General features: G+C 36.1%; 3 protein-coding genes and 2 long non-coding RNA genes across 11 annotated transcripts; 2 read left to right on the top strand and 3 right to left on the bottom strand.

Annotated features, from left to right (window-relative positions):
* Positions 1 to 23,023: 23,023 nt before the first annotated feature.
* Positions 23,024 to 23,926, bottom strand: LOC133880368 (uncharacterized). The gene is made up of 2 exons (XR_009902249.1): positions 23,893 to 23,926; positions 23,024 to 23,197 (listed from the first exon to the last, which is right to left on the bottom strand). It is a non-coding gene; the product is annotated as an uncharacterized LOC133880368 (long non-coding RNA).
* A 4,912-nt stretch (positions 23,927 to 28,838) lies between these two features.
* Positions 28,839 to 29,741, bottom strand: LOC133880342 (uncharacterized). Its single transcript, XR_009902239.1, has 2 exons — positions 29,708 to 29,741; positions 28,839 to 29,012 (listed from the first exon to the last, which is right to left on the bottom strand). It is a non-coding gene; the product is annotated as an uncharacterized LOC133880342 (long non-coding RNA).
* A 3,587-nt stretch (positions 29,742 to 33,328) lies between these two features.
* Positions 33,329 to 42,509, top strand: LOC133878851 (uncharacterized). 4 transcript variants are annotated; one of them, XM_062317406.1, is made up of 10 exons: positions 33,329 to 33,480; positions 33,994 to 34,245; positions 35,561 to 35,765; positions 37,011 to 37,101; positions 37,214 to 37,359; positions 38,147 to 38,390; positions 38,508 to 38,612; positions 40,159 to 40,341; positions 40,858 to 41,065; positions 41,815 to 42,509. In XM_062317406.1, the coding sequence occupies exons 2-10, from the start codon at positions 34,014 to 34,016 to the stop codon at positions 42,300 to 42,302; spliced, it is 1,902 nt and encodes a 633-aa protein (XP_062173390.1). In that variant the 5' UTR covers positions 33,329 to 33,480; positions 33,994 to 34,013; the 3' UTR covers positions 42,303 to 42,509. The 4 variants fall into 4 exon arrangements, with proteins under 4 accessions (XP_062173390.1, XP_062173387.1, XP_062173389.1 ...); XM_062317403.1 differs by lacking the exon at positions 33,329 to 33,480 and adding an exon at positions 33,490 to 33,621; XM_062317405.1 differs by lacking the exon at positions 33,329 to 33,480 and adding an exon at positions 33,533 to 33,616.
* Positions 42,510 to 43,185: 676 nt separating this feature from the next.
* On the top strand, positions 43,186 to 56,359 carry LOC133878850 (uncharacterized). Of its 4 annotated transcripts, none has more exons than XM_062317398.1 (13): positions 43,186 to 43,305; positions 43,812 to 43,899; positions 49,629 to 49,884; positions 50,764 to 50,968; positions 51,331 to 51,421; positions 51,568 to 51,713; positions 52,377 to 52,620; positions 53,468 to 53,572; positions 53,717 to 53,899; positions 54,207 to 54,411; positions 55,050 to 55,542; positions 55,842 to 55,921; positions 56,035 to 56,359. In XM_062317398.1, the coding sequence occupies exons 2-13, from the start codon at positions 43,876 to 43,878 to the stop codon at positions 56,061 to 56,063; spliced, it is 2,061 nt and encodes a 686-aa protein (XP_062173382.1). In that variant the 5' UTR covers positions 43,186 to 43,305; positions 43,812 to 43,875; the 3' UTR covers positions 56,064 to 56,359. The 4 variants fall into 4 exon arrangements, with proteins under 4 accessions (XP_062173382.1, XP_062173383.1, XP_062173385.1 ...); XM_062317399.1 differs by lacking the exon at positions 43,186 to 43,305 and adding an exon at positions 43,367 to 43,727; XM_062317401.1 differs by lacking the exons at positions 43,186 to 43,305; positions 43,812 to 43,899 and adding an exon at positions 49,109 to 49,198.
* Positions 56,360 to 71,077: 14,718 nt separating this feature from the next.
* On the bottom strand, positions 71,078 to 71,660 carry LOC133880607 (ethylene-responsive transcription factor ERF098-like). Its single transcript, XM_062319592.1, has one exon. The coding sequence runs from the start codon at positions 71,625 to 71,627 to the stop codon at positions 71,163 to 71,165; it is 465 nt and encodes a 154-aa protein (XP_062175576.1). The 5' UTR covers positions 71,628 to 71,660; the 3' UTR covers positions 71,078 to 71,162.
* Between the last annotated feature and the right edge of the window lie 429 nt (positions 71,661 to 72,089).

Raw genomic sequence — 72,089 nt, 5'->3', positions numbered from 1 at the left:
TTGAACCTGAGGCAAGAATATTTATGTCATCACCTTGTCAATAAAAAGAGGAAAATGTGATCAAAGATCAAGTTTTTATCAAACATGGAATTACTTTAAAGAAATAAACATAACATTTAAAATGTTTTGCTTCTTAAGTCTTTATTAAAAAAAAAAAAAAAAGCCGGTGTCTTTTCATTGCAGAAAAGGTGGTATGCAAATGGAGTTAAGAATCTAAATTTAAGATGCTTGAGTTGACTAGGAATAGATGTATAAGTGAATTTTGGCCTTGGTAGCTGTATGGTTTGACTATTGAATAACACCTCCTTGCATATGTAAAGTTCTTTCCTTGATTGTGAGATGTGTGTCACACACACTCAATGCTTGACATGCCTTATGCTTGCCATTATCTTAATGAGAAATCTTATTTTTCCATCTCCCATTCATCTCCATCTATATTTTCTTTTTCAAACCCACCACTGAATTTGTAGGAGCTACATGTGGGTCCTCCATATCCAAAAGTGAATTTGAAAAAAGAAACGATAAGAGATGGATGGGAAATGAAGAAGTAGCATGCCTCTATCTCAATTGCCTTGGGTAAGTTGAAAAACCATAATGCATGTGTACATTTTGAGATTTTAAGGTACATCTTGTGGTCACTTTGTGGATTTCATGATCATATTGACAATGTTTGTTTATTGTGAGTATGTTAATCAACTATTGGTGAGGTTAAAGGACTAAGTAAAAGAAAAGTGTTGCATCTTAGGGGAAGTGTATCAGATGAGGGTTGATGGGCTATAGTAAAATAAGGTTTGACTTTTGACTGATCTTCATTAATTTTCTCTCTTGTTAGAAAATTTAGTTGCCTAAGTCATATAAGTAAACTTCATACCTTATTGAGAAAGTCTTCACATACACAGGCATTTCATGAGTTGAGGAATTTATTTAAAATTTCTATCTACAGGGAATTTTTGTGCTGATTGAACTCTTAACTCTCTTTTATATCTCTGCGTATTTTTTAGATGCTATTTGTCTGCTATATCAGTTGATTATAAATGCGTGTTCTGAAGCTAACTTTAGGAAAAATAATTTTTCTGCAAATTTTCTTTCAGTTTCTGTTTTTCAGTGTGAAGCATCCGGACGGGTGTAGCTCAGACGGCTAAACAGTTTGGTAAAACGTCCAGACGCGCACGGTTCTGCCGAATGCCTATGTGGCATCCCGCGTCCGAACAGGTTAGTGATGCATCCAAACGGGTACTGTACAGGGTTAAGTATCATTTTCTCCCCTAGCCGCCGCACCCCATCTCGTTTTTTTTTTTCTTTTTTTCTTTTTTGTCATTTTGTTGCGATTTTCTTGTAGTTTCTTGCATATTCTCGGCTTATTTGTCTTTTTCTGTCCTTTATCTCATTTCCAAGTATGTTGCTCTATACTTTATCTTCTTTTCAATTTTTTTTAATTAATAAGATATTCTTATGGAATATTCTTGAGATAAAATCTGCATATTTGTTTTGTGATATATGCTGCTGAGTTGGGATTATGGCATTTAATTGGACTATGTTGGATTATTTTGCTTGGTTGTAATTTTTGTGAAGCCTATTTTACTGCTATTATAATGCCGGATTATTTTTGCCTAATATCTTTGAGGTTACTTTTGGCAAATATTTATAGTTATTCTTTGCAGAATCATGTCTGCCAAAAGCTCTCAGCGTAAAGTCCGACAGAGGACAGAGGAAGACATGGCATCTTCCAGAGCCTGAATAACCAACAGGCCAGTCATTCCAGAGAGGAATGTAGTCAGAGCTGATATTATGGTAGCTCGTCTAGATGTTGTCTTTGAAATTATCCAGACCTACCACTGGGGCTATCTCTTCAACTGCGCCTGCATCGTGCTCACCAGACTGGTCAGAGAATTTTATGCTCATCTATAGGTGGTGCAGAATGACGAGAGTGGCATTATTCTTCAGTCCACTATAGAGGAGCATGTCATTCTTGTTGATCCTTAGTGAAAAATTAAAATGACTTCTAATATAAACAAGTGTGTGCAAAGATGTGTGTAACAAAATATCAAAATGCGGAAATAAAGGAGACAGATATTTTGTTAACGAAGTGGAAACTCAGTCAAGAGAATAACCACTCCGGGGTAGCCAAACCCAGGATATCCACTATTCAGAAGATAAGACTAGTTACAAAGTAGTAGCACTCCCATACCCCTAATGTAATGGTCGTACCTTGAACTCTAATGTGTAACCCAACACGAACGCCTCCCAACCAAGTCTTCTACCTGAAAGGGTCTTCAATGGAATCCTTTACATTAGGGCCAACACCTAAGATAGACTTCAGATCAGCGCAGCAACAGCACACACAGCAAACGGCTTAAGAGAGACTAACTCAGCACAATAAATCTACAATATAACTTTCTAAGCACTAAGGAATTCAATACCGAATTCTTGCTGTTCTCAAACCTAGGGACCTCTATTTATAGGCTACAGGTTCAAATGAGCATCTGGCTCGATAAACCTAGGCGCCGTCCGGACGGTAGACATAAGGCGTCCGAACAGACAACAGTGCGATCGGCTTTCCAAAATTTCACTGAAATTCTTTCCTGATTTGAGCCACGTCCGGACGGTGTTGCCCTATCGTCCGGACGGTCGCACTTCAGTTGTATGCAATTTTCATATTAAGGCTTCGTACGTCCGGACAGTTGATCAGATGCACGCAATTTCCAAATATGTAGCTCGCACGTCCGAACCATGAATGCTATAGTCCGAACATTTGAATTTTGAATGCACAACTTGCCATATGGATGAGCGCATCCGAACGGGAATCCACATCGTCGGGATGGTTGCAGCGATCTTCTCATATATGTGTTTTGGAAAGAAATCCCATAGATGTCCGAACGGTATATCACGTCGTCCGGATGGTTGCAAGGGATCCGATTTCTCTGGCTTGTAGACTGTGCAAAATCTTCTAGAAGAATTTTGAATAGCTGAATCCCAATTTAAAAGCATCATTACATAAAATTGATTTTGTCCATCAGAATGTAGCCAATTACAAACTAACAAACTCCTCATTTGGCCATTCTAGGACAAAAATCACTTAACCGGTTAAAAATACAATCCCAGTCCAAAATAAAAATTACTCCCCCTTTTTGTCACAAAGGGACAAAGGGTAAAACAGAGTAATAAGAATCAAACACACAAAAATTACTCCACCTCAATGTCTCAGAAGGACAAGGGTAAACAGAGTAATAATATCCAGAAGTTTAACAAGTGTAGCAAATTATCAAAAAGATAACCAAAATGTCTCAAAATACAACGAAGCAAACGAAAATCAAGATGCATCCATAGGTACATCATCCTCATCATCACTGTTGGACGGATGATGATGCCTGAGACACTCATGGATGTCCAGTTGACTCTGCTCCACTCGGAGGTTGATCGAGTGAACCTCCTGCTACAAAGATGAAAAAGTCAACTACATAGTGCTCATGCCGCTCTGAAGTGCAGCTAAAGCCTCCAAAATCTGAGCATAGTTGGCATCCTGCTGTGGAGGAGCAGTCTGTGAAGAGGATGCCATGTCAGGAACTTCTACATGAATGGGAGGGGGCTATGGAGCATCACACCTCAGCTGGGCCTTAGACTTCATCAGCGTCTACTTGCTGATGGGATCCTGAATCTTCATTTTCGGCTCTCCAGTGACATTGATGCATGACTGTAAAATAATCTGAGTGAGCAGGCAGCGAAAAGGGAGACCGGTATTGCTCTCATCACAAACTTCCAAAATAACTCCCAAAATATGCTTGCACAGGCAGAAGGGCAAGCAAAGGCAAATGGCATATACGAACTGGGCCCTCTTCAATATCAGATCACTGTGCCTAACAACGGGCCAGAGGTTGTGCTGGACAATCTTGGCAAGCATGCGGTGTGGAGCAGCCAGGGCACCAATCCTAATGGAAGTGGCACGCTCCTCACCCTGAGGCACAGCCTGAAAGAACTCTCTAAGATCATCCAAAGATGGAGGCAAGATGACCTCATTGTACGGGCTGGCAAACTGCCGGAGCACGGGTACATTAATGATATGGCTGATAACCTGAGGATCAACAGCAATGATATGACCAACCACAGAAGACTGTAGAACCAATCCGTGGTCATCATCTTGCACAACCTCAAGATTGGCATAAAACAGGTGGACCAATCTGGTGAGGACTACACAAGCACAGTTGTGGAGGTAGCCCCAGTGGTAGGTCTGGATGATATCATGAATGCTGTCTAACGGGGCCACCATAATATCTGCACGAACCACATTCTGTTCGGCAATGACAAATCTGTTCATGATTTTGGCTCTCAGGGCTGCCAACTCTCCATCTGTCCTCTGTCGAACTCTGCGTTGTGAACTATCGGCAAACATAATTCTGCAAAAAAAATAACCAACAAGTTGTGCCAAAGAAAATCTAAAAAAGATTAGATTCTTGTTAGTTAAAAAAAAAATCGGCAGTATAACGACAAAAAAATGGATTTTTCCAATAATTACAACCAGCAAATATCACAATACAGTCCAAAATAATGCTGAATCATATAATCCCAACACAGCAGATATCACAAATATGCACTTTATAATCTCAAAAACATTCCCCAAAGATAAAATATTCCAATAGATAAAAAATAAAAAAAATAAAAATAAAAATAAAAAAAAAACTAAAAGGAATACTAAGAGCAAAAAGGATATACCTGGAGAGAAAAAATGTAAGTACAAGAGGACAAAAAGAGCTGAGATTTTGAGAAAACCACGAGAAGAGCACTAGAAGCCAAAAAGTACGGAAAAATCGAGTGAGGTCAAGAGCTTGTGCGGCGGCTAGGGTTAAAAACCCGATTTATAACCAGTGGGATCCCTGTCCGAAAGCGCGTTGCCACATAAACATGCGACAGGCCGCGGGCGTCAGGACGTGTAATTTTACCTTCTGGCCGTCTGAGCCACATCCGTCCGGACGCCAGGAGAAGCCGTCCAAACGCTCCACACTGAAAATAGAACCTGAAGGAAAAATTGCAGAAAAAATATAATGCCAGCTTCAGAACACACATATATAATCAACTAATAAAACAGTCAAATAGCATCTCAAAACTATGCAGAGATATAAGAGAGAGTTCAGAGTTCAATCAGCACATAATTTCTTTGTAGACAGAAAACTCAACTCATCCAATGCGTGTGTGTGTGTGAAGACTTTCTCAATAAGGTATGAAACTCACTGATATGACAAAAAGCAACCAGATTTTCCAAACAAGAGAGAAAATCAATGAAAGATCAGTCAAAAGTCAATCCTTATAAGGTACTAGAGCCTAGCCACCCTCATCTGATACACTCCCCCTAAGATGTAGCACCTAATTGTTTTACTTGTACCATGAAGGACAAGGTAAATTTTATTTGTACCATGAAGGACAAGGTATATTGCTAATTTAGCACAGAAGCAGTGAATATAAGCATATAGCACTGAAATCTTAAGAATAACTGCTTAATTCTTTTGGTGCTGCATCCTAGAGAGAATGCCAAAATTTTTAGGTTCTAGGTTCAACTAGCAAGTTGGTCAATTTGACAATCTTATCAAAAACCCCTCTCTTATTTAGAATCTCCAGAAGCAAAAAGTCAGAGAGGAAAAGATGTACCTTAGGGGAGCCTTGGAAAGTGTACATTTTCATCGCATGAAGAAAGTAACTATCCAACTTTTGCATGCACAGAAAAACTTGGCAGATATAGTCGTAAACTCTCAATTATATCTAAGCAAAATAGATTAATGCACAATGAACTGAGATATCAGGCAAAAATACAAGCAATATCTGGCATGCCAAGAAAAGAAAAAAATAATACAATTTCATTCAATTTCTCCCCAAATTTTTTTTTTTTTTTTTAAAAAAAAAAAAACAACTAAAAACATGCTTTATGGAAATAACATCATAAAGTAAGCATGCAAGGAAAAATTAAACCTGTAAAGGATCAAAGTTGCCAAAACAGAAAAACAGTCGCATGACCTGCTTTTTTTGTCTTCCCTAGATAGTACCTACAAAATTCTCTCAAGAAAAATAGGGGGAAAAAGAAATATGGTTCCAAGTAAGCACAAGATATAGCAAGCAATCAAACCTGATGCCTTAGAATTAGGAACCAAATCCTAGGCATGAGTACCTTCACCAACTAGATGAGTCTATTCCCCCTCATGGGGTGAACGTCTTCCTTCTTTCTGACCCAAGCCTGCCTTCCTATGGGTGGTTGCTGGCAGGACTTCATCTGTTGACCCATCCACTCCATCATGCTTTGCATCCAAATAGGTGGCTCTCTACAGTATTGATCATCTTCCACTTTCTACGGCCTTTTAAAGGGCTTGGATTTGTTCTTGGATCTGCCACTATGATTGGCAGGAACAAATCGTTGTTGATGCTGAGATGCCTGGTGCCGTGGTGCATGAGGCCAAGGGGCTTGATATTAAGGGGCCTGATGCCTTGGTGCTTGATTCCATAGAGCATGATAAGGAGCTTGATACCATGGAGTCTGATGTTGGGCCAGAGGTCTTGTGCCATAATTTGCTTGCCTGGGCACTTCTTTCTTGACTTTCGTTTTTCAGGCTTTGAGGAGGGAGTACTGGGGTCGAACATGCCCTCTTAAACCGCAGTGATGGCATATAGCAGATTTTTCGATGGAATGGGGCTTTTAAGTGCCTGGAACATCTCCATTAATTTTGTCCTTCCTTTTATCCTCAACAGTTGGGGGAGGCTCTGGGACTGCAGGCTTAACAAAGACAGTCCTAAAAGTAAAGGGAATATCAGAAGGAGAAGCTACTTACCCGAGACCAGTCTTGTTGGTTGGGCTCTTCTGGATTGATAGCATGTGAGTCAGCTTTTCATCAGTGACTTTCTCTAATTGGAGCTATGTCTCTAGTAGCTTCTCCTCTAGCTCCTGTATTCTACGCAGCAATGAACTTTTCTTAGTCTATAAACTGTTCAGATCATGAATATGCTGCTTGCGACCTTCCCTCAGCTTTTCAAACTCCACATAGAGGGTTTTATAAGCCTCCTTGAGTTCTTCCCCATCATTACTGTGCTCTGAGTAAGAATCTTCCTCTTCTACATGCGGAGCCACAAAGGCTAGAAATTTCTCTTGCTCAGGAGCTTCTTCTTCTTCGGACTCATCACTGAGAGTCGCCTTATAAGCCTTCCCCTTACCTTGCTTGAGATTCCCACAATCAACCCGGATATGCCCAAACCCTGAGCATTCAAAATATCTTGGGCCTCTGGGATCCTTCTTCTCGGCTTCCTCAGGTTCAACTTCTTTGGGGACCTTCTTCATTTTTTAGAAAAACTTCTTTTTGAACCGTTCATTTCTCATTAATCTTCCGAAATTTTTGGCCAGCATGGCCACAGCTTTTTCTTCATCCCCAGAGTCGTCTCCATATGAGACTTTGACCTTCTTCTTGGAAGCTTTCAGAGCAATGGTTTTTAGCTTCTTAACTGGGGGCAAGGACAGCTCATAAGTTTGAAGAGATCCCACCAACTTTTCAATCTTCATTTCTTCAAGATCTTTGCTTTCTTCAATTGTAGTTATCTTGATCCTGAAACGCTTAGGATAAGATCTTAGAATTTTACGGATGAGTTTTACATCCGAGACGGTTTTCCCAAGACTCACCATTTGGTTTCTTAGGTCACTCATCTTGGAGTAAGACTCTCCAAATGTCTCATCCTCCAACATCTTGATTTCTTCAAATTTAGAAATCAACATTTGAAGTTTGGCAGATTTAACAAGTTTGGTGCCTTCATATGTTATTTTCAAAATTTACCACGCTTCTTTAGTGGATTCACTATTTGAAATTCTTGCGAATTCAAATGGTGAAAGTGCTTGACAAAGAGCATGGAGGGCTTTATCATTGGAAAGTCGAACGTTTTTCTCAGTGACTAGTTCAAGAGTTGCATCAGCTGGCTTAGTCCAACCAGTTTCAACAATACTCCAACAGTCAATAGATTTTGAAAAGAACAGCATACGAGCTTTCCAATAGCCAAAGTTCGTACCATTAAAGGCAGGAACAGTATTAAGACTTTGAGATATTTTATCAAATAGAAGTCAAAAAGAGTAACACTCAAGAATTGAATCTAAACAGAGTTTACCAAGCTCTGATACCGATTGAAAAATTAAAATGACTTCTAATATAAACAAATGTGTGCAAAGATGTGTGTAACAAAATATCAAAATGCGGAAATAAAGGAGACAGATATTTTGTTAATGAAGTGGAAACTCAGTCAAGAGAAAAACCACTCCGGGGCAACCAAACCCAGGATATCCACTATTCAGAAGACAAGACTAGTTACAAAGTAGTAGCACTCACATACCTTTGATACGGTGGTCATACCTTGAACTCTAACGTGCAACCCAACACGAACACCTCCCAACCAGGTCTCCTACCTGAAGGGGTCTTCAATGGAATCATTTACCTTAGGGCCAACCCCTAAGATAGACTTCAGATCAGTGCAGCAACAACACACAACAAACGGCTTAAGAGAGACTAACTCAGCACAATAAATCTACAATATAACTTTCTAAGCACTAAGGAATTCAATATCGAATTCTTGCTGTTCTCAAGACTAGGGACCTCTATTTATAGGCTGCAGGTTCAAATGAGCGTTTGGCTTGATAAACCTAGGTGCCGTCCGGACAGTAGACATACGGCGGCTAGACGGACAACTGTAAGATCGGCTTTTCAAAATTTCGCTGAAATTCTTTCCTAATTTGAGCCACGTCCGGACGGTGTTGCCTTATCATCCGGACAGTCGCACTTTGGCAGTAAGCAATTTCCATATTAAGGCTTCGCGCGTCCGGACCAAAGGAATGGTTGTCTGGACGGTTGATCAGATGCACGCAATTTCCCTATATGTAGCTCGAGCGTCCGGACCATGAATGCTTTCGTCTGGACGTCTGAATTTTGAATGTGCAACTTGCCTTATGGATGAGCGTGTCCGGACGGGAATCCACATCGTCCAGACAGTTGCAGCGATCTTCCCATATCTATGTTTTGAAAAGAAATCCCATAGCTGGTCGAACACTGAGTGTCGTCCGGACGTGTTGCTAAAACGTCCGGACGGATGCAAGCTGGAACAGTTCGAAGTTTCTTGGCACAGAGGAAGTTCCGAACGGAAAGTTCTCGTCATCCGGATGGATGATGCTTTGGACAGTTGGACGTCCGGACGGTATATCACGTCGTCCAAACAGCTACAAGGGATCCGATTTCTCTAGCTTGTAGACTGTGCAGAATCTTCTAGAAGAACTCTGAATAGCTGAAACCCTGTTTAAAAACATCATTACATAGAAGTGATTTTGTCCAACAGAATGTAGCCAATTACAAACTAACACTCAGGTCATCAGCCAGATCATTGGGGTACCAGTGCGTCAAATTTCAGCCAGCCCATTCAATGAGGTAGTGGAGTGTAACGCCCCGCTTTTATAGAAAGCGTAGGTGAAAATTTTCGAATTTTCATGTGACATTACTATCTCATCAGAGTTAAATGTTGGCAACGGAATCTATAAATATAATATAGACTTGGGAATTTAATAACACTTTAGAGCTTCTACTGAAATACCTCAAGATATATATATATATATATAAAGTAAGTCATCATAGTCATACAAAAGATAGTAGTCACACCTCACAGGGCTCATATAATTATACAAGTCAAAATACTAAAGCTTAATAATTACATAACAACAGGAATATAAATATTGGCTCTGAACTAGGTTAATGAACTACAACATAGTAGTTCCCAAAAAGGAGGTAGTCTAGCCTCGAATACTAGTATCAGGATCCATCTAAGGGTCTGGATAGTCTTGATATTCTTCTTCTTCATAACCTGAATTATCACACAATACAGAGAAAAAACAATAACACAAAGTACTAAAGTGAGTCCGCTGTTTCCCATAATAATATGAATGTTGATTTATCTAATAAATGCAACATTATACAATATGGCTTTATAATCACATGTATACGCAATATATAATCTATGGTCACGAATCATAGACATAGATTGGATATATACATAATCATAAAGCAATGATATGACAGTTTTAGATGCAGAGTTTTAGGTGTTTCCCTTTTTCCACTCCTCTGTTGGCCTAGGCACGGTTAACGTCTTATTTGAAGCCTGGGCTTCCTCACTTTAACTTTTAATTATATTCTTTGGGAACCTAGGCTCCTGGAAACCTAGGTCTTCCCTGGTGACCTAGGTACACTAGTTTTTGTATTTATTATTCTCTTTTCAGTACTTCTACATTCATTGCACCTAGGCAACCAATGAATCGTCATGTACCATTGTGGATCTGGATCCACAGTTTGTTATTAGACCGGTTATTAAAATAACAAAACATCCAAAGTCACATGCGCAAACAAGTAAATAAAACAGTATCATAATATCATAGGAAAAATCAACCATCTTCGTCCTCAGTAAATATAAAGATACTTACTATTTCTGCTCCAAAGATTTTCCTCTACAACTGCATAATTACAATCATGTAATAATACTAAATTAGTGAAAATGACAATTACGGAAATATTTATTATTACTACACTTATCCTTAGGAAATTATCTTCCATGTATAAAATGAATGTCATAACGGGATTTCTATTTTCTCCTTTTTTACTAGGATATTGAATGCCACTCATCAACTTAAAATATTTGAGTAGTGTAATAACACCACCATAATTAAGTTAATTCTTTATATATATATATATATATATATATATATATATATATATATATATATATATATATAAAAACCATTAGTTAAAATAGCTCATATATATATAGATATATTTATAAAAATAATTCACAGATATACACACATTTCATGTTCTTTGAAATCACTCACAATCTCTCTTTTGAAGCACACAAGCACATGTCTCTTTCTATTTTACTCTACTTCTTCACGTACACACCCAATCTTTACTGGCCAAACCCACATAATACACATGCATTTCTTGCTTCACTCAAACACAACTCATTCACCTCATGCAGTAAACACACACACACGTTTACACACATACACACACACACACACATATATATATATATATACATATATATAATAATTAGCAACATCTCACACCTACACCCACACTTTCCTTAAGTTTTATACTTACTGATTTGCTGCCCAGAATTGGCTTGAAACTCCTTGATGCTGCTCTAAAATAACCCAGGAGAAAGGAAGTGCTGCTGTCCAGAAAAGGAAGAGCATAAATGAAGAAAATGATGCTATCTTTTTGGTCTTGAAACGGGGATGGTTTCTGTTTTAATTCCTACTGATTTTGTGGTAAAAAGGAGGTAGCTAAGTGACGTAGCAGAAATTAAAACAAACAAAAAAGTAAAGAGATAAACATTTTGCTAACCTGGAGTCTCACCAAATTAGCAATAAGGAAGAACAAACTAGCGTCTCATTGGCTTTGGTAGCGTCTCACCACCATAGAATAGAGGAATCACACCTTAGAGAAACAAACATATTTTTCGTTCATCATAACCTGTCTTATTACAAGAGAATATTATGCTTAAATAGACACTCTAACTCTAACCCTAACCCTAATGTGATTGACTTTGGGCCAAGGGCCAAGCCCAATTTCAAAATGACAAATAACTTAGATTAACATGACTACTAACATGATTGATTTTGAGCCAAGCCCATTATTAAATAACTTAAACTTTGGATCAAACCCCTAATTGAATACAAATAAACAAATAATTTAAAACTGACTAAATAGTATATTTATTCTTGTCTCATCCTGCGTCATTAAGGCTTAGTTTTAGATTACAAAGTGCTTGAAAACATGGTGAAACAAGGAGATTATTAGGTTGTAATTGACTGCATTCTGCTTGGACAAAATCACTTGTTTGTAAAGATGCTTTTTAACAGGAATTCCACTATTCAGAGTGCCTTCAGAAGACTCTGCACTATTGGCAAGTCAAGAAAAATCGGTTCATTGTCAGTCGTCCGGACGACATGTCATCCCGTCCGGACGCTCATCTGTCCACTGTTCCATCCCTGTCAGCAAGTGTGTTGTTGCTGCGCTATAACTGAAGTTTATCTTAGGGGTCGGCCCTAAGGTAAAGGATTCATTCCATTGAAGACCCCTTCAGGTAGGAGACCTGGTTGGGAAACGTTCGTGTTGGGTTACACGTTAGAGAGCAAGGTATGACCACTGCATCAGGGGTATGTGAGTGTTACTGCTTTGTATCTAGCTTTGTCTTCTGAATAGTGGATATCCTGGGTTTGGCGGCCCCGGAGTGGTTTTTCTCATCTTGAGTTTCCACTTCGTTAACAAAAATTCTTGTGTTGTTTATTTTCCACATTGTTATTTTTGTTAACACTTTAAGCACACGCTTTCTTTTTATTTTTAGAAGTCAATTTCATTTTTAAGAGATTTCCAAGCTTAGAGTTTCTGCACTAAAAATAAAGAGAGACAGCAGGTTACGTGAGAGTAGTTGCTGGAATTTAGTTTTTCCTTTATAAAAATTGATCACCCATGCATTCCATATATAGCAATCTTGGATAGTTGAGATTAAGCCAGCAGGGAGGCACTTCAATGGTCGGATTGAAGTCAAATAATCCCTCAAAATCATAGCCCAAATCCCCTAGGATACTATTCCACATCTTTAAGCAATAATTACTTGATACCTATGAAAATCTAGTTGGTATTGAACTAAATTGGGCTAACTAGACTAACTAGAAGGGGATATGATAGTCTGGAACCGAGAACTTGGTGTGGGTTCAAGAATCAAAGGATGAAAATCGTTCATTGCTGTTTACACGTAAACTGCATCAAACTGGATAATTAAGTTGCTCGATCGACTATTTAGTCACTCGATCGACTTCAACCCATAATCGCTCGATCGACCATAAAGTTGCTCGATCGACTATAGAGTCACTCGATTGACTTTGGTTAGTAATTTCTTTACTAATCCGATTTCTCTACTTATATATATACAATTCTATTTAAACTAGTAATAATTATTATTATGCCTTATACTTATCCATGCAAGTGCACATATTGTTTTATTTATGCATTATCATCCTAAGTGTAGTATTTTCCCAGGTATTACATGGAGCCTCCTACTTTAGAGCAGCTTAGGGAATTCTTTCATGCTGTTCCACAGGGCGAGGAGCAAGCTATTACTATTAGAATCGGTGCTTTGTCTCCCCCGCACCGCCTGCTCGCGAAAATTATCTAGCACAACCTCTGGCCTATTGTTAGGAGGAATGATTTGATTCTGAAGAGGGTTCAGTTCTTGTATGACATCTGTTTGAGAATGCCTTCCTACTTATGCAAGCATATTCTTGATACTATGCTGGAAGCTCGAGATGAGAATAATACCGGTCTTCCATTCGGCTGGTTGATCACTCAGATTATTCTACAGTCTGGCATAAATGTTTCTAGAGAGCCCAAGATGAAAACTCAGGACCCCATAAGCAAACAGACCCTGATGAAGTCCATTGCCCAGCTGAGGCTTGAAGATCAAGATGAAGCTCCTCAGCCTCCTCCTATTCATGTTGAGATACCTGATATAGCATCATCTTCACAGACTGCTCCTCAGCCTCCACAGCATGATGCAGGTTATGCTTAGATTTTAGCTGCCTTGGAATCTCTACAGGGGGTATGAGTTCTATGCAGCAAGGTATTCACTCTATGGAGCAGGAGATTCACTCTATCAATCTCCGTGTGGAGTAATGCCAGCTAGACATCCAGGAGTGTCTCCAGCACCATCATCCGTCTAGCAGTGATGACAAGGATCATCCACCCATGGCTGAGGATGATTGATTTTATTTGGTGTTTTGATTTATTTTGAGACATTTTATGTTTTGGATAAATTGTAAACACTTTATAACTCTTGGATTATTTTTACTCTGTTTATCCTTATCTTGCTGAGACTTTAAGGGGGAGTCATTGTGGTTTCTCATACTCTGTTTTACCCTTTGTCTTTTTGAGACAAAAAAGGGGGGAGTATTTTTTGATTTGGACTGGAATGTATTTTTTAACTGGTCAAGTGATTTTTGTCCCAGAATGACCGAAGGGGGAGTTTTTTAGTTTGTGATTGGCTACATTCTGTTGGACAAAATCACTTCTATGTAATGATGCTTATTAAACAGGGATGCTGTTATTTTCAAAGTCTACATTTCAGTTATATGCTTCAAGAAGACTCTGTGCATAATTCAAGACAGTGTAGTTCAAGTCCCTTGCATCCGTCCAGATCACGTGATATTCCGTCCGGACGCTTATTTGTCAAGCATCATCCGTCTAGACGATGAGAACTTTTTGTCCGAACCCCCTTCTGTGTCCAGAAGCTTCGAACTGTTCCAAGTTGCATCCGTCCGGACGTTTTAACAACACGTCCAGACGTTCTTCAATGTTCGACAAGTAAAAGGATTTCCTTTCCAATCACAGATATGGGAAGACAACTGCAACCGTCCGGACGACGTGGTTATTCCATCCCGACGCTATCCTTGATAAGGCAAGTCATGCAAAAGACGTTCAACCGTCCAGATGTCAGTCTACACTGCCCGAACGCTCAAACCTTATTATGAAAATTACGTGCAGCAAAAGTGCAACTGTCCAGACGCTAGGGCAACACCGTCTGAACGCGGCCTTATTCAGGAAAGAATATCAGCGAATTTGGAAAGCTGGTTGCACAGTTGTCCATCTGGACGCCGCCTAGAGAAAACTGAATCAGTGTCGATTTAGGTCTTCTATAGCCTATAAATAGAGGCCTCTAGGCATGTAATTTGCAAGAATTCGGTAGTGAATTCCATAGTGCTTAGAGAGAATATTTTAGGAGTCGTTGTGCTAATCCGTTTACTCTCTAACCATTGCCAAGTGTCGTTGCTGTGTTCGTGTGAAGTCTATCTTGGGGAGGAGCCCTAAGGTAAAGGATTCCATTGAAGACCCCTTCAAGTAGGTGACTTTGTTGGGAGGCGTTCATGCTGGGTTATACGTCAGAGTTCAAGGTATGACCACTGCATAAGGGTATGTGAGTGCTACTGATTTGTAACTAGCTTTGTAACTAGCTTTGTCTTCTAAATAGTGGATATCCAAGGTTTGGCTGCCCCGGAGTGGTTTTTCTCTTAATTGAGTTTCCATTTCGTTAACAAAATATTTGTATCATTTAAATTCGGCTCTTATAATATTTTGTTACACGATACACACACACACATTAAATTAGAAGTCACTTTATTTCTCAGGAACGACTTTGCAAACATGGTAACAAAATAAGTTTATGCTAATTCTCTATGTCGACAGTCCTATTGATTCTTGGGTCTTGGACTCAAGAGCTTCTTTCCATACAACCGCAATCCGTGAAGTTCTCGAAAACTATGTTGCTAGAGATTTGAGAATGTGTACTTGTCTGACGGATCAGCATTGGATATTGTTGGCATAGGTGATGTTCGCATTAGAGTACACAATGACTCGATATGGAAACTGCAGAAAGTCAGACATGTTCTAGAACTAAAGGAGAATTTGATTTCAATGGGATAGTTGGATGAAGAAGTGTGTGCTATTAGCTTTCATGGTGGTAAGTGGAAATTTATCACGAGAGCCAGGATTTTGGCTCGTGGATACAAGACAAATACTCTCTATATGACTACAAATATTAGAGATATAGTTAATGAGTCATTTGACCATAGATTTTGGGATGATCAAAACTGGAAGATCATTAGAAGTAGGAAAATTACTTTAATGAACAGGTTGTATATAAGGACATGTCAAATGCAGAACCTGTGGGTATAAAGTCAGATTCTAAGAAGTCTGAGTTTGTCAACTTAGATGAGTTTGCGGAGAGTACAATGTAGAATAGGGTTCAAGAGGATGAAGCATTAACTGACAGCCAAAAAGGAAAACAAATCATGGAGGTGGAGCTTGATGAATAGCGTTCACTCACAAACTAATGTGATGATGAAGATTTTTCAAAAGCGAAAAGCATCGGAGAGGTATAACTTTGTGGATATGGTTTCTTTTGCTTTGACAACTATTAGTGGAGATCCATCGTTTGTTCAGGATTGTATGCCGAAAGGGGTGGAGTTACTACAAAAGGGTAAAGCTTGGGAGTCAGTTGGATTGCTCAAGGGAAAGAAGGCTAAAGGGTGCAGATGAGTCTACAGAAAGAAAGAGTCATTAGAGAAAGCTATGTGGCCAAGATGACTCGTAGGGAAGCATGGTGGTATGTCTAAACTAGGTCCTATGCCCAAGTTCAAGAGATGCTTGGACTTGAGTGGCACTTTTGGATTATGGAGAGGTGATTGTTAGACTTGATAGAATTCAAGTCAAGGTGGAGATTCAAGTCAAGTCAGTAGGGCCCATGTGGTAGCGCGCCAAGCAGCTACGTGGATTTTAAATTTATAAGTTTACCACTCGCAATAGTACGTATCAATTGTACTATAGTAAGGGTGATCGAACCACAGAGATTATTGGTTGTTTTGCGTAACGGAATATTAAAGAGATATTTAACTTAACTTAAAGATAAAAAGAAAAGTAAAGGTTGTAGACTTGAAGCTACAACGACAAGGTGAAGAAATAAAAGCGGGAAATGAAAACAAACGTAAAGAAAACTTAGGGTGTTGATCTTTTATCCAATCCTCCACCAATGCAATGCTTAAAGTCTATATGGACCTTCCTCACATGCTTGAAATGAGCGCGTAATGGGCGTCAACCATTACGACGACCTCGACGTGAAAACACTCTAGTTAAGACGTAATCATAAAGCACCTAATTTACATTAATCTACTCCACGTAAAGACTAAACTATAATCGAAAAACATTTACTCTACCAAAGGTGTGGAGTGACTAATGTTCCCTAGCTTACTACTCTATAACACATCCTAATGAGTATACACAATACATGAAAACCCTAATTAGGCCACAATGATAAGATATCTAGTTTCACACCAAATCATTCCACATAAAGTTAAACTACAATTGAAAAACAATTAGACTACCAAAGGGGTGAAATGATTAGTGTTCCCTAGCATACCCTATAAGGTGACTCTAATGAGAAATCATACATCATATCAAATAGCATCATTGCAAAAGACATCATTCTTGTTTCCAAGAATGTTGGTTTTACTCAAGACTTCAAGAAAAACTCATAGACAAGTTAATCTATTTTTCATGAATAATGGATTGGAATATTGATATCAAAACCTTTTAGCATGAGTTTTGATATTCTCTAGCCCTTAGCAATCATCAAACATCTAAAGAAAATCCTAAGAACATCAAGAACACTACATGGTTTTGGATAGGACTTGGATCAAACCCTAAGAACTAAATTAGCTAGACATGAATTTAAACTAATCTAGGCATGGAAATAAATGAAAACAGTAAAGGAACAAGGAAGAAATGAATTAAAAACAACTATATTAAACTTAAAGAAATTCGGATTACAAAAGAGAATAAAACCTAAGCTAGAACATGAAGAACAAAGAAGAAAAACAAGGAAACAAACTCTCTGGATTTCGGTCCAGAGAGTAGCATTAGTAAATGAAAATACAAGAAATTGAAGTGATACACCTGAGCAAATCCGAATAAACCTCAAAAGATGCATGTTCTAACCTAAATCCCTAATCTCATATATATAGAGAATTGGATTTACAAAAGACCATCAAGAGCTAATCCTAGCCACACAAACAGAGCTGGTCGGCGTTCATTTCTGTCCACAAAATCCAACTTATGATTTGAATTGCATAAAGAATGCAAAGATCTGGAAATATCTGATTTTCTGGAAGACAGCGAATTCGATCGATAGAAAATATGTCGATCGATTGAAAAGTCGATCGATCGAATTATTGGCTGTACAAATAGTAGATCGATCGAAATGCCTTGGACGATTTTCCATCTTCTCAGGGTCAGTCTCGAACTCTGGAAGTGATCAAAATGCCCTTGATGTATTTCCAAGTCTAATTCAAGAGTTTTGAATTAGATTTCAACTAAGACCTGAAAATAAGATAAAACACAAAAACTACAACAAAACGTTATATATATAATACGAACTAGGTCTAACAAATGCAAATAAAGGGGTCTTGAATCAAACAATTCAAGACTTATCACCATGGCATAACCTTTTATTTTTATTGGCTTGTGCATCTCTTGTTGCCATGGGAAACAAGTTCTCCAAGTCCTTCTCTAAGTTGGATTGTGCGGGTCCCGCTAGGTTTAGTTTTGGAGAGAAGTCCAAGTCTGACTTGTATAAAGAGTGTAGCCGACTTGTGCTTCTCCTTTAGTCCACCGACTTTGCTTAGTATTTAAAGCCATACCATTGTGTTGCAATATGTGTGCTAAATACGAGAAAATCACGGCCAAAAAGCAGAGTGGACTGAATAGCAGTTTTTCAGCTTGGTTTCGGAGAGAGCCAAAACAAGAGAGAAAAACAAAAGGGTGCTAAAGTGAGAGAAAAATAGAGAGACCAGCCGCCATCTGTTTCCAGCAAAAGAATAGTTTTTATTTCTGTAACGACCCACCCCAATGACATAATATTGTCTGCTTTTGGCTCCCTCGAACCAGACTTCCCAGGAGGTCACCCATCCTGGTACTACTCTCGTAGAAGTACGCTTAACTGTGAAGTTCTGATAGGTTTATGGCTATCACAGCTTTAAAACGTGTTGTGTCAAGAAGGGTATGTTTATACATAATTGCTCAACCTAAGATGGGGAGAGCGTGCACAAGCTCTTGAGAATCGCCAACGGGCACTTGCTAGGATGCCACATCCCCATTCCTAGTTGATGTGGGACATCACAATCACCCCCCTCTTGGGACCCAGCTTCCCAGCTGTTGACCTTCATGGGATCACCCCATTCTTGGCATCCCAGCAAGTGCCCGCTGACGACCCTCAAGAGCTTGTGCACGTCTCCCCATCTTACGCTAGGCAATAGCTCTGATACCATTTGTAATGACTCACCCCAATTGTTAGTTTTTGTGTTTGCTACATTATGTTGGACAAAATCACTTCTATGTAATGTTGCTGCTTTCACAAGGATGCCGCTTTATCCAGAGTCTACTCTTCAGCTATGTTCTTCGAGAAGATTCTGTGAAGTTTTCAAGGATTTATTTCGGTTCCCTGTCAGCCGTCCGGACGACGTGGTATTCCGTCCGAACGCTCATCAATCAGCAACATCCGTCCAGACGACGAGATCTTTCCGTCCGGACTCCCATCAGTGTCTAGAAGCTTCGAACAGTTCAAGATTGCATCCGTCCGGACATAATGGCAAATCGTCCGGACGCTCTTCAGAGTTTGAGAAAATCTCAGTGTTCCAAGGCATCCGTCCGGACAATGTGGTTATATCGTCTGGACGCCATTCAGTGTTTGACAAGAAATAGGGTTTCTGCCTCAAGACACAGTTATGGGAAGACGGCTGCTACCGTCCAGACGATGTGTGATCCCGTCCGGGAGATGTCCTCTATAAGGCAAGAACATGCATACCAAGTTCAACCGTCCGGACGTCAGCCTTCATAGTCCAGACGATCAAGCTTCATATATAGAAGTTGCGTGCACCAGTTCAACCGTCTGGACGTTAGCCTTCAAGGTCCGGACGCTCCAAGCCTTATTATGGTAATTTCGTGCAGCCAAAGTGCAACCGTCCGGGCGCTAGGGCAACACCGTCCGGACGCGACCTTGTTATGGAAGCTTTCAGCGCTATCTTGGAGAGGCGGTTGCAGTTGACCGTCCGGACGCTCGGTCAAGCCGTCCGGACACCCTCGGGTATTTTGGTCATAACTTTTTTCTCAAATATTGGATTGGGACGAAATTGGCTTCATTGGAAAGCTTAGAAAAAATGCTGTAATTTGAATGTCCGGACAGACCCTAGAAGCATCCGGAAGGCCTCCGTCCGGACGGAAATATTTGCCCGTCCGGACGGCCCTTCAGAAAATTCCATAATTACTTTCCGAACAAGAAAAACTTGACCCGTCCAGACTGCCCTGGCTCCCGTCCGGATGCGCGTGCCCCAGAATCCGTTTTTGACTCAAAATAGGATTTCCTAAGCCTATAAATAAGAGGCTCTAGGCATGCTTTCAACACAGAATTCGGTGGTGAATTCTCTACAGCTTAGAGACGTGATATTTCCTCTAAAGCCTTGCCAAGTGTGTGATTTGATCAGCTGTGAAGTCTATCTTAGGGGTTGGCCCTAAGGTAAAGGATTCCATTGAAGACCCATTCAGGTAGGTGAACCTGATTGGGAAGCGTTCGTATTGGGTTACACGTTAGAGAGCAAGGTACGACCACTGCATCAGGGGTATGTGAGTGTTACTGCTTTGTATCTAGCTTTGTCTTCTGAATAGTGGATATCCTGGGTTTGTCTGCCCCGAAGTGGTTTTTCTTTTAATTGAGTTTCCACTTCGTCAACAAAATCTGTATGTCATTTACTTCCGCTGTGCTTTAATTTTTGTTGACACCTATGCACACACTTTATCTTTGAAGTCAATTTCAATTTTTCACCAATGACACAATATTGTCCATTTTTGGCTCTCTCGAACCAGACTTCTCAGGAGGTCACCCATTGATAAGTCTTGAATTATTCCATTCAAGACCCCTTAATTTGCATTTGTTAGACCTAGTTTGTGTTGTATATATAATGGTTTGTTGTAGTTTTGTGTTATGTCCTATTTTCAAGTCTTATTTGAAATCTAATTCAAAACACTTGAATTAAACCTGAAAATACATCAAGGGCAATTCGGTCATTTCTAGAGTTCGAGGTTGATCCTGAAAAGTTGAAAAATTGTCCATGGCATTTCGATCGATCGATTATTTGTACAGCCAATAATTCAATCGATCGACTTTCAGTCTACCCAACTTCGATCGATCCAGATGCGATCGATCGATTCTCAAAGCATATTAAATTCGATCGATCGAACTTCGCATCTTCCAGAAGGTTCAGATATTTCCAAATCTTTGTGCGATCCAAATCAAAAGTTGAGTTCTATGGACGGCGACTAGCTCTGAATACTTGGCTAGAATTAACTCTTGTAGTCTTTTTGTAAATCCAATTTCCTATATATATGGAATTCGGATTTAGGTTTAGTTTACGCATCTTTTGGGGGTTTCATATTTTCTCAGATGTATCACTTTAATCTCTTGTGTTTTAGTTTATTTTGATGCACGTTTTCTGGGCCAAAATCCAGAGAGCAACTTCTTCTTCTTTTACTTCTTTGTTCTTCATGTTTTAGCTTAGGTTTTATTTTTCTTTTGTAATCCGAATTTCATAATTTTAATATAGTGGTCTTTGATTCATTTCCTTCTTGTTCCTTTAATGTTTTCATTAATTTTTATGCTTAGATTAGATTCAATTATTCATAGCTAAATTAGTTCTTAGGGTTGGATAAAAACCCTCTCCAAAAACCATGAAGTGTTCTTAACGTTCTTAGGATTTTCTTGAGATGTTTGATGATTGCCAAGGGCTAGAGGATTGCAAAAACCATGCTAAAAGGTTTTGTCTTTAATATTCCAATCCATTTATTCATGAAAAAGAGTTATGCTTGTCTATGAGTTTTCTTAGATTCATGAATAAAATCAACGTTCTTGAAAAAGAACGATGTCTTTTGCAATGATTTTATTTGACATAATGTGTGTTTACCTATTAGAGCCACCTTATAGGGTATACTAGGGGGCACCGGTCGTTTCACACCTTTGGTAGTTTAAAATGCTTTTCAATTGTAGTGTAACTTTTACGTGAAATAGATCGGTGTGAAACTAGATATTTTGTCATTGTGGCCTAATTAGGGTTTTCACATATTATGTATGCTTATTAGGATGTTTTATAGAGTAGTAAGCTAGGAAGCATTAATCACTTCACACCTTTGGTAGTGTAAACGTTTTTCAATTGTAGTTTAAATCTTTACATGGAGTTGTTTAATATAAAACTAGGTGCTCTATGATTACGTCTTAACGAAAGTATTTTCATGTCGAGGTCGTCGTAATGGTTGACGCCCATTACGCGCTCATATCATACATATTAGGAAGATCCGTATAGAACTTAAGCATTTTATTGGTTGAGGATTGGATAAGATCGATACCCTAATTTTTCTTTTAAGTTTGTTTTTATTTTTAAGTTAAGTTAAATATGCTCTTTAAGTATCCCGTTACGAAAAACAACCCCCAATCTCTGTGGTTCGATAACCCTTACTATAGTACAATTGATTAGTACTATTGCGAAGTGGTTCAATATATTAATTTAAAATCCACGTAGTCGAGTTGACTACCACCCATCTTGGTACTACTCTCGCAGAAGCATACTTAACTGTGGAGTTCTGATAGGTTCATGGCCATCACGACTTTAAAACGCGTTGTGTCAAGAATTTTGTGTTTATACATATAAGCACATCCTCATTCCAAGGCGATATGGGATGTCGCAATTTCTGTCTTTTGTATTCTCCTTTGGGAATAATCTTTATTGTGTGATAGTGAGTTTTAGGTGTATTGGAACTTTAGGTTCTGAGTGATTTTCTCTCTACCATTTTGTACTTCATCTTCATAGTGAATTTCGTCATGATTGCCTTCGCCAGTAAACGTACATCATATTGAGGGAACCACTTAAATCTTCGCGTCGTGTGTGATTGATTTAATTTTTCTATCTTCTTATTTTTTGCATCTCACGAGTCTTGGAAAATATGATAAATTTTCTAACACAGACAAGTTCAAGCATTGCTTGGACTTCATAAATGTTTCCAGGTGCTAGAGAGGAAAGGAGGCAGCATCCCCGAACCTATCAGTTCCAGGTGGAGGCCCAATACTTGATTATCTTCAAAGAGACGAATATTTGCGCAAAGTGAAGATTATTGGAACAAGTGGCTCATATTCTCTCTAGCATAAAGAGTAATACGAAATGTAAATCACTGCTGACAACTTGTTATCCACAATGAATTCGTATGTTGTAACGCCCCAAATTTGAACCAGCAAATTCGTAAGCAGAAACCTCCGGTTTCCACGTGACGTTACTACCTCAGAGATAAACTCTCGCAGCGGAAGATATAATTTATCCAACAGGCTTGAATTAAATAACACATCAAAGCTTTATTGAGTGATAAACGTAATTAAAGTATTACATTTCAAATTGATACAAGAATTCACTACAATCATCAACTACATTATCGAACAGTTCTAATTCCTGTAATGTTAACAAACTCCTATCCTTGAGCTTTATACACTTTCGTACCTGCAACATGGGCTATACCGCCCATATATAAATACATGGGTCAGTCAACTGCTTTCAATAATGATAAGATTACTGATTTAATTAAAAGTATGCGATGCAACAATGTGTAGTGCAACAATATGAGAACAATTATAAACACTTATGCCAAGGACTCAAACTCCGAAATCTCTATTCTTTCTACGGGCTTTTCACTGAGGGTCCTTTCTTAAGGCCTCAGTCCTGGGTTGTCTATCCCTCTCAGAGTACCAAACCCACATACTAGGGTTGTCTATCTCTCACAGGGCCTCAAATCCCACAAAATTCCATGGATGTCTATCTCTCTCAGAGCCTCAAACCCACCAACTGGGTTGTCTATCTCTCTCAGAGCTTCAAAACCGAGGATGTGTATCTTTCCTATATCCATGGATGTCTATCTCTCTCAGAGCCTCAAACCCACCAACTGGGTTGTCTATCTCTCTCAGAGCTTCAAAGCCGAGGATGTCTATCGCTCCTAAATCTAAGAATGTCTATCCCTCAGAGCTTCAAACCCACCAACTGGGTTGTCTATCCCTCTTAGGGCTTCCTATCTGTCTCTATGCCTTAATACTAAAACATGTCATATTACAACCAATATGCTCCAAACAAGTTGCATACTATTAAATAAAACAGATATCAAAACATTATGGAAAGCTCCACTTGATCATTCTGAGTGAGTAAGGAATACTCACAGTCCTTTTTGTATAATCTCTCAGTTCTTCATCTGCAGTAAATATATATATATATACGCATAGAATGTTAATATCTTTACTCATAAATCTTAATTTCTATTTAAATAATTAGGTACCATTATCTTTTAAAGATTTATATTAATTATCATTATAGAATTCATTATACATAATATCCAACATTGTTTATCGAAAGAATACCACAATTACTCCAAAATAGCTTGCTTAGCCATGATGACAAAACCCCAAAAATAGGACGTACAATCAATGGGTTCAACAATGACCTATACTTACAACCAAACTCAATACCCTTTCAAAACTTCTCGGTCATTCATGATTACTAGGGAATCATATTTTATTACTTTTGAAAACAACCATAGTTCTAGAACATCACATAACCGGTCATCAAGAAACACATACACCTAAAATATCACAGGTAACACACGGCCAAAACTCAGTAACTTCACAAATCAATATAAGGCTAAAATCAACACACAGAAAATATCCAATAATAATCCTCAAATCTTGAATTGGTTAAAAAGGTTAGAAAACCGAAATACACTAAAATACACACACACGACTAGAGCACCAAGCAGAGGGTAGGAAACCACAAATAACACTCTAGTCTGCTATTACTAAAACAAAATCATAAGAGACCAAAAGAAATGAACCTACTTCAGACCTCAATCGGTTCATAATAGAGGGAAGTAAACAAGTTTTCAATAAGCATCAAAGCCCTCCAAAATGACACCCAAATCCATTTACACAACATTCAATCCAAAGTATTTTAGGACTCAATTATAGCAATTAATTACCTATGGAAATATCTGCCGGAATTCGTCTCTAGACCCCCGGAAATCGCTCCTTTGGATGACCCACCGGAGACCCATGGAGGTTCGGATCTCCGATCAGTCTCACGCCGGTCTCATGGTTCCTGGATCGCACAGGTTGCTGGATCGGGGTCCATGGTTCTGGATCGCAGATCAACGGTTGGCTCGGGTCGGCTACGGGCTGTGGATTCGAGCTGGGTTGATGGGTTCCGGTTTACGGGTCTGGGCTCACAGGTCACGGGTTCGTGGGTTCCGGGTTGCTGCTGGGTCGTCGAGCTGGGCTGGATCGCTCGGGTTTATGGGTCTCGTGGTTTCGGGTTCGTGCTCGGCGGGTTGCCGGAATCTCGGGCTTGGCTGGGTAGGATGGTTTCCGGGCTTGCCGGGATTGCACGGGCTTCACGGATCCAGCTGGTTCGGTGGTTTCTGGGTTCACGGGTTCGGCTGTTGACGGGTTCTGTGGTCTCTGTGTCTCGGCATCTCTCAATTCTCCCTGTCTCCTTCTCTCAACTCATAACTCTCAACTCACTCTCTCGATCTCTCACTCACTGCTGTGTCTCGGTCTTAAAAGAAGGAGAAAGAAGGAATAAAGAAAGAGGGAGAAGGGTGCCATTATTACAGCAGCAGAGATGAACTGCTTTGTAGCTGTCTGAGTGAAGACAGGCTAGCATTGCATTGTTTAAGCACCGAGAAGGACGATCGTGCTGAAGAAAATATATTAGAACCAAAGTGGAGGCAGGCTGTGTTTTTAATAAACTGAGTGGAGGAATCGGAACAACGTGCGACTGCTGAAATGATTTAAATAGGTTTAAATGGAATAAAACGTAAGAATGACGTAGGAGGCGGCTAACGATTTTAGCAGATTGTGTTTTAAAAACCGGGTCTTTTAATACAAGCAGTCTCATAAAAATACTGTTCTAAATCCGTTTTGAGTCTAGTTGTTTCATCGGTAATATTATTATCTCAATAATATTTAAACATAATAAATTTATAAACCAAATATATATTGCACATATAACACATTAATATTATTATGCCAATTAGTCTACTGAATAAATCCGTCAGTCTATTTCATTTAATCTTAAATTCTAGTTTAAGACATTAATTGCATTACTAAAAATCTGGGGCGCTACATTCTTCCCCCCTTAATGGAATTTCGTCCCCGAAATTCGTAAACTATGCTTCGCATAAAGTTTACACTAAGTAGGAAAGATTTAGATTCTAAAATCTTAAGTCTAGTGATACAGATTTTTTTATGTGAAGCATCTAATTTATTAGACACAAAAAAAAATAAACAAGTATACCGCACCGTGTGATAGTTATCAAATATAATATTTTAAGCTCATAATAACAAGAAGTATAATAGATCAAACAAATGTGTAGCTTGAAGAAGGGAAAATATTCATTTCTCATTATAGGAAAATTTCTCGTACAACAAATCCCTTTTATGAGGATGTTTTCTGATAATCTTGGTGGAAAGCTTGCCAAATGAGAACATGGAAGCCTCGAAGGAGAGGAAGGTGGGGAAGGTGAAGAAAGCAAAGAAGTCAAGGCAAGCAATCCGGAAAGGATATGAGTGCGGTACTCATATCGTGGTGCTCTCTCTCTTCTGTCACAGATCGCCATCACCGGATTGAGAGTAGATGCTAGAAAATTTTATGGTGATGCGAAGGAAGAGAAAGATACTTCATCTCAGAAGCATGATCAAGGATAATCCTGCTTCTAGATGTTAAGATCAAGGATAGTCCTGCTTCGTTGTTTGTGAATCTGGTTGTGATGCTGCATTTTTCTTGATTTAGGTTTGAGGTGGTGGTACTACATCTTCTATCTCAGGAGCGATGATAAGTTTAGACTAGAAGAAGATTTGGCTCTCAAAGTGTGAAGGGTTGAGAGCTGAAAGGTGTGCTTTGCAAGAGGGAAGACGAATGAATTTATAAAGATTTGAGAGGAAACGGTGCAAGTGGTGCCGACAGTGGGTCGTGAAACGCTCTCTCCTTTTCTCGGAATGCTCATCCAGCTCTATCTCGAGATGCTCTTCCAGCTCTGCAAGGTGCGAAAAGTGCGGCGAGAAATCCGGAAAAGTCATTGGGTGAATTCGGAATTCGAGAAGGTGAAAAGGGTGAAAGCCGAAAGGAAAGAGGGTTCGCGATTCGAGAGTTGTCCACTAGTGGTAGTGGCAGCTGCGCTCCGAATGACGTTGATTAGACTGCGTCTCATTCACTGATTAAGTTCTCTTTTCTTCCTTCAGATCTTTCGAATAACCGCTTCATTTCTTTCTTTTCTCCATCAGGTCCTTTGAGGAGTATCATCATTTTCTTAGTTTTCCAAAAAAAAATGGCTTCTTCATCCTCTCAAAATAATCTTGATCTGAATGCTGCGCCTGTAGTACCAGAAATTTGGCGCCCATTGTTCCTATCTCAGAGAGGTCCTCTTCTGACTAATGACTCTGTGATGCTGAGTGATGCAGTAGCTGCATCCGTAGCTCAAGGCATCATGACTCCTCGAGATGAAAAGTTGTTGGCTGATAGGACTGATGTCCAAGCCATCAATGACTCTTTGGCTTTCAGTATTCAGGGCGCTTCCTCTGTTGCAAATATGGCTCGACGTTTGCAAGTTCGAGGAAATGAAATTCAAGCGCTGAAAGTTCAAATTTCGACTTTGCAGCGAATGTATATGAACTTTAGGCGAAGGAATCGGGTTCTTCAGCAAGAGAATAAAAGGCTGAAGAAAGTGGTAGATTCGTATGCGAAAGACTTGGGAAAGAGGTATGCTGATTTGGAGCAGAACACCAATCGACTCCGAGAACAGCATAAGGATCTTTTGCTTGCAGTCCAGAACCTTGGGGTTTTCCGCCCAGAAACTTAGCCAGGTATTCTATTTGATCTAGCAATTCTTTATTTACAAAAATAAATAACTAACTGCAGTATTATGAAATACCTGTAGGTATAAGCATACCGAATACTCTGGGAATGGTGCAGAAAAGGTCCTGTTTTGCAAGTCTATTTTTCTTTGAATCAAAAGCAGTTTCATCTTATTAAGACAATAATTATTCTTTTACGCACCGTTCTTATTATCTAATATGTCTGTAATCCTTTTTGAACTATGATTTCTACTCGATCTTTTACTAAGGTGTAATTCTTATATGGTACTATGTTCTTCTTTCTTATTTCTGCATAATTACTATCATCCTCAAATTTCATTAGATTAAATCCTTAGTATTACTCCAATTTAGTTATGCAGTCAATCAATACTTAAATTTGTTAATCATAAACTTATCCATCAAGTAAGGATTTCTAAGAGAATCAATAAATCACATAATCAAGATTTTATTTAACTTAAGCTCTAGAAAACCTCAATAATATATAAACTTCTCTAAAGTTTGTCAGATGCATAGGGGAAAATAATCTCTCCAAAAATCATCAAATTATTTGATCAACTAATTTCCTCAAATATATATAAATCAGTAATTTACGCTTTATACACTTATCTTCAAAAGATACCAGATTTGGAATAATAGATGCATTAATCATAACATATCTTTCCTTACATTCTAGGGTTAATCGGATAGACCTCAAAGCCTCAAAATTTATCTCTGATCCTTAGGTTATCCTTATTATGGTTATGGGAAAGTTGTATCTCTAAGCACATGAAATATCTATAGAGTGATTTATAAATTTACTAACTTAATATCCATAAATTATTTCAACAGATTAAACATTTGGATTCTGTAATCTATATCTCCAAAAAGAAACATTTATGACTATACCTCAAAATAATACTAGATATCAAATCATCTTAATTCTGAAATTACTTCTATTTACATACCTCCGGTTTCTTATCCCTTTACGCTAGGATCATCATCAAGGTGGAAGGTTTCTGCACTAAAATACATCACACAAAGTATTTTATAAAAATGGTTTACACCTATAGCTCTTGTGTTATTCTTAGACATCTAGGGTCAAGTCTTAAGGTCTCCAGAGCAAACTGCTCTGATACCATACTGTAACGCCCCAAATTTGAACCAGCAAATTCGTAAGCAGAAACCTCCGGTTTCCACGTGACGTTACTACCTCAGAGATAAACTCTCGCAGCGGAAGATATAATTTATCCAACAGGCTTGAATTAAATAACACATCAAAGCTTTATTGAGTGATAAACGTAATTAAAGTATTACATTTCAAATTGATACAAGAATTCACTACAATCATCAACTACATTATCGAACAGTTCTAATTCCTGTAATGTTAACAAACTCCTATCCTTGAGCTTTATACACTTTCGTACCTGCAACATGGGCTATACCGCCCATATATAAATACATGGGTCAGTCAACTGCTTTCAATAATGATAAGATTACTGATTTAATTAAAAGTATGCGATGCAACAATGTGTAGTGCAACAATATGAGAACAATTATAAACACTTATGCCAAGGACTCAAACTCCGAAATCTCTATTCTTTCTACGGGCTTTTCACTGAGGGTCCTTTCTTAAGGCCTCAGTCCTGGGTTGTCTATCCCTCTCAGAGTACCAAACCCACATACTAGGGTTGTCTATCTCTCACAGGGCCTCAAATCCCACAAAATTCCATGGATGTCTATCTCTCTCAGAGCCTCAAACCCACCAACTGGGTTGTCTATCTCTCTCAGAGCTTCAAAACCGAGGATGTGTATCTTTCCTATATCCATGGATGTCTATCTCTCTCAGAGCCTCAAACCCACCAACTGGGTTGTCTATCTCTCTCAGAGCTTCAAAGCCGAGGATGTCTATCGCTCCTAAATCTAAGAATGTCTATCCCTCAGAGCTTCAAACCCACCAACTGGGTTGTCTATCCCTCTTAGGGCTTCCTATCTGTCTCTATGCCTTAATACTAAAACATGTCATATTACAACCAATATGCTCCAAACAAGTTGCATACTATTAAATAAAACAGATATCAAAACATTATGGAAAGCTCCACTTGATCATTCTGAGTGAGTAAGGAATACTCACAGTCCTTTTTGTATAATCTCTCAGTTCTTCATCTGCAGTAAATATATATATATATACGCATAGAATGTTAATATCTTTACTCATAAATCTTAATTTCTATTTAAATAATTAGGTACCATTATCTTTTAAAGATTTATATTAATTATCATTATAGAATTCATTATACATAATATCCAACATTGTTTATCGAAAGAATACCACAATTACTCCAAAATAGCTTGCTTAGCCATGATGACAAAACCCCAAAAATAGGACGTACAATCAATGGGTTCAACAATGACCTATACTTACAACCAAACTCAATACCCTTTCAAAACTTCTCGGTCATTCATGATTACTAGGGAATCATATTTTATTACTTTTGAAAACAACCATAGTTCTAGAACATCACATAACCGGTCATCAAGAAACACATACACCTAAAATATCACAGGTAACACACGGCCAAAACTCAGTAACTTCACAAATCAATATAAGGCTAAAATCAACACACAGAAAATATCCAATAATAATCCTCAAATCTTGAATTGGTTAAAAAGGTTAGAAAACCGAAATACACTAAAATACACACACACGACTAGAGCACCAAGCAGAGGGTAGGAAACCACAAATAACACTCTAGTCTGCTATTACTAAAACAAAATCATAAGAGACCAAAAGAAATGAACCTACTTCAGACCTCAATCGGTTCATAATAGAGGGAAGTAAACAAGTTTTCAATAAGCATCAAAGCCCTCCAAAATGACACCCAAATCCATTTACACAACATTCAATCCAAAGTATTTTAGGACTCAATTATAGCAATTAATTACCTATGGAAATATCTGCCGGAATTCGTCTCTAGACCCCCGGAAATCGCTCCTTTGGATGACCCACCGGAGACCCATGGAGGTTCGGATCTCCGATCAGTCTCACGCCGGTCTCATGGTTCCTGGATCGCACAGGTTGCTGGATCGGGGTCCATGGTTCTGGATCGCAGATCAACGGTTGGCTCGGGTCGGCTACGGGCTGTGGATTCGAGCTGGGTTGATGGGTTCCGGTTTACGGGTCTGGGCTCACAGGTCACGGGTTCGTGGGTTCCGGGTTGCTGCTGGGTCGTCGAGCTGGGCTGGATCGCTCGGGTTTATGGGTCTCGTGGTTTCGGGTTCGTGCTCGGCGGGTTGCCGGAATCTCGGGCTTGGCTGGGTAGGATGGTTTCCGGGCTTGCCGGGATTGCACGGGCTTCACGGATCCAGCTGGTTCGGTGGTTTCTGGGTTCACGGGTTCGGCTGTTGACGGGTTCTGTGGTCTCTGTGTCTCGGCATCTCTCAATTCTCCCTGTCTCCTTCTCTCAACTCATAACTCTCAACTCACTCTCTCGATCTCTCACTCACTGCTGTGTCTCGGTCTTAAAAGAAGGAGAAAGAAGGAATAAAGAAAGAGGGAGAAGGGTGCCATTATTACAGCAGCAGAGATGAACTGCTTTGTAGCTGTCTGAGTGAAGACAGGCTAGCATTGCATTGTTTAAGCACCGAGAAGGACGATCGTGCTGAAGAAAATATATTAGAACCAAAGTGGAGGCAGGCTGTGTTTTTAATAAACTGAGTGGAGGAATCGGAACAACGTGCGACTGCTGAAATGATTTAAATAGGTTTAAATGGAATAAAACGTAAGAATGACGTAGGAGGCGGCTAACGATTTTAGCAGATTGTGTTTTAAAAACCGGGTCTTTTAATACAAGCAGTCTCATAAAAATACTGTTCTAAATCCGTTTTGAGTCTAGTTGTTTCATCGGTAATATTATTATCTCAATAATATTTAAACATAATAAATTTATAAACCAAATATATATTGCACATATAACACATTAATATTATTATGCCAATTAGTCTACTGAATAAATCCGTCAGTCTATTTCATTTAATCTTAAATTCTAGTTTAAGACATTAATTGCATTACTAAAAATCTGGGGCGCTACATATGTTGTCATTGATAATTCATTATCAGAAAAGACATGTTGATTTATTTTCACAAATTTTTTGCGATGACCTCTAACATTATTTGCGACGATAAAAAGTCGTCGCTGATAAGAAAATATCAGGGATGACATGAAAATCGCAGCGAATAAACTTTCATCACGAACAATGACTTATTATTGACAACCTGTGATCTATTTTTTGACCTTTGCACCTGTGTGGTTCAAGTAGTTAACAAACCTATCCATAGTACGTGCGCCTAGGGCTGTCAAAACAGGTTCGTGTGTCGGCTTCAGGTCTACCCGTTTGACCCGCCAACCCGTTAATGGTCAACCTTGACACGACCCGTTTAACTAAAATGGGTCAGACATTTCGACCCTAACATGACTCACTTAAATAACAGGTTGACACGACGAGACCCGTTTCACCCATTTATTAAACGGGTTGTGTTGGGTTGACACGACCCGTTTGACCCATTATATAATAAAATCTTAAAAAAAAATCATATTGTTTGAATAATCATATTACTCCACACTTGAAATTTTGAAATATTGAGTTGTTTTATTATTTACTTGTTTTTTGGTTCAACTTTGAGTTGATAAACTTGAAAAAAAAAAAAAAAAAAAGTTAATTTTTTTTAGTCTTTGCCTTTTTTGTTCAAGTTCTAACTCAATAAAAGAAAATGACTTGTTTTGTCGTTTGTAAGTTTTTTTAGTTTAGTCTTTACTCTTTAGACAGTGAGAGAAAATGAGAGGTAACATGATTGTTTAGGTTTACTTTTTAATGTTGAAGAAATAGGTTTAAGTATACGGGTCGACCCACGTGTCAAACGAGTTGACCCAATAACGACTCGTTTCTTAAACGGGTCAACCTTTTTATGACCCGAACCCTTTTAAGCTTAACTTTAACTCTTTAACTTTGTGTCGGGTTCATAGGTCGTTTCAAAAATTGACAACCCTACGTGGGCCACGGATGCTACAACCGCCATCAATTCAACATCAGACAACTTAGCATCAATTACGATTCTTGCATCAATTTCATCCATCCTTTTGCTCTCTTTCTCTCAACAAAATTATCCCATGTGATAAACACCCTAATGGAAAATAATCACCATTTTCATCAAGTTCCTTCATTTGCAATGTAACAAAGTTTGAGTTTTGTGTTTGAAATATTTGGTATATATATTACTATTCAAAACTCTTATTAATACTATCATCTTACATGTCTCTATTTACATGTAATAGATCCTTATAGGGAATAATTACATCATAAGTCATAGAATTTGACCTTTGTTTCAAATTAAACCGTGAAAATCCAATTGAATCAACATTAACCTTGTTGTTTTAAAATCATTACAAATATTGGATCTTTTATTGTAATACCCCGACTATTAATTAGGATTAAGTAAATCTTAATTAAATTAATGATAATATATTAGTTAATTTCACCGGAACGTTAATTTAATGATAAAATCTCATTGAGGTATCTCTTCCTCCTCTTAACCCTAGAATGTTTTATAAAGTCATGCATGAATTATTTAATGAACAAAAAAATAAAAATAAAAAAATAAAAAAGGAAAAGACATACACTACAAAAATAAAAATAAAAATAAAAAACAAAAAGCAACTATACCTTTCTGCAAAAGCTAGCTCTACTTCATCAATGACCAAAACTTACCATGTGGGCTTGTAAAGCTCCAGGTTTCATTGGTCCAGAGAGAGTTATACCTTTTGATATCAAACAAATGTGCCGACTTCCCTCCTATGTTCTAGGAGAAACCGAAAATAAACATAAGCAGTCCCAAGATTAGCAAATGTCGTACGTCTGACTCCTATTTATAAGCTGTTTTGTCTTTGTTTTTTTTCTCAATCCTATTTCAAGCAAGACGCTTCCTTATTAATACCCCCACCCTCCAAACACCTGGTTGAAGAAACCTCCAAAACCACATTTTGCCGTAAGGTTTTTTTCTTCTTAATTCCTTTGCTTTCTGTCCTGATCCTCTTGTGATTTTTTTACGTTCATATATGGTTCTTTAATTTCCACATGCTTCTTGGGTTTTCATACTTTAATCTCTCTTTAGTTTCCATACAAAGTAGAAACTGTTCCATGATCTTTCAATGAGTACTACTTTCTATTTCTGATTCTTTTGTTTCCTTTTGTTATGTTTGTTTGCTTTGACGTCGTTGGCAATGTGGCATTAGATATTCGTTTCCTTTAATGATCATTTTCTCAGCCACCAAATTAATGAAGCTTTTTTTATGGCTTCGATTTCTTGTTTTACATATATATTTGGTTGCATGCTTGACGCTTCTTGTTTGATGACTTTTACAGGATTTGAGTGTGGGACATGCATGATGGAAAGAATCTCAATCTTCTTCTTGGGAATTTTGTTTTTCGCATTATGCTTCAGGGCATCCATGGCGGAAACTAAAGGATATGTGAAATACAAAGACCCAAAACAACCGCTTGGTGCTAGGATGAAGGATCTCTTGAACAAAATGACTCTTGAAGAAAAGATTGGTCAGATGGTCCAAATTGAACGCCTCAATGCCACTGCCGATGTCATGAAGAATTACTTAATCGGTATTTATATTTATACATAGTTAATTAGAATGTTTTATTTTATTTTTTTTAAGGAGAAACTTCCCTTACCTTCCTAAGTGTGGTTGGTTTTGCAATGTTAATCTCGAATTATCAAAATTTATAGTGCCTTTATCTCATGTTTCAGACTCTTTTAATTTCACCCCTACCGTTAAGGTTTAAGGTTAAATCTATGAGTGAAAATGCTAGCGGATGATAACCGCTGCATCCGCTATACGCATATACGAACACAGTTAGCTAAAGCATCATTCGCATATGCGGATAACGGTTTTAAGGTATGCGTATGCGTTTAACCGCATCCGCATACCTTTATACATAATATATATTATATATATGTAATTAAATTTACTAATACGACGTAGTTTTTAATTTGGAAAGTTTAAGACCTTTAGGCTATATTAGGTTTTTTTCACTATCATCTCAAAGTTATACCTCATTACATTTACTTTTTTTACTTTCTTTAGGTAATTTAAATCACGATTACTCTATGAGACAATGACCATCTATATCTGATAATCGTTAATTTTATAATATATGAAATCTTAATTTATTTAAGTTTGCATATAGTAATAACCGCATTATTTAATCTTGCATATAAATTTAGATAACGATCCAAAACACTAATTACATTATGTGCAGATAGAATAAACGCGCAAATGCGGATAGTAATCGCATAATGCGGATACAGATGCGGATGCCTAAAAAGTGATAACCGCATTATACGGATGCGGATACGATAGCAATAGCGATATCCGCATTTTCACCTCTAGTTAAATCAAATGACAAACAGTTGATGAAATATCTTTCATATTCCTGTAAAATTTATAAAAATATAAATATAAATATAAATTGACCTTTAGTTTATATATATATATATATATATATATATATATATATATATATATATATATATATATATATATAAATAAAAATAAAAATAAAAACCTTACCTAGCCCGCCGCAAGCCTTGGCCGCGGTCACTAGGGAATTTTTTTACTTTTTTAATTTAAAAATAGAGGTATTTTGGGCATTTTGGCATCTCTTATTAATATTTAACAGAAAATCTTAATAGATAAGTGAAATTAAAAGGAGTTAAAACATATGATACCGACATTGTAAATTTTGATAATTTGAAATTAATATTACAAAACTGATGACACTTTGAAGGTAAGTGAATTTTTTTTTTTTTTTTTTCAAACTTCTATTGTTGCATAAGAATTTGCCATGATCGTTTTAGCAAGGGTTTTAGAAGAGCTTAGAATAAAGTGAAAAAGGGGCATTGTTATTATTATTATAGGGAGTATATTAAGTGGTGGAGGGAGTGTGCCCGCTCCAAAGGCATCTCCACAGCAATGGGTTGAAATGGTGAATGAATTGCAGAAAGGGTCTCTTGGCACCCGTCTTGGAATCCCTATGATATATGGAATTGATGCTGTTCACGGCCACAACAATGTATACCAAGCAACCATTTTCCCACATAATGTGGGCCTTGGAGTGACCAGGCAAGTGCATTTAATTATATAATTAAATCTTCTATATCCATACCCATCTTTTTACTGTTTTTATAATTACAAAAATTTGAATATATTATGACTCATTCGCACGGGCGGGCTATATAGTGCTCATTTGGTTTAATGATTTTAAAACGTGGAATTTCAAAAAAATAATGATTTTAAAACGCCATTTATATAAACACGAATTTTTTCATGTTATTCAAACGGCCAATTTTTTAAATGCATTCTCAAACGGGACACTTAATTTTCACAATTTTGTTTAAAAACATACATTTGGCCTACAAAATCGCCGGCCAAATGCACCCATAGTATTGGTTGATACCTACTAATATGAATTCCATGTATATGTCTTTTATTTTATTTCTTGCTGTGTATGAGAATTTTTTCAGTACTATGCTTGAAAAATTCTTTTGTCGACAATCAGGATGGCTGTTAGATATGGACTTGTCCACTAGAGATTAATGCTATGACAGTTCTTGCCCTTTTAGACACATAAAAGAGACACTGATTTTGCATTTGTTTATTGTTATACTCCTAGCTGTGTATCCTTTGTTAATTGAAATTCATAGTTAATTTGCTTTCTTTACCATGTTTTTGTTTTCAATCTATTCAACAAGCAAATTGATAATTTTCATGTACACTCCACTATGTATCTATTAGATTTATTACTTTTTATCGGTTTAATTAAATTTTTGGGATAAGTAATGATTTATCATAATATCATAATCGAAGTCATGAGTTCAAATCCACTTGTTCAAGGACAAGGATTAGTGTTAGAATTAGGGTTGGTAATTTTTTATACAACCTGCAAACTCAACACGAAATTAAATGATTAGGATTGAGGAGTCTGGCCAGTTTAATTAAATAGGTCGAGTTAAGATTGACCTATATAATCTTATATCCATAATTCGAGACGATCTTAACTGAAAACTCACACATAATGACATATAATATTTGACATAACCCGTAAACTCGACATAAACCCAATATAAAATTAGAAGGTTAGGATTGAGGGGTTTGAGTCGTTTAATTAAATGGGTCAGGTTAGGGTTGACATATATAGCCTTATCTTATGCCTCGACATGACCTAAGTTTGATAAGCGAATACGAATTTCCACCCCTAGTTAGAATATGAATTTAAATGATTAAGTCTTTTATTTTTTACCAACCCATAATTGTTGAAATAAGTGGTAATTTAACTGTACGTATATATTTTCTGTGATCTACTACTAGGGATCCTGATCTTGTGAAGAAGATTGGTGCTGCAACTGCACTTGAAGTTCGAGCCACTGGAATCCCATATGCTTTTGCTCCATGTATTGCGGTAAATAACTATGTTTGTGAAGGATGCAACTATTGAAGATGATCTGAGCACCTAATTAATTCTTATTTCTCTGGCCTTTTGTAATACCATTCTGTGTTGAATAATATTGCAGGTTTGCAGAGATCCAAGGTGGGGTCGGTGTTATGAGAGCTATAGCGAGGACGCCAAGATTGTTCGAATGATGACCGAAATCATCCCGGGTTTGCAAGGAGATATCCCTGCCAGTTCTAAAAAGGGAAATCCTTATATTGGTGGAAAGTAAGAATTGGCAGCTGCTTTACTTAAATTTGATCTTTATTCTATGCATATATATATTAGATGATAAACTACAAACCTTTGATATACAAATTATGAGCCACATCATGTGATCTAGCATATGGAAAGTCTACAATTAAGCATGCTTATACCAAATTAAAGCATGTCAATATTACACGTGTGAGTATAGAAAGATTTGAGTCTAAGTATGAGTGACTAATATTATAACATAGTTGAGCTCAAACCCATAGGTTTAAAGCCTTTGGGTTGAGTGGTGTGAGTGGTGTGATCAACAATGTCAACATGTTATATTATAGGCTCACTAAAAGACTCTTAAAGTATCAATTTCCCTAACTAATTATGGTATTAGAGCCAATGGTGGCGTATAGTATGGTGGAGTGACACAGGCACGAACAAGGATATGTGACGTGGGCAAAGCCACATAGCCTTCAAGTGATCTTGGAGAGGACACATAAGATTGATAAAAAGAAAAAGTTTCCGTTTTGGGGAGAGTGCAGCAATATGGTAATAGACTCGCACGTGATGGAGACATTATTGATACAAAAAAGCTTCTATTTGAGGGGAAGTGTACGTAGCAGTATGGTTATAGACTCACCCGTGAGTGAGATATTGTTGAGTATTCACATGTTGATAAGTATGAGTGATTAATATAGTATAGTTGGACTCTCCAATGAATCAATCTTGATCCTTAACAAAGCATTAACATGTTCTTTAAATATTCCTCGATCTTCCTTTTGAAATATGTTCTTATCTTTATGATTACATACAGGGATAAGGTGGCAGGATGCGCAAAGCACTATGTTGGTGATGGAGGCACAGTGAATGGCATTAATGAAAACAACACCATAGTTAGCCAGCACGATTTGTACAGCATCCACATGCCTGCATACTATGATTCAATCATCAAGGGTGTTGCTACAGTTATGGCATCCTACTCGAGTTTGAATGGAGTGAAGATGCATGCAAACCGTGATATGCTGACAGGGTTTCTCAAAGACACGCTCAAGTTCAAGGCATTTTTCCAATTTAATATTTGCACTTCTTAAAAAAAATCATGGAAATCTTTTCTTTTCTTAATAATATTAATGGATAAATGTAATATATCTGCATTATTGGCTGAACCTTTTCAGGGTTTCGTAATCTCAGACTGGCAAGGAATTGACAGGATTACATATCCAGCACATGCAAACTACACGTACTCTGTTCAAACTTCAGTTCTAGCTGGTGTTGACATGGTGAGTTACAAATCTTAATAAGCTAATTAAGGTTTCTTTATTGGAACTGTTTGCCTGCAAATACTCCTATGCTATTACAAATCTTTCTGTAATTTTGTAAAGAACTTCTAATTCTTTCCCAGTGTTTGATCCTGAGTCTGCAAAATTAGGTCCACCCTTTCGAGAATTCATTTTCCTTATTTGCTGATTGTTGGGATGAACGCTTTTGCTTTTTTTTTTTTTTTTTTGGATGAATTCAGCTTTATAAACCAACCAAAACAGAATACAACACTCCCAAAAAGGAAACACAAAGACTCAAGAACTGCTACCAACAACAGCAGAACTCTACAGACTAACCACTTACACTCTGCAGCATACAACTACTGCAAAATAGCAATAAAACACTCCAACACTTATACAATAACAACTGCATCAAAAACAGCAGTAGAGAACAGAAGCAAACTCCACAAACTACAACAAAGGTTGTAAATTCCACCTATAAACAAGAGCTAGGTGTTTTGACAGATTCTTAAACTTCCCTTTAGCCAATATCCTTGATCTGATCTCCCACATAATATTGGCCACAATAGCCTCCTCCGACTTTGGGGTATTCCCATGTTGAATATCATTTCTATGCCTCCAAATGTGATAAATTACAGCACCAAGACATAACCTGCCCAAGCAAGCCTTCAGGTTTTTCCCTTGCAACATATTAATGCTCCAGCCACAACATCCTCCCAAAACAGAGGCAGATCCTCAAAGAGAGAGGCAGCCATCAATACTCACCAAATCCTCCTGCTGAAACTACAACTGAAAAAGAGGTGTTCTCTATTTCCATTCCTCCATGGCAGAACAAGCAATTTGCATCACCCATAAAACCCCAGCAAGTCAGCTTATGTTCACGTGCTGTTAAAGTATTGATTAAATTTATTATTTCTTATCGGTTTAAGTTTTTGGAATAAGTAGTTATTTAATATGGTATCAGAGCGAGAGGTTTTGAATTCAGACCTTGCTAAATTACTATTTATTACAAAAGTTTAAGCCGATAAGAAGAGATGAATTTAATAATTTAATCAATACATTAACACTCCCCCTCTCGTCTAAGCTCAAACTCCATTTTTAATAAGTAAGATCCAACACGTAGAATATTTAAGTGAAATGGGGGTGAATTATGCAGTCAAGGTTTGATCCTTACTTATTAAGGGAGAATTTGAGCTCGCATGTAAGGGTGATATTGATTAAATAATTAAATTTACTTTTTCCTATCAACTTAAGTTTTTGAGATAAGTAGTGATTTAACACGTGCAGTGAAGTTGAGAGCAAGAAGAATTTTAGAATCACTCAACAACTATAAAATGTCTTCTTCACATATATCCTAAATTGTAGTATAAAATCTAGAAAAGTAAAATTTCCCATAGCCAATGACATAGAAATCTGCCATATATAATGGATAGTTACTGATACAAGTTTTTCATAGTTCTACTGATCATATCTGCTGTAAATGCATCTGTAAGAACTCATGTTGAAACTTGAGAGAGATGCCTGATCACTTTCATATCTGCTGCAGGTCATGGTTCCTTACGATTACCCGGAATTTATTAAGGAACTGACCAATCTGGTTAAGAAGGAAGTCATTCCCATGAGCCGCATAAATGATGCTGTCAAGAGGATCTTGCGCGTTAAGTTTTCTTTGGGTCTCTTTGAGAACCCGCTGGCTGATAACAGTCTAGCCCACAAAGTTGGATGCAAGGTCGTTAGCTAAATTCTCATGAGTTTTTATTTCTATTTTTAAAGATTAAATATATTTTGGCCCCTCAATTTACAGTCATTTTTATAAAGCTCCACGAAAAAAAATATATATAAATAAATACCCTTATTTATTTATATATATATATATATATATATTTTGTCATTCTTCTAAAAATACCCCTATTTTCTTCTTAAAAAAATAAATAAATTTTGACTAAATACATAGAGTGAGGTTCGTTTAGTATAGAAAGAATTGCATTAAAAGAAAAAAAAATAGAGGTATTTTTGGAAAAATGGCAAAAAAGCTATTTAATTGCAACAAAATGATAGTTTGATGGGCATAAGTGTCACATCTGTTAGTTCATGGAACTTTATCAGAAATGGTTGTTTCTTTAATTTACACAAATCACTAAAAAAAAAAAATCAATATCTAATTCAGTATCTAGAGAGACATACATGGCTAGTTATTTTTGTAATGGTCATTGCACCACTTGATCAGACTCCCTCTTTTTATCAGGAGCATAGAGAACTGGCGAGGGAAGCTGTGAGGAAATCACTTGTGTTATTGAAAAATGGCAAATCTGAACCTGCCGGGCCTCTGTTGCCACTGGCTAAGAAAGTGCCAAAGATTCTTGTTGCTGGGAGCCATGCCGACAACTTGGGCTATCAATGTGGTGGATGGACAATCGAATGGCAAGGACTGGACGGCAACAACCTCACTGCTGGTACGTAACCCCTACCAGTATGACTTAACACTATGCATATACATAATAATACCAAGATATTTTAATTCAGCCTATCCCGTGAATGGTTCAAACCCCTAGCCATCGATCCAAAAGCCTTAAGATTGTTGGATACTCGTTTGGTAAACCCGTAACCCTTACGATTGTAACACAAACCACATGCATATGAACTAGTCTCATTATCATGCGGTTTTATGTGTACTTGGTGTACTGTTCATGTGTGAGTAGCTAAGTTCAGATGTTTGTAGAAATAAGGGAAATCAACTTCTTTACACTTGAGGTACATAGGTGTGAGAGGTAGTCATGTCCCTGCCATTAAGTTTCAGCTTGACCTTTGTAAAAGAGGAAAGAAATGAAAATCTAAATGTTAACAAGAAATTGTCTAGGCTGTTCATTCATAATTGGAAACTGGCGAGGTCCCTTCGGGGATACGCAGTCACTGCCTACCTTAAAGAACAAACTGCTTACTGTAAATGCCATTAACAAAAATAGAAATGAAGTTAAAATAATTTTCAAAATTAATATGTATATACATCTACTTTGTGGTTTGGGAATGTTTTAAATTGAAGGTTTTAAAGAGCCTTAGAAGAAGAGAGTCCCACATGGGAAAAAAACAAAGTCAACCCCCCTCCCCCCTTAAATTTTGGCCATTCTCCCATAATGCCTTTGCATTCCCTTTATCTTTCAAATTCAGCAGCCTATCTCATTGAGAGAATTACATTTTATGACAGGAACCACCATCCTCAATGCCATCAAAGCCACTGTTGACATAAGCACCCAGGTGGTCTTCAATGATAACCCTGACCCTGCCTTTGTCAAGTCCAACGGCTTCTCCTATGCTATTGTGGTAGTAGGCGAGCAGCCATACGCCGAGACGAACGGTGATAATCTGAACCTCACTCTCCCTGGGCCTGGCCCAAGCATAATCAACAATGTCTGCGGGGCTGTCAAGTGTGTTGTAATTGTCGTCTCCGGGCGTCCGCTTGTGGTTGAACCATATCTTGCATCAGTGGATGCTCTTGTGGCTGCATGGCTCCCAGGCAGTGAAGGTCAAGGTGTAGCTGATGTTCTTTTTGGTGACTATGGATTTACTGGCAAGCTGGCTCGAACTTGGTTCAAACGAGTTGATCAGCTCCCCATGAATGTTGGGGATCAACACTATGACCCACTTTTCCCATTTGGATTTGGGCTTACTACTAATCCTTTGAGGCAAAGCTGAAGACTCATCCCCTACAGAAGTTTCTTATGCATGGTATCTAACAAAATGTTTTCATATTTACAGAATATATGATTGCCTCATTTGGGCTGTTGCAAACTTATGATCTCCCATTTTTGCTTTTACTTGTAAATATGGGATTATAAATATAAATTGCACGAATTCCGAGTGCAAAACTTATTAAATTCTCTTAATTTTTCTAACTATCAAGGCTTTAGACTCTTGCCTTCTCTTTCACAAAATTCTCATTTTTTGTTTTCTCACACCCCATTGCTTGTAAGAGCTTCATCATTTAGGCCTACTTGGAACTAATCTTTCGTTGTATTTGTATCTATTGTGTGACCATTCAATTAGTTGCAGGCAACCCCCATTGTGTGGTTCAAGCAATGGAAGTATTTCAAGACCCAAAACCAATTTTACATCCCAATTTGATTTCAAATTCGACTCGGTTCGGATTGTAAAACCGCATATGGAAACATAATCCTCAAGAGTGGAAGATTAATCATTTGATTCTCTTGGACGAGCAAATCTGGTTGGACAAATTTGAGGGGGCAGAACCACTCATTTGCAAATCCCGTTCGAACGAGCTTTGCAAATGAGCAAACAGAACCACTCGTTTGCAGCCGGACATGCAATTGCATCATTTTGACTGCAGAAGTCTGGGGAGCGCTCTGGCCACCATTGGCACCAGCTGACCCGTCTTTGTAGTATCTAGATTCAGCTGCACTTAATCTAGATCCTTTATTTTATACAAAGGCATAAACTTACCCAACCCAACTCATACTTTTGTCTTCACTCTTTAAATCCCATATGTATCCCTGTGGCAAAAACCAAAGAAAATACATGTAAGAGGACATAATAGTCCACAATGAAAATTGATGACTCTTCATGGAACCCACGTTTTGGTGAAGGCAACCTAGAAAGGTGCAAATATTAGACTCTCTTCATGTTCTGTACAGCTTGCTTAGTCAACTGCCAACTTGCAAGCAGATTTCAAAAATTTCAGGTAAATGATTTCTCTCCACTTCTGATTCAGATTTCACATATCTGAGTTTTTCTCTGCTTTTGGCTACTCTGTTTCTTTCTTCTGGATACACACTTCCATACACTTCTATGGGGCATGTCTAGGGAAAAAGGTTCAGGACTGCACACTAATAGTTGCATCAGTAGAAGCGAAACAGAAAAAAGAAAAACCCACTGAACATGGCCTTTCCTGGTGGTTGCAGAAGAAAACAACCATTATTGAAGAATGTTTTTTCCACCAATAGAAATAGGAAAATGGCTTTGAGAAATTTGTAATGGCTTTACAAAGAACAAAGCCACACCCTTTGTGTTTCCTATTCTTAAAGTTCCTAAACATTGCACCTTTTCCTCAAACAATTGTCTGTGACTTTATCTGGAAGGCAAATTAGAGGATTGATTGACTCAGTAAGGAACCTTTGATGGAGTTGAGTTTTCACTTGATGATCTTTATTGTTATCTTCTTTTTCTAATTCCTTTTTCTTTTCAAAGCTTTGGAAAATGTTTTAGAGGTGCATCTTGACTGATCTGGTTATCAGCTAATCTTCTTGTGCCTATGCCAATGTGGAAATGGCCAATGGTTAGTCTTCTCCCAATCTGTTTATTTCTTTTGATTGCCTCAACCATTCCATGCAATAACTTAGATACAAGAGTTCTCATAATTTTTATAAATTATATAAATATGCACATATGTGATTAGTGGTATAATTGTTCACTATTTCTTGTACACACACATTGCTTGTATCTTTAGGGAATTAAATGAAATAGGTGTCTTTTTTAGAGGATTTCATGAAAGACAGCAATATTTTATCTAATTGAGTCAAATTCAATTTAATCAGTACTCCACATTTGATGTCCACCAACTTCATTATAATCAAGAGGAGAAATTAGTCTTAGGATAGTTTTGAGTCTTGACACCAACATGGGATTCATCCACAGGATCCCAAAGATTAAATTATGATGCAAAAGACAAAGCAAAATATTGGTTTATGGGGTTATTAATATTTAATTTTCAAGAGTCAGGGTATTTTTGTAATTCAATAAATGGGCGTTGCTCTAGATTATGTTAGGTAAGCCAGTAAATGGGCGTTCTCCTAGGGTTTAGTCGTTAATCTATTTAAGGGTGCGTTTGGGATTGCGATTTCGTAGACAATAAGTGCGATTTTAAACCAAATCGCAGAACATAGATCGTTTGGGAACTGCGTTTTTAAAAATTGCGATTTGAAAACGCAGAAAATCTGCTTTTTCAAATCGCAGATAAGATGGTATTTTTTTGAAAACGCAGAACTTTAAAAGGTAAATTCGCGATTTTAAAGGCTAAACTGTGATTTTGCCAAACGCTTAATTGCGTTTTTAAAAATCACTTTTTTCAAATCGCACATTTTAAAATCGTTATTTTAAATCGCACTTTTTGAAATCGCAAACCCAAACGGACCCTAAGTATCTTTTGTACTCCAATGGAGACCGACTTTGATGGAATAAAATTTCTCTTCTCTCTTCTCTCTTCTCTCTTCTCCTCCCCTCTTTCTCTCCTCTTCCCATGGCTTCCCTCTTTCTAGCTTCTCAATTTTCTTGTTGTCCCGCATCAAATTAAGTTTGAGTTAACATCAACATGATTAATCAATAAAATGGTTATATATTAGGTAAATTAAGTGAAGTTTTGTAGATCCAAATTGGTCTTTTTTAGGCTTTATCTGCTTGATTTGCTGCACAATGTAGATCTTGCATATTGCTGCTGTTGACAGCTCCTATCCTAGCATTTTCGTTGTTGTTTACAGCTGCTGTATTAAAAAATAAACAAATAAATAAAAAATTGTGTTACAGAATATTTACTGTTGCAATTCTTGGCATTTTCCTTGACCTAAAAGAGAGACATTTTTTCTCCTTTTTCTTTTCCTTTTTCTTTTCTCCTTCATAAGATTTGAACCTAATAAAAAATCTGTCAGATCTTATCCCATCTCTTCACAACTTCAACCTATTCCCACAGGCCAAAAAAAGAGCCTGCTTAACCAATTCTATTGAATACTTTCCTCTCTATGCCGATTATTATTAAGGTGCGTTTGAAATTGTGATTTTGTAGACAATAAGTGCGATTTTAAACCAAATCGTAGAACATAAATCGTTTGAAAACTGCGTTTTTAAAAATTGCAATTTGAAAACACAGAAAATCTATTTTTTCAAATAGTAGATAAAATTGTGTTTTTTTAAAAACACAGAATTTTAAAGGTTAATTTGCGATTTTACCAAACACTTAATTACGTTTTTAAAAATCACTTTTTTCAAATCGCATATTTTAAAATCGTTGTTTTAAATCGCACTTTTAAAATTTCAAACTCAAACGAACCCTAAATAGTCTAAATTATTATACCAATTTGATTGGTCATAATAAAAAAATAAAGAAAAAAGTGGGGGGGGGGGGGGGGGGGTGGGGGTTGGTGTGTAGCACCGATCAATCACATGGCCTAATTAATGTGAAACAATCTCAACCACGTTCTCAGGAATCCAACTGACAAATTGCCTTCCAAAAACATGCAACACTGCTTCCCCATCATCATTTCTCACGAAATCATTTTATTATTGTTATTATGGAAATTTATTTTAGGTATTTCAAATAATTATGAAATATATTTTTTATCCAAAGTATTAACTGCATTGATTTGAAAGATTTACATCATTTATGTTAATCCAAAATTTTGAAAGAAATATCAAAATTTTAGAGTGTATGAAAAAAAGGTTGTCCCACATTAGTTAGAGATAGTGAAGCCAATCACTTGATCTATAACTTAAGTGAGAGAGAAGAAAGCTAGGCATCTAGTGGAGGCCACACTGCCCGTGTCGCCTGACACGCGCACTGGTAACGGGCGCTATGAGATGGATTTTGCACGTATGCATCCGAGCATTGAGAAACGCTAAAAATATTTTGAAAAGCACAAGATTGACTTAAAATGAGATCGAAGCTCGATCAACCGAATCAATGTAGCACAATGCCAATACATAAACTCAATAATCTCGATAGCCCTTCGATTGGTCGAACTATACAATGCATTAGCCGCGTTTGAAGGTACTAAAATGTTTATTAAAATGGCTATTAAGTGGGATATAGTAGTTATGATTCGTGACCGTTAGATTGAATCAATTTGAACCGTTAAAATGAGTCCAAAACCTCTATAAATATGACCATATGATCATATCTCTAAAGACACACCATACATTAGCCATCTTCTCTTCTCCTACAATCAAGGGCTTCAATTCCAAGCCCCAAAATGTTTCCAAATTTTTCTTTTTAAATATTTCTATAATTTTTTTAAAATCAATTTTTTACCCCTTTAATTTTTTAAAAAAATTTCGTCCCCCACATCTAAAATCATAGTTCCGCCCCTACCCATAATCCTTTACTGCTATTCTCATTCTAAGGGTGTTAACACTAGGGCTTCTAGATTAACTTCTTGGGCTCATTGTATCTAGAAACAATTTATGTTATAAAGATATATGGTCATTGTGATTGAGCCTTAAACTCCTTACTGTTTTTGCTTTCATATTTGTCGTTTTACATCCATGTTTTCCAACATATATTGGACGAGCTGGAGATATTTAAGAATAATTCCGTTGAACTCTAGTTGAGTTTACATAAGACGAGGTAGAGCTATGAGTAAGTCCGTTGGTTTAGGCACAAAAAAAAAAAAAAAAAAAAAAAAAAAAAGAAAAAGAAAAAGAAAAAGAAAAAGAAAAAAGAAAAGGAAAAGAAAAGAAAAGAAAGGAGAAGAAGAAGAAAGAAGTCTGTCGGTTTACGGCACTAAATGAAAGAAAATATAAAGCTAAAATAGAAAATAAAGCGAAAAAATAAAGTAGGGAAAAAAGTTTTAACTTATTTCTGTTTATTATTTATGTTAACCGGATAAAGGCCAAATGACTATATTATACTCTTATTTTTCATTATGAATTTATAATACAAATGATGTAATACTTCGGTCCCATATTGAGAAGATGAATAGTCCACATAGAGTGAGTGGTTTACAAAAATAGTCATGAGTGCTAAGTCTCACATTACTTAGTTCTTAGGTGAAACTAGACTTTATAAGGAATTCTAAGAAATCTCCAATTTAATTAGTCATTTTAGGGTGATAGCACAAATGTGGTTAATTTTTTTTTTTTTTTTTTTTTTTTTCTGGATTGTTAAAAATGGTATCAAAGCTACCTAATAACGCCAAGCTATGTGGTATTGTAGCACCGCATGACGACGCTCTAACAAAGTCGTCAGGAGTATAAGAGGAGAAGTTTATAATACTCCAGTCTCATATTGAGAAGATGAATAGCCCACATAGAGTGAGTTATTTATAAAGATAGTTATGAATGCTAAGTTTAACATTGCTTAGTTATTAGGTGAAACTAGGCTTTATAAATAATTTTTTTTTAAAAAAAAAAAACTCCAATTTGACTAGTACGTCTTTTTGGGGTGATAGTGTAGGTGTGACTAATTAGGTGAAACTAGATTTTATAAAGAATTATAAGAAAACTCCAATTTGACTAGTCCTTTTGGGGCGATGGTGTAGATGTGGCTAGCGCTTTTTTCTGGGTCATTAAAAATGATCCTTATTTAAAGGGGACAAAATTAGCTACAAACTGATTTAATAAAATGAACTTTAATGGTGTTAACTTTCTGTTTGTTTTTTGACTTTTTTTCTTTTTAAAAGTAAAATAAAAAATAAATAGAAAGTTAACACCTTAAAGTATATTAAAAGTCATATGTGTTTCTCACATATTTTAGGACGCTTGTCGGCTTATTAAACCGGCCTGATTTGTAACTAAATTTTATCTATTTAAAATGATGTAGAGAGAATATAAAAATGTATGGAAGAACATCAAATCAAATCAAAATTGAATACATTCGATTATGATTTAATTATAATCCATTACAATCAAATCCTACAATTTCGTATATTCTCTTACCTCATATATATATATAAAAGGAAAAAAAAAAATCACAATTATACATGGAGAATATATTATTCTCTAAGGGTGCGTTTAAGATTGTAATTTCGTATACAATAAGTGTGATTTTAAATCAAATCGTAGAATATAAATCGTTTGAGAACTGCGTTTTTAAAAATTGAAATTTGAAAAAGTAGAAAATCTGTCTTTTCAAATCGCAAGTAAGATGATGCTTTTTTGAAAATGCATAATTTTAAATGCTAATTTGCGATTTGAAAGGCTATACTACGATTTTAAATTTTAATTGCGTTTTTAAAAATCATTTTTTCAAATCGCACATTTTAAAATCGTTATTTTAAATCACAATTTTTAAAATCACAAACCCAAAGAGAACTAAACCAAAAACTCATGGTCAGAGCATCCCTAGTAAGCTCTCAATTTCAAAATTTTCACCAAAATTTGGTAAAAAATTCAAAAAAGTCAACTTCCACAAACTCTTTATAATTTCTCTATTTTGACTATTGTCAAAATTTCAATCCAAATTTAGCTCACAAATTTCATGAGTTATTGAATATTTAATTATTTCTCTCTCATTTCACTTTACTTTTTATTTTTTCTCTCTCCTCATTTGTTAGGAGTGATCGTTTAAAACTAATAAAAAATTAACATCTAATTGAAATAGAGAAATATTTAAAGATTTTTAGGAAGAAAGTTTATTAAAAATAATAATTAAAATAATAAAAATAGATTTTTTAGATAAAATTTTTAAAAAAAAAATTAAAAAGCTCTGTAGGAATACTGTCGGTGTACTTGCCAATTGCCATTTCTCACCTGTACAAAGGCGACACTTGGTGCATCAGGTGTGGTCTCCCGCGGCCCCATTGCAGAGAGCCTGCAACTGGTTGAGGGCATAAAGCTTTTGACTGTTCGTGCAAAAAAAAAAATATCAGGTGAGTCAGGTTCATCGCCGAAACCAAGCCGCCACTCATTTTGTCGTTCTTTCGCTTTATAGATCACTGCTAAGGCACGCCCACACACTCACATTTCGTTAAATTATCGTTCTTTGCTTTGCTTCCCCTGTAAGATCTCTCTCTCAGACACACACAAGCACGTTGTTGCTCTGGGACTCTGTTTTGTTTTTTTCAGTGTCTGGTGGAAAGTGAGAGAGAACTTTAAGGAAAAGGTAAGGAAAAGAAAAATAAGAGGCAATGCTGAATCGAATTCTTGAGCTTTTAAGCTGTAGTTGCTTTTTCCTGGAAATGTGGATAGGACCCAGAAAAAAAATTCAGTGATACTTTCTTTTACTACATTTTTTCTTAGCAACCAAACAGAAAGATATGTTTTTCAGTGTGTTTAAGTAATTGGGTCTCTTTGTTTTAGTGTGGGATACCAGCTGGAAGAAAAAAGAAGATGGTTAGGGTTTTGGTCCAAATAGTGGGGATACTGTGCTTGTCGTGGTGGTGGTGGGCTTCACTGGCAGATGCAGAGTACATGATATACAAAGACCCAAACCAAACGGCGGCGGTTCGGGTTAAGGACCTGTTGAGTCGAATGAGTTTGGAGGAGAAGATCGGTCAGATGGTTCAGATTGACAGGACTGTGGCTGATGCTGAGGTTATGAAGTCTTACTTCATTGGTAAAAAGACGCTACACAAAGCTTCTATATGCATTTGAATTTATGGCATTCCGTGTTTAGTTTTGAATGATTTCACTTTGTGGCATTTTTTTAATGTAATGGGCCAATTTTGGTGTTTGTTGTGTGGTCCTACACTTTTGCTCTGAATCATAGAGGTGGCTTTTCTCTTTTTGAAGCTAATCATTTAATTTATTCGTGTTCCCATGAAGTTCGAAGTGAAAAATCTTTGGGAATCTCTCTGGTATTTTTCATGAAATTTTGGAAAGTTATAGGTATTGAGAGCAGAGTTCAAGTCACAAGGCAACAACTTTAGATTTTTAAAGATTAGACTATATATTTTTTAAACTACAACATTTTGCTTTGCTCATTGGTTTAAGGAAATTCCTTGATTCTTTAACTTCATAGATGACTTTTGAGTTGTGTGCGCGCTAATTTTATACTCTTAAATACCTATACTGAAGTAGTGTACATATGTACATACTTGTAATATCAAATTATAAGTCAGGATACTAAAATTCCTACTTTTGTGAAGACTCTAACACAAGTATATATAGACCCTTCGGACACACTAAAATCTCTGAGCTACTGTTCGAGTTGCGTTTATGTTTTTTTGTTTGCTTGATGCTTTAGTTACATTACTCTCTCTCTCTCCCCCCTCCCCTGTTGTATGTGAAGTTTGTAATGTCTTAGTCTAAAAGATGGGTTTGTTTTACTTATCAAATAAAGATAAACTAAAATAAAGTGGTGTATTATTAATATGGGATGAAGAAAGTTAATTACTAATAAGACTTATTTAATGAATACCATGGGAAACCGTAGAGAATGAAGATGAATTTATACAAGACAAGGTTGACTGAAGCTTTGTTTGGATATTTGCAGGCAGTGTATTGAGTGGTGGTGGGAGTGTACCACTACCAAAGGCTAGTGCAGCGGATTGGGTTAATATGATTAATGGATATCAGAAAGGGTCTCTGTCAACTCGTTTGGGCATTCCAATGATCTATGGCATTGACGCTGTTCATGGACACAATAATGTCTATAATGCTACAATATTTCCTCATAACATTGGTCTTGGAGCTACGAGGCAAGTAGAACTTTGAGATTCTTTTGGCATTTAGTTTACGATACATTCAGAATGGCATTAGTTACACAAGGAGATAACATCTTCCATTATAAATCTCTATGGTTGAGTGCCTTTTAAATGTTTCAGTTCAACTAAACCCTGTTAAAGTTGCATTTCTTTTGAATAGATCTCCATCATCATGATGCAAACAGGTGAGAAGTAATATACTTCCTTGTATTGAAATAACCTTGTTAATGCATAGGGATCATGTTAACACAGAACTCTTTTTGCGTGATTTACTGTGGATTTCTGTGTTTTGACTGGGGAGGTACTGAACTAGATATGTAGACTTCCTTATATTGAAATAATCTGTTTACACATAGGGATCCTGACCTGGTGCGGAGGATTGGTGCTGCAACTGCTGTTGAAGTCAGAGCCACAGGAATTCCTTATGTCTTTGCTCCGTGCATTGCGGTAAAATATATTCTGCATTGTTCTAAACCAAATCATAATTCGTTAGATAGTGTACTACAATCTTGAAGTTGTAAAATGGATGCCTTCTATGTGCTTTGTTTTAAAACTTCTGTGTGTTTTATCTTAAAGTCTGAAACCTTCTCCAGGTCTGTAGAGATCCAAGGTGGGGACGGTGTTACGAAAGCTACAGTGAGGATCCCAAAATTGTGCAAGAAATGACGGAAATTATTCCTGGATTACAAGGAGATATTCCTGCTAATTCTCGGAAGGGAGTTCCATATGTTGGTGGAAAGTATGAACTGAATGAGAATAATATATATATATATATATTTTTTTTGTGGGGACTCCTAGGACGTTGAAACATAATTTCATCATAAAATGGGTCATACTATGGGAGTTATGCAGTATAGTTTTTTGTGCCTAATTTGCTCATTTTTCTCCTTTTCCAAAGCCAATATAGGATGGCATATTAATACTACTGGCTTATGGTTGTTACAGCAGTCATCTAACTTATCAACCTGAACTCCAGCTTATAAAATGATGTACATTGAACAAAACTATGATATGCTTAAACCAAAATAATGGAGAAAAAGTAACCCCTGATCCTCTTCACCCCGACAATTAGTGTACAACTGTTTTAGCATCTCTGGTTATTATGAGGTCAAAAGTAAGAAGCTAATTTGGTCATCTCCTAGTGCCTTTCTCATTATTCTTATACTTATGGATTGAGTGGACAGTAACTCAATAGCTGAAATGCCATACTGAATGCCCAGGATTCAAACCCCCCCCCCCCCCCCCCCCCCCCCAAAAAAAATAAATAAATAAATAAATAAAAAATAAAAAAAGGAAGAAGAAGAAAGCATATGGTTGATTTGTATATGTAATAGCGAATTCATATTAATTTTACTTTTCACTATTTCGTATTTCCTCCATTTAATTTATAAATTTCTTGCAGGAATAAGGTGGCAGCTTGTGCGAAGCACTTTGTGGGAGATGGTGGGACAACCAAGGGCGTCAATGAGAACAACACAGTGATTGACTGGCATGGTTTGCTCAGCATTCACATGCCTGCCTATTCTGATTCCATCATCAAGGGTGTATCTACAATTATGGTTTCGTACTCCAGCTGGAATGGAGTAAAGATGCATGCGAACCGTGAACTAGTTACTGGCTTTCTGAAAGGCACTCTTAAATTTAAGGTTAATGTCTTTTTCTTAGTTCCATGCTTGAAGTTTTCTGTCTGTTATTTAATAATGGTAGCTAGATCAGATGGACACTGAAGAGTGATTGCCTGATGTTTATGCACAGAGAATTAGTCATAGAAATAGAACCGAAACACCTGGTGCTGGCAGCTTCATTTTTTTTTTGATAAGTAAGAGAATTTAATTAAAAAAGCGTAAGGCGCCCATAAGTACACAGGATGTATACACAGAAGCAACTCAGCTAGCCCACATAAAAAACCCAATAAAACCACAAGGAACCCACATAAACAGCTTCATTTTTTAAGCAATGAAAAGATGTTTTCTTTCATCATATAAATCTTTCAAGTTATACTCCAATTCTAAGAGATATTTTGCTTGATTTATTCCATTTTGTGATCTATTTTAGCTTTAGATGCAGAACTCTAGTTAATATACGATAGTTATATTTTGATTAACAAATGGCACCCGTGATGCACATCTTGTTCATCTATCTCTCTGTCATTTTATGTGCAAGGTCTTCCTCTGTAAAGTCCTTTATGAATGATTGATCCCATTCAGAAAAGCGGTCACTTTTTCATATGTTTTGAGCCATCAATCTTCACTATAGTTTCTGTTTTTATTTTCAGTAAATTTAGGTATCACATATTCTGTTTTTGCTCCTGCTTCACCTCTAGATTCAAACTGAAGCTTAAAATATATTATGCATTCCTCCAACCTTTTCTGTCGTTATTATTGTTGTTGTTGCTGCTACTGTTGTTGTTTATCGGTCTCATGGTAGGTGCCTCTATTCTGTCTATGCAACCACTATTCCCGTATCTCCTACTAATGTTTTATTAACTGTCAGGGTTTTGTTATCTCAGATTGGGAGGGTATTGATAGGATTACCTCACCGCCACATTCCAACTACTCATACTCCGTCGAAGCTGCGATTCAAGCTGGCATTGACATGGTCAGTCGCTATATTTTGGGACAAATCTCAGAAAGAATCGTAAAAGAAAACTATATTGATGTTGCACTATAGTTGATACAAAAATGCAATCTGGATGAAACTATTTAATTATAAAACTCAGAGGCTTGGTTCTGTGTTTAACAGGTCATGATCCCTTTCAATTATGCTGAGTTCATTGATGATCTTACCCAGCTGGTCAAGAACAACATTATACCAATGGATCGTATTGACGATGCTGTGGCGAGGATTTTGCTCATCAAGTTCAGCATGGGTCTCTTTGAGAACCCCCTGGCCGATTTCAGCCTAGTCAATGAACTTGGAAGCCAGGTCAGTCAATCTGTTCCCAGCTTTCGACTTGGTCCGTCAATTTGTAAATTTCCAATTGCTATTTACTTTATGAATTAGGCTTTCACTTGTAGTTAGTTTAAATTAGATGGCACAAACATCTGTCTCTCATTGAAATCCCACGCCAAAATGGTTTTTATAATTTTTCTGAGATTCTTGACGGCCAAAATGTAGTGCCCCAAATTCTGCGGGTTCTCCTTATCATTATTGTTAATATGCATGCATGGTAATCTAGTGGAAATAAAAAATTAACTTCCACGAACAAATTAATTTCCTGTTACTTGTCCAGGCACACAGAGACTTGGCAAGAGAAGCTGTGAGGAAATCACTAGTGCTACTGAAGAATGGGGAAAACAAAACCAATGGACTTCTACCCCTTTCCAAGAAGGCTCCGAAGATCCTAGTTGCTGGTAGTCATGCTGATAATTTGGGTTATCAGTGTGGTGGGTGGACAATCAATTGGCAAGGATTTAATGGCAACAACTATACTAGGGGTAAGTTCTTTCACATGTACTAAACAGGCATTGAGTCCAGTTTTGAAATCTCTAAGTTGGACACAATGACAAATATGATCCGCTTATTGATTGCTAGAGTTTGTCAATTTAGAGATTAGGCTGGGAGGTACTGCTAATTAGTCGGGATAATTGCATCTTAGATTGGAAAATATTTGGGAAATGAAGGTTTTTCTTCTGAATATTTCCAAATAACTCCAGCAGTATCTGGAAACACTGAGATGCATGTGAACATTTGGCAGATAATATGCAGAAGACAGCCCGTTTCCATATACTATCCCTTGTTTTAAGAATTTATTTTACCAACACCTGAGGAGATGACCTCACTGGGGCACATCAATCACTATGATATATGGAATTGTCTCAGTGACTTTGGTCAACCTCATTGGGATTCATTGCATCTTGCTTGAATGTTTTTTCAGTAGATAGGTGTTTGGTGAGCTTCACATAAGCACGTGTTGTCTAGACAGGGTGTACAAGCTACTGTTCTATCATTGGCTTTTCTAATTCATTTTGTTTAGTTTTTGGTACAGCCCTATTCCTTCTCATTTTCAATGTAGATAATAAATGGCAGATAACTATTTAGAAATAAAACTGACAGATTTCCTGTCATTGAGTAGGAACCACCATCTATGGTGCCATCACTTCAACTGTTGATCCAAGCACAGAAGTTGTCTACCGTGAGAATCCTGATAGTAACTTTGTCAAGTCTAACAGCTTCGAATATGCCATTGTTGTTGTTGGTGAGCGCCCTTACGCCGAGACTTTAGGGGACAGCATGACCCTCACTATGGTGGATCCTGGCCCAAGCGTCATTAAGAATGTTTGTGAGGCTGTCAAGTGTGTGGTTGTCATCATTTCTGGCAGGCCTATTGTAATTGAACCATATCTTTCCTCAATTGATGCCCTGGTGGCAGCATGGTTACCAGGAACTGAGGGCCAAGGCGTGACTGATGTCCTTTTTGGGGACTATGGATTTAGTGGAAAGCTTCCCAGAACATGGTTCAGAACTACAGATCAACTGCCAATGACTGTTGAGGATTCACACTATGATCCTCTTTTCCCATTAGGGTTTGGGGTCCCAACTGAGTCTGTTAAGGACCTTGTAGAAAGGTATATTCCTATTCAGTACTCATGTTTTATTAAGTGTCTGATGATTATGGCAAAAAAAAAAAAAGTTGGGTAATTTATCTTATCTTGCCTCCTTGTTTTGTTTGGTTCCTTGGCTTAATTTCTTTTCTTTTGGTTTCTTTCTTCGTTGACCATTGTGTTGTGAATTCATTGATTGCATGGATTCTGGATTTTGTTGGTGAATAAATTTTCAGTTTTCTTCCGTGGCACTTGCTCTGAGTCCATATTGCTTCTTAAATGGAACAACTTGTTTTACTGAGCCATGTATACTTTTACTGTAGGTCAACTTCAGCTGGTATTGGTGAAAAGCCATATATACTTGCCATTATAGTTTCTGTAATTATCACTTCGTATTTCGCAGGTATGGTTTTTTTAGCTGTGTAGCCTGAATGGATTGTGTATTTTTTGAATTCTCTATATGTTGCACTTTTTGACTTACCACTTGTTTTCCTTAAATGTTGGCTAACTTGGCAGCTTCGATCAGCTGGCTACAAAAGAAGTAATTGGATTTTTTTTCGAGGTTTTAGCCCTTAAAAGTACACTGGATGCTCTTAAAGTTCGACGTTCGACGTAGCAGTATACTACTTGAGTACTTGATCGCTTTTTGCGCTCTTATTAAAATTTCTCTTATCAAAAAAAAAAAAAAAAAGTACGAGGTAGCAACTAACTTCTGCTAGCTTACAGAAAAAAGCAGCTGCTTCAAGCGCTCAGGGTATTATTTTTTTTTTCTTATTGATTGTACTATGACTCACTGATTATGGTAAGAAGTAGCCTTAGAAGCATTTATTGTTGAGCTTAATTTTTCTATCTAATGATATGCATGATTAAGGGGATTTATCATTCAAAGGGACCTAGGGTACTCAATAATTTTAAATTTCAGTTACTTTATGTCATCACCCCTCCCCATATCACTAACTAGAACTAAAATAAACTATAACCCCAAAAAGATCCAAATTACCCCACTATCATAATCTGTTGTGAGAATGAATATGATTATGCAGGTATTCCTAGTATTCTAATTCTAAAAAGAATAATTTAATTTCCAATGATCATATTGTAGGTAAAGATTGACAAAATAATTGTTCATTTCTGATCCCACATTCATTATACTCGAAGAAAGAAAAATGATATGACTTAAAGATGGAATTCCTCTTAAAGAGACTACTGAGCAGTGACTGCATCATTATATACTCCTCCAAAGTAATTGCAAAACTTAATGGCATAAAGCTGAAGACATTCAAATTTCACAGCTGTAATATTTGTGCTGATTGCAGAGAGTATACAAATTTTAAATGCTTAATCTCAATACTTGAAAGTATTTGTGTTTCAAATGGCTGGCATGCCCTGCCTTTTTCTTTTCTCTTTTTGCCTAATTTCCTGCAACAAAGCATAAAAGAGAAAATGCAAGGTGGGAAAACAAGCATGCTGTTAGTACCTTCTGATATAGAACTCCCTCTTTCTTTCTTTTTTCCACCACATTTTAAATGGTGTTGGCTCAAAATGACAGCATATCTGGTCATTTTCCTTGAATGAATCCCCATTAGGTTTTGCATTTCAATGCAGAAATAGAATTGTAACATTTGGAGCGCAGCCCTGATTTCTAGTTTTAAACAACTCAAAGATGAAAGATAGCACCTTGGATAAAGTTTCCATGCATTTTCATGAATTCTATTGAAAGAGTGCCAAGACTTGGAATTTCTTGGATAACATGTTTAACATTACACCAAGATTTTTCAAACTTCCAATTTCCATTGGAAGGGCACCAGTCAAATGGTGTTTAGACTAGTCCCAAAAGATGCTTTAGGTCTCTTATTTGTGGGGGCTCTCGCCTGTATCACATGTAATAAAGACAACTAATTGCACCTGATTTCAATACCCGTAATTGTCAACAAATTTTCAAGAGAGGATGGTCTTCGTAATGTCTTTTTCATTGAAGACTTGGAGTCCATTTAGCCCAACGATTTCGCATACCAAAAGTGTGTTTTAAGCAAAGTTGCAAAAAGCGTCATTCATGAGTGTTTTTTAAAAATGACGGTTTGAAAATGTAAGAAAATTTACATTTTCAAATTGCATCAAGGGAATGCGTTTTAAAAAATGCACGATTTTATCAATAATCTAGTTGCGTTTTTAAATAACATGTTTCAAAAATTGCTATTTTATAATTTTTACATTTTGACCCTTAATACCACAATCCTAAGCTTGTAGAGTAGCCTCTTAATAATTGTAGCAATGTTACCTTGGATACGCTTGCTTGTGTCTAGTCTCTAAATTTATGAGATTTGCTATCCTTGTTAGGCGCTTCCGCATATATTTTATAAAAAATGTTAGATTTACAACACTAATACAACAACTGCACAACAACCTCTTACATGTGGGTGAGTCCTACACACTGGGGCCCACCCTCATGTGAGGGGTTGTTATGCAGTTGTTGTGATGGTGTAGTGCAAGAATCAAATCCCATATTTTATTCCCGTTTTACTAAAATTGTTGTTTATACCCACAATCAAATTCAAACTCAACCTACGTAGATTCCCTAACCACTCTGACCTCCACGCCTAACAGAAATTGGAATCAAGACAAATAACCTAATACATGGAGTCCAAAAACAAGTATGTTTGGTTTAGTGCATGGTTTCAATTTTTTTAAAAAAATAATAATAATTTAAAATTGTAGTCAGTAAAAACGTAATTTTTAAAAATGCAATTAAGCGTTTTGTGAAATTTATGGTTTGAGAAAAAAAAAATAGTGAGTTAAACTACCCTTAAAATGTGCTTTTTTTTTAAAAAAAAAATAAATAAATAAATTATTATTTTCTTTTTTTAAAAAAAAAATAAAAAAAATTGATCGGTTGTGGATGCTTGTTCATTACATTTATCACAATCCTTCTTCAAAAGAAATTATCCAAAAAAGGCAGTTAATTTTAGCTTGTTTTGACATAGGGGGAAGTATGATAAAGTCCATAGAGCCTTATTCTTCCACAAAAGGCACCTTAAGGAAAGATGTTTGCTCAAAGCCTATAAAGCCCACAATCCAAGTATACCTTAGCAATGTGAGACTCTTAACACGCCCCCTCACATGTGACACTATTGTCCAAACAAGTGTACAACGGGAGAGAATGTCCAACATTGTCTAAGGCCCTGAAGCTCTAATACCTAAGGAAATAAGTTTGTTCAAGGCTTATAAAGCTCATAACCCAAATATACATTGACAATGTGAGACTCTTAACAAGTATAGCTCCCCACAAACTACTATGATATTAAAAAAAAAAAAAAAAAAAAAAAAAAAAAAAAAAAAAAGATCAAAATCACTCTTCATGGAAATACGTTATCAAAATGCCTAAAACTTGAGTTGTTATCGAGTTTGTTCTTATTTCATCATTTTTTTTTTTTTTTTTTTTTAACAAGATACTTGTGAAATATCAAATTTTTTCTGAAGAAAAATATTACTAGAAAACAAAACAATTAAAAAAAAATATAAAAAACAAAAAATTCCCAGGCCATGGTGGTCTAACCTCCACGATCAAGGGACTTCGATCAAGCATATATACCAAATTGTTGTCCCAGATCTTTATTGTCTAGAGTAAATGTGTGTTTGACATTGCTAGTTCGTAGATAAAAAGTGCAATTTTAAATCAAATAGTAGAAAATGAATCATTTAAAATTGTGTTTTAAAAAAAAAAAAAAATGCTATTTGAAAACATAAAAAAACTGCTTTTCAAAATCGCAGGCAATGAAATGCTTTTTTAAAAACGTACAATTTAAAAAGCTAAACAGCGATTTTAAATGCCAAATTGTGTTTTTGCCAAATGCATAACTGTTTTTTTTTTTTTTTTTTTTTAATTTTAAAAAATCACGTTTTCAAATCATATTTAAATCTCATTTATTAAAATTGTAAAACCAAACAAACCCTAAATTAACTCGATACAGGCACTTATAGACCGGAAAAGTAAACAAATAATGAAATTTTCTTGTTTAACTGTATTTAGATGAATCAACGTGAATGTAATATATGGTTAAGCAAACTTACAAATATGAATTGTTTGAGAGAACATTTTAAAAAAAATTGTAATTTGAAAATACACAAAAATCTGTGTTTTCAAATCGCAGATAAGGGGATGCATTTTTAAAAATGCGCGATTTTAAATACTAACTGCGCTTTTAAAGGCCAAATTGTGATTTAACCCAATGCTTAATTGCGTTTTTTAAAATCGCACATTTTGAAATCATAAACCCAAACGAACCCTAAATCAAGTAATATGACATCTCAACAATGCTGGAGAGCAGGAAAATTTGCACTCAAGCATCCCTAAATGAACTCGAGTAATGCTACATATCATCCATTTGTCCTCCTTTTGTCCTCCAAAAATTGATGTGGCTCTTAAAATCACCATTGGATCAAAATTCAATAATGATCTATCATAAATTTAATGGTGATTTTAAGAGCCACATCAATTTTAGGAAGACAAAAGAAGACAAAGAAATGATATGTAGCATTATTCAATGAACTCTACCACTAGGAAGTTATGAAGGCCCAAACTATCCTCAAACATGCCATCAGGCATCTTCCCTGTGAACATCAACAAAAGGAAGCCATTTCCAAATCATCATTATACAATAACACCTACTTCCCTCTACCATATTCTGAAATTCACATGGATTCTAGTCATAATGTCAAGGGGCTTTATTTACTGATGAGTTAGAACAAATATTCTGCACATGATAGTTTATGTATGAATCCTATGGAAAACGGGAACCTCATTTTTCATGATTGTGGATGTTCTAGAAGGATTTTGGAGGGAACTATTAAGTAAAGACTGATGATTGGAATGCAGAAAATTTTGAACGCCTAGCCGTCAATCCAGAATCTTTGCAAGACAGTTGAGTGTCAGAGTGGTACGCCGCCAAAGGGGGAGGGGGCAACGGCACCACCTCCGATGCTTAAGTCAGTAAAAATATGAAGGTAAGAATGAGAAACATAAATGGAGATTATAACATGAGAGCATACCTTTTATAGCCTACTACTGACCTTACATAGGCTAAATATAGCTTTGTTAGTGTGCTTTCATAAGACAATTGTCTCGGCCACCAATTTGGCATTTGATTATGGGAAAGATTACGATCCCCCTTCTTTTAATGAGTTGTCTTTTTCAAGTGGGTCCAAACGTTGCTTTCCATAAAAGATTGTTGCTTCATATTGAATTTCTCTTCTAAACGTGTGCTTCACGTAAAGCTTTGTTTGGACTGGTTGTCGACTGGGCCAATGAGAGTGTGGGCTTTTATTTCAGAGAGGACTGCACGCAATGATGCACACAGATTTATTTTTTCTTTATTTCCTTTTTTCCAAAGCAATCATGCAAACTGATTCAAAGATGAAGAATGGCTAATCAATACTATTTCCAAAGATGTCAAATAAAAAGTTTCTTGTGATAGAAACATCAAATTTACACGTCACCACATAAGGCCTTTTCATAATTGCAACAGTCCATTTATTGTTTTTGAATTGTTTATCTTTTTGCAACAGAAAGAATTTGGATTCAATGAAGAGAGAATACAATTATGCAGCAACAGAAGTCCAAATCAAATCGAGGAAAAAGTCAAAATGCTATAAAGAGTTTGGCCTGTGTGATTCGACATCAAATAACAAAAAGAAGAAAATGTCAGAAACAGAGGCTAGATGTGAAGTTACCATTGTAGAAGAATTTGTAAGAGAAAACCATGAGCTTGTTTGGTAAAGACACGTATAGAGCATAGTAATAAGTTATTAATTTTAAAATTAATAAAAATAGTAATCATATATATTCATATAAAAGCTGAGTTTTTCTTTAGAATGGCATAAAATAGTGACACGTGGCATGAACCCATACTTTTTAGTGACTAAACCGGTCCTTTAAATACTGAACCGGTCTTTTAAATAAAATTGAACCGGTCTATTTAATCTCTATCTCTCTCTATTAATGATGCAAATAGCCTATCTCTCTCAATTAATGATATAAGTATGACTCTTTGGTATTTTTATATTTTTTGTTGAAATCTAAATATAACCGGTCTATTTAATCTCTCTATCTATTAATGATACAAGTAACCTCTCTCTTTCAATTAATGATATAAGTATGACTCTTTGATATTTTTATATTTTTGGTTGAAATCTAAATATGTTTCCATTTTGTTTGTGAAATTTGTGATTAAACAATTATTCATTTGAATGTTTATGAGATTTTTTTTTGTTCATTTGGTTTTTCGAATGTTCAAAATTATATAGGATTGAAATATAATAGGTATCACACCAACATTAAAAAAAATTCCTACTAATTTTCTATTTTATATTTTGATAATCAAAATCGTGGTTTTCTTCTTGCTATTTTTCTTCTTCATACTTATTTTCATTTTAAAATACACCTATGTGAACAAATATTTTAACATGTTTTAATTTATATGAATTAAACTAAAAATAAGGGTCATATGGATTAATTCGTTTAAATATTTTATGGGATATTTGTTTTTCTTTTATGTGATTTTTACAATTTTCACTTATTTTTTGTAAGTGTTATTCTACTTTTGAAAGTTAAAAAATGCAAAATTTTATTTGATTATTGTGCGCAAAAGAAATATAAATGCTTTTAAAACACTAGAGAGTTAATTAAACATTAAATTTGAAAGTTTTTTTTTTTTAATGTTCAAAATTATATGGATTTTATTTTTATTGAAACATATCATATCATGTCATATATATATATAAAAGCTGAGTTCCAACTTAGAGTTGGCCAAGAATTAGGACACGTGGCATGAATCCATACTTTTTAAATATTGAATCGGCTATTTGAGTAAAAAAATGAATAGAAAAGTCATTTTTTTTTATTTTTTTTTTTATTTTTTTTATTTTTTATTTTTATTTTTGTCATTGAATCCTCACTAATTTCTACCTCTTTCTCTTCCTTTAAGTAAAACTGAAAAAAAAAAAAAAAAAAAAAAAAAAAAAAAAAAAGAAGTAAAATTGAACTGCTCCATGTATTTCAATTGTGCGTTTAATATTCCTAATCAATCTCTTACATTGAATAATAAATTAATAGAAACATTTAATTTTGTTGTTATTAAATTCTCACTAATTTTTACCTCTCTCTCTCTCTCTCTCTCTCTCTCTCTCTCTCTTCCTTTAATTAAAATCTTTTACTCTAACACCACTTCCCCTCCCACTAAATGTCCGTTACAAACTAAACCTCAAAGAGTCAAATGTCAGTTTTTTTCTTTGGAAAATGTCAAAAGTCACTTCAATATCTCTCGCTTTCTCAAATAAATATATGAAGAAGTAATGGTTTGTGGCTATGCAAAACAGCAATATTGTTTACATTACCGGAGAGTGATGCTCAAAGCAAAGAGAGCGAAATTTTCGCTATTGTTGAAACCTTTTTGTTTGTAATACTGCTATAGCCTCTTTTTTTTTTTTAGTTTGCCTTTCAAGTTTGTCGGGGTTGTGTTCAATAGAATTGCAAATAATATGTTTGTTTTATTTTATGTGCTTCTGTTTTTTCGATTTGATTTTCTATCCTTATTTTTGCATTGATAATTTATATTATTTTTGTTGAAAAAGTAGTTTCTTTTACGCTATAAATAAGAATGATGGTCGAACTAAAAAATATCTATCTGACCGTAGTTTCTTCCTATACGTACAAATATTTTTGGAACTGGAAAAAGTATATAAAAAAATAGTTATTTTCTATTATATTAGTGGTTATCATTTTACATTTTTTTTTTGACTTTATTTTCTATGATTTTGTTATTTCTTTACATTTTTTTTTTTGTCCCTATTTCCTAATTTATATTATTTTTTTTGTTCAAATTGCTTTTTTTTTTTTTTTTTCTTTTTCTTTTTCCTTTTCTAAATTTTACATTGAACTCAAGAAAACCATGGAGAGAGAGAGTTTACATTAATTGTTGTTTTGAGTACGAGGTATGACGATTTTTTAATTTACATTGTTCATTGATTTTTTTTCCCCTGTATAATGCACATTGTTAACGTGCTTAATTGATATACAATATTGATTTTTAAGATTTCATATGAACCAGAAAAGTATATGGAAAAGAAAGCTCTAATTTATTCTATTAGTATTTTTTATTTTCCATTTTTTGTAATTATTTTCTATGGTTCTCTTATTTCATTTCCTCTCTTTTTCTTTTTCTTTTTTCTTTATTTTTTTTTTATGTAATTAATATATTATTTTTCATTCAAATTGCTTATTTTATCTTTTGTAAATTTTACACTAAATTCAAGAAAATGATGGTGAGAGAGAGTTTCATATGGTTGTTTTTTGTACAAGGTATGATGATTTTTTAGCGTATTATGTTTATTGAGTAGTTTTTTATTACTTATATAATACAAAAAAGATAACACTATTATATGGACAGAAATTTCTTACAAACTGGTTTGTAGGAAATTTCTTACAATCCACATATAAAATTGACGTGTGTTATTTGGCATGTGAGAAGCATATATTATTTAAATAGCATACATAATAGCATTAATAAAAAAAACATGTGCTTCTCACATGTTTAAAGGATACGTGTCTTTTTTAAATGTGAGTTGTAGAAAATTTCCTATAAACCAGTTTATAAGAAATTTTTGTCCCTATTATATTATATTAGTATTTTTCAGTTTTCATTTTTTATTTATATTTTTTATACTTCTCTTCTTCCATTTATTATTATTATTATTATTATTATGAAACCAAATTATAAGGAAGAATCCCGCGCATAGCACGGGTTACGAGCTAGTGTAATATAAAGTAAAAAGAATTTGTATAGAAAAGTGAAAAAATTTTGTATAGTAGTGAATTTTTTTATTTGAATAGTAATAAAAAATTATTGATGTGATATAAAAAGTAAAAAAAGTGAAAATGTTTTAATATTGATTGGTATTAGAAAATATTAAAAAGTGATAAAAAAAAAAGTACACGAACAATAGTTAGCACTGCTGTGTTTTGTTTCAATGCTTGGCAAACAAGGCCAATAAAACAACATAGTCCCTTCTCTCGTCTAGCCAGAGAAATCAATGCTCGATATATTGGTTATGTTTGGCAAGTGACTTACCATACCAAAATAGTGAGTTGTTATTTTTTAGAGTTAGTAAAAAGTGGTAGATATGATATAAAGTAAAAATGTTTTGTATAAGAAAGTGAAAAAAATATGTATTTTAGTGAATTTTTTATTTGAATAGTAATAAAAAAAAATTATTAATGTGATATAAAAAGTGAAAAAAGTAAGAATATTTTGACATGAATTGTTATTAAAAATATATATATATATATATATAAGGTGATGTGAATAGTGTGCTCCTATCGTGTAGTTGTATGTTGTTTGTCAAACATGCCCATTGTCTGTCATTATTATCCCAACATTTCTTGGAACTGTGTAGCTAGCCCCAAAACACAAGTCCTTTCAAGGTAATTGTCCACAAATTTTCAAGAGAGGATGGTCTTCTAAACGTTTCTTTCATTGTTGACTTGGAGTCCATTTAACCTTACGGTTTCGCATGCAAAAAGTGTGTATTAAGCAAAATTGTAAAAAGTGTCGTTCATGAGTGTTTTTTAAAAATGCCGGTTTGAAAATGTAGAAAAATTTACATTTTTAAATTGCAACAAGGGGATGCATTTTAAAAAATGCACGATTTTATCAATAATCTAGTTGCGTTTTTAAATAACATATTTCAAAATTACTATTTTATAATTTTTACATTTTGAAATCGCAAAACCAGACCCTTAATACCACAATCCTTAGCTTGTAGAGTAGCTTCTTAATAATTGTAGCAATGCTCCCTGAGATAGGCTTGCTTATGTCTTGTCTCTAAGTTTATGAGATTTGCTATCCTTTGTTGGACGCTTCCACATATATTTTATGGGAAATGCTACCCTTACACCCAACCCTTTACACCTTGATGTGGCAGAGAAACGTGTCATAAAAAATAAATAAAAGATTGCTTTAGATCTCAAACCTCCCATCCGTCCATTTCCACTCTCACCCGTCCATCCCACCCGTTCCTCCCATCCGTCAGTGACGGAGACGACGTTCCCGGTCTAGATTCCTGACAATGACGGAGACGCCGGTGATGGTGACGAACGGATGGACGAGGCGGCGCGGGGCCCCGGTTGGTGGGGATCTAATTTCCCCAGCCAAAACGACCGGATCCCTGCCAGCCACTTCCCCTGCCAAAACGAACGGATTACGGGGTGGGTGGTGCCGGACGGTTCGAGGTGGGCGAGAGTTAGTGCCAGAGTGTTCCGGGCTGGGTTGTGCCGGGTGGTTGGGTGTTATGAGCTTGGATATTTGATGGTGTGATTTGTAATGACATAATGATAAAAGACAATAAAAGATAATAATTTGGCAATTCGATGAGCCAATCCCTTTTTTTCACTCAAACACACAGTAAGAGATGAACCTTTGAATAATTTTCTAGTTACCCTCATTAATAATCCAAGCTGAATTTAAATACAATGACAAGTTAAAATAAACAACTACCCACTAAACCCATACTACAAGATAACTACCCACTAATGAAATGCATATAATTAACTAACCCACTACTAACATAACTGATCCACATACTAACATACTTAACCCACTAACTATTCTAGAGTTCCAGCATACTTAAACCACTAAGTCCACTACTGTCTTGCACTCCTAGCTAGCTTCAGCCACGTTCCTTCAAGAATCCCACTTCCACGCATGTCTTCCACACAAAGTCACCCCACACGTCTTCTGCCACGCCCCTAATAATAAGGCTCATAGCATTGGACGTGTTCCGGGCTGTATTCCAATCTTCCTTTGCTTTTGAGGAAAAAAAAAAAGCCTAAGTGGTATTACCACGTCAGGGTGTAAGGTAGCATTTCTCATATTTTATTCCTGTTTTGCTGAAATTGTTGTTTATACCCGCAATCAAATTCAAACTCAACCAACATGGATTCCCTAACCACTCTAACCTCCAAGCCTAACAGAAATTGGAGTCAAGACAAATAACCTAGTACATGGAGCCCAAAAACAAGTATGTTTGGTTTAGTGCATGGTTTCAATTTTTTTTTTTTAAAAACAATAATTTAAAATTGCAGTTAATAAAAATGCAATTAAGTGTTTTGTAAAATTTACGGTTGGAGAAAAAAAAAATAGTGCCTTAAACTATCCTTAAAATGTGCTTAAAAAAAAAAAAAACAAAAAAAAAACAAAAAAAAAAAAAAAAAAAAACCAAACCTTATATTTTACGTGAAAACGTGATTTTTTTCATTCTATCAAACGTCATTTTTTTTTTTCAAATGCATGTGATAATTTTGCATCGTTTCTTTCGACGTAAAATGATTTCCGTCGTAAAATATTTTCGACGAAATCATTTTTCAGAAACAATTATTTTTCCGAAAATATTTTCCAGCATTAGGCTCGTACGAAAAAATCACTAACAGCGAAAAACGGAATCCGGTAACTACTGCCAGAATCTGGTCTACCGGAATCGGGCGGCAGCGGCTGAACTTTGCCGGATTCCGGCATCGACATGATTCCGGCGGCGACATTGTTGTCGAAATCGGGCGAGTGCCGCCGGATTCCAGCAATCGGATACTAAAATTTGGGATCTTCGACGGTAGACTTGGACAATCAACAAACTCCAATATTCGGCGGTGGTAGATTCTCACAAACGTGCAGGCAAGAATGAAGAGTTTAAATTCGGAAAAAAACCGTACATCGTTTTTCAAAAATTAAATAAGCTTTTACAGTCAAACTAAAAGTGATTTTCGTTGACCATTACTTTTGTTTCCCACCAAACACTGTAAAATGCTAAAAACATTTTTCAGAAAAAAAAAAAAAAAAAAAAGAAAGAAAGAAAGAAAGAAGAAGAAGAAGGAAAGAAAGAAAAAAGAATCGAAAACAAAAATGTGCCAAAAAGGCTGAGTTGCAGTCCTAGTTTTGAAACCATGTTAAAAAGAAAAGAAAAAAAAAAAAAAAAAGATCCGTTGCGGATGCTTATTCATTACATATATTATAATCCTTCTTCAAAAGAAATTATCTCAGAAAAACAGTTAATTTTAGCTTGTTTTGAAGAGGGGAAGAATAGCTCCCCACAAACTACTATGATAACAAAAAAAATAAAAATAAAAATCACTTTTCATGGAAATACGTTATCAAAATGCCTTTTGGGTTTTTAATTTTATTAAATAAATCCCTAAAACTTGAGTTCTTATCGAATAGCTCTTTTTGTTCTTATTTCATCAATTTTTTATTTTTTATTTTTTTTACATGATACTTGTGAAATATCAAATATATTATGAAGAAAAATATTACTAGAAAACAAAAACAATTAAGAAAAAAATATAAAACAAAAAATTTGCAGGCCATGGTGGTCTGACCTCCACGATGATGGGAGGTTGGACCAAATTGTGATTTACTCAAATGCTTAATTGGGTTTTTTAAAATCGTTCGTTTTGAAATCGCAAATCCAAACAAACTTTAAATTAAGTAATAGAACATCTCAGCAATGTTGGAGAGCAGGAAAATTTGCACTCAAACATCCCTAAATGAACTCCACCACTCGGAAGTTATGAAGGCCCAAACTATCCTCAAACATGCCATCTTCCCTGTGAACATCAGCAAAAGGAAGCCATTTACAAATCATCATTATACAAGAAGACCTACTTCCCCCTACCATATTCTGAAATTCACATATATTCTAATCATAATATCAAGGGGCTTCATTTACTGATCAGTCAGAACAAGTATTCTGCTCATGATAGTTTATGTATGAATCCTATGGAAAACGGGAACCCATTTTTTATGATTGTACATGGATGTTCCAGAGGGATTTTGGAGTTTGTCATCGCCAGGAAGCTTTCTGGTAAAAGGCCTTGCTTGGCAAAGGAATTAAAATTTTCTCTTCCCCTCTTCATTTATTCCAAAAACAATCAATTTTAAAATATTCTAATTTTATATCACATCAATAATTTTTTTTTTATTATTTAAATAAAAAAAAATTCACTACAAAACAAAATTTTTTCACTTTTCTATACAAATTTTTTTTACTTTATATCACATCTATCACTTCAAACTTTTGCTACTAATTCCCCTTTCCTTACCGAACAAGGCCAAAGAGTCAAAGCAAAACCACTTTCTATTCTTCCACTATTTATTATGTAGAAGAAATTGCTTTTGAACGTAAAGGTACTTGTCATCCTGTCATACATGCACCGTGACATAAAGGGAAATGGAATTAAAACCATATGATTTTAACTTAACATATTTTTCTCATGAAAATCTACATTTTTAAATTTCATGCAAAAAATTACTCTAAGAGTCTTCTAGAGAGAGAGCTTGAATATTCGCTGTGTGCGCCCGCCGAGGGGGGCGCGCTTTTCCTCTTAGCCCTTTTAGGGCTATGGAGGCTTTAGCTCTTCCCTGAGTTAATTCAATGGAGGCTAGGAGTCTCCCAGCCATTAGAGCTGTTGAGTTTTGATTCTCCCGAGCTAGATTTAATGGTGGCTGACTTTCTTCTAGTCATTCTAAAGCTTTGTGTTTTTTTAGAAGGAAGGCTCTATCGAGATATCCCGATTGGGGAGTGGTTACTCCGTTCGTGTCGCCAGTGTTATGCCTGGCCGAGCTTTAGTCTTCACCATCTATTTTCGAAGCTAGATCTGTGCATTTCGATCTAGGAAGGCAAAATAAATCCAGAAACAAAAGCAGAAGCTGTGAATTATTGAATATTATTACTCGCTCAAGTCAAGCAGATGAAAGCATATCGGAGTGCGACAGTGATTTGTCTCATCTTTTTGACGAAATTACAATTACGAGGTGATGCATTGAAAATTAATGACCCGATATGACCAACTGATTGATGGTGCAAAAATTATGTTAAATAGTTTTTTTTTGTTCTGTAGGTTCTACTTAGTATTTGTGAGTGTTTCTGCTTCCATCAGGTTTCTTTCATCCAAAAAGAAAAAGAAAGAAAGAATTTGGATTCAATGAAGAGAGAATGAGCAATTATGCAGCAGCAGCTAGAATTCCAAATCAAGTTGGGGAAAAAGTCAAAATACTATAAAGAGTAAAAAGAGTTTGGCCTGTGTGATTCGGCATATAATAACAAAAAGAAGAAAATGTCAGAAACAGAGGCTAGATGTGGAGTTGCCATTGTAGAAGAAGTTGTAAGAGACAACACAGTCCCTTCTCTCGTCAAGCCAGAGAAATCAGTGGCCGACACATTGGGTATGTTTGACAAGTTACTTGTCATGCCCAGAATAGTAGATTGTTATTTGTGAGTGTTTCTGCTTCGTTTCTTTCATCCAAAAAGAAAAAGAAAGAAAGAATTTGGATTCAGTGAAGAGAGAATGAGCAATTATGCAGCAGCAGCAGAATTCCAAATCAAGTTGGGGAAAAAGTCAAAATACTATAAAGAGTAAATGTGGGATTCGGCATATAATAACAAAAAGAAGAAAATGTCAGAAACAGAGGCTAGATGTGGAGTTGCCATTGTAGAAGAAGTTGTAAGAGACAACATAGTCCCTTCTCTCGTCAAGCCTGAGAAATCAGTGGCCGACATATATATTGGGTACGTTTAGCAATTGACTTGCCATGCCAGAATAGTAGGTTGTAACATTTTAGAGTTAGTAAAAAGTAATAGATGTGATATAAAGTAAAAAGTTTTGTATAAAAAAGTGGGAAAAAAAATTGTATTTTAGTGTATTTGTTTATTTGAATAGTAATCAAAAAATTATTGATACGATATAAAAAGTAAAAAAGGTGAAAATGTTTTGACGTGGGTTGTTGAAAAACATGAAAAAGTGAAAAAAAAGAAAAAAGAAAAAAGGTAGTGATGTGAATAGAGTGCTCGACTATGTGTAATGGTATGTTGTTTGTCAAATATACCCATTATCAGTCATTATTATCCCCAATACTTCTTGGAACAGTGTAGCTAGTCCCAAAACACAATTCCTTTCAAGGTATTGTTTTCCTTCTTCTCTTTTTTCGTTCATTTTTTCTTTTTGTTGCTCCCGAGAACCGTTCGAAGAACAAAAACAAAAACCGATTTCCCGAAGGACCTGAACTTTCTATAGCTACAGCCTTCCAAATATGGATTCCTGACTTGTCCAGTTCAACTTTTTGTAAGCTGTCATGGTTGAAGTGTGTTATAGGTCTACATCCTATGGCAGAAGAATTCTTGTAGTAACAAGATTCTTTTAATTTAGAATAAGAATGTATAATTTTATTAGGAGTTTAAGACTATAATAACTTAGAGATAATAAGTTATCTTTATTGATAACATTAAAATTAAGATTTAAATGTTATAGATAATATATTATCAATAACATTAAAAGTGATTTATTCTAGCTAGTCTTTTACTGATACTTTTGCATTATAAGCGTCTATTTAAAGACCCCATAAATTTTTTAATATAATTAAGAAAAAATTAAGAAATTACAGTCTTATTGTATCTGTTATGTGCTTCAGAAATTAAGCCCTTAACAAGGTGGCAAATGAATATGCAGAAATTGGCTTAACTAAACTAAAACAGCAGACTTTCTTTTTCCCCAGACATGTTCCCCTACCAAAAACAGAGAAACCCAGAAAAAACCAAAAGAATTCAGTTTATTTTGATACATTTTTCGACTGAAATTGATTTCTCATGTATTGGGATTCAAGAAGCTCCTCCAGCAACTTATTGTCCAAACACTCCAACTCTATGACTTCCCCTTCTTGTCCAGTACTCGACGAAGGACTACTCAGGCCAGTAGCACCTGAAGAGGAGGACGACGATGATAAGGAAGCCATAGATGCCGACGAAGAGCTCGAGGAGTTTTGATGATGATGTTGGTACTCATTTGGGAAGTTGAGGATAGCTTGATGGCCACGGAAAGTAAAAGCAGCTCGGTCATAAGCTCTTGCCGCCTCTTCCGCTGTATCAAATGTTCCCAGCCATAGGCGAGCCCCATTTCTTGAAGGGTCACGTATCTCCGCCGCAAACTTCCCCCATGGCCGCCGGCGAATTCCCCGGTAACGAGCTTCTCTTCCCTCCTCTTCATTCCCTGCTCTCTTGCTCTTCCCGGCCTCCATGAATTTCTCAACGTTTTTTTAGGAATTCAAATTTGGTGGTAACAGCCAGCTAGCCAGCCAACATGTGGCATGTTCTACCGCAGTACTATATATATATATATATATATATATATATATCGTGGGGTTGATCGAAACAATTTGAGTCAGATCAGACGGTTGGAATTTGACATCGCCAGTACGCTTCCTCGAAGAGTCGAAGCAGAACGACATTTCGATTAATCAATCTTCCACTATTTATTACGTCAAAGAAATTGTTCATGATCAACGTCATGGTACTTGTCATCCTGTCGTACATGCCACGTGGCATAAACATATTTTTCTCCTGACATTTTTAAATTTCATGGAAAATGTGAATTTTTAAAAATACACTATTTTTTTTATAAGTCTTTGCATTATGTGCTCCAATAATTTAAAAATACACGGCGCGTCCTCTGCACGCGCCGGTTCCGGTGACGATGCTCC

Source organism: Alnus glutinosa, chromosome 10 (genome assembly GCF_958979055.1).
Source record: "Alnus glutinosa chromosome 10, dhAlnGlut1.1, whole genome shotgun sequence".
NCBI classification, from domain to species: Eukaryota; Viridiplantae; Streptophyta; class Magnoliopsida; order Fagales; family Betulaceae; genus Alnus; species Alnus glutinosa.
The sequence above is the reverse complement of the archived record's forward strand: the minus strand, read 5'-3'. Positions and strand labels throughout refer to the sequence as shown.

Coding starts and splice junctions, on each gene's coding strand:
- LOC133878850 (XM_062317398.1), top strand. CDS start 43,876: ATGCCAATGTGGAAATGGCCAATG. Junction 51,714..52,376: donor GTTCCATATGTTGGTGGAAA/GTATGAACTGAA, acceptor AATTTCTTGCAG/GAATAAGGTGGCAGCTTGTG. Junction 55,922..56,034: donor TATCACTTCGTATTTCGCAG/GTATGGTTTTTT, acceptor CTAACTTGGCAG/CTTCGATCAGCTGGCTACAA.
- LOC133878851 (XM_062317402.1), top strand. Junction 40,342..40,857: donor CCCACAAAGTTGGATGCAAG/GTCGTTAGCTAA, acceptor TCTTTTTATCAG/GAGCATAGAGAACTGGCGAG. Junction 41,066..41,814: donor CGGCAACAACCTCACTGCTG/GTACGTAACCCC, acceptor ATTTTATGACAG/GAACCACCATCCTCAATGCC.
- LOC133880607 (XM_062319592.1), bottom strand. CDS start 71,627: ATGGAGGCCGGGAAGAGCAAGAGAGCAGGGAATGAAGAGGAGGGAAGA.